Below are 60,948 nucleotides of genomic sequence, written 5' to 3' on the forward strand. Positions count from 1 at the left end.
GATGTTTCTCTCCCTCTTTCTCCCTCCCTTCCCCTCTCTCTAAAAATAAATAAATAAAAGCTTTAATAGAAGAGGTTAAGTTAAGGTGTGTGGTTTATGGTTATTAAGATTTGGAGAGTAACAGAGGATTTTGGAGGGAAACAATAAAGCCACATATAAAATGATTATTCTAGCATTTGGTGTAAAATTTTTGAGCAGGTAATATGGCAATAAGAAGACAATTGAGAGACTATTATACCAGACCTGAACTATGCTAGTGTTAAAGTAGTGGAAATGAAAAGGAGGGAAGATTTATACTAGAAATAAAGTTTTGCTCTGTATTCCTGTAAACATTAGTTCTTTTAAAGTTCTCAGCTCTAATATGTATCCATATGGACATCAGGTTGAAACACTAAGATCTTTTGGAATTTGACATAGGGATAATGGCCGTGAAAATTATTTAAAGACCTTGAATTGTAATTTAACAGAATTATTCAAAGAAAGAATTTTAATAACCATTGTTCTCTGCATTGTCTTAATCCCACAAAAAAGATATACCAACACAAATACATACACCCACACCCACAAAAGAATATATCTTTGGCCCACAATTACTATAAGAAGCTGTACAAAGAATAATTGTCTATAAAGAGATGTTTAGAGTTAAAATCTTGTGTGGACACAGATAAAGGTCTTCAAGGAGTTCCATTTTTAGAGTCTTTTGTGAAGGACTCATCCTCAAGCCATACTTCCACTAGCAGTCATGAGACCCAAGTAGGTCTTTAATAGACATTGAAACCCTAATGCTTTTGAATTCTGACCTATTAGGAATAGTTAGAAGATCTCTATACTCTATCTGTGATACCAGTCAATCCCCAATCATTCTGTCTACCAATGCAAGGAAACACATTCCGAAGGGTGATGCTGTTTCACAGATCGGTGTCATCTGACCTTGATAAGCAATTCTCAGCCGTGGATTTAGACATTCTTTTATTTTCTTATCCACTCAAGTTTCCATTCATAATCCAGTGTTACATATTTTTAACAGATCTATTGGCATATCGTCTTTCAGATTACTATTACTGTAAATTTTACCCACTGTTCACCAAATGACCCATAATTGCTCTTAACAAATTAACTTAACATCATGATCAATAGTATCAGAGACCTGCCACCTCACCCAAAATAAGGTAGGAAGTCTTATATATATTTTATAGATAAAAAACATTGTTAGAAACTTACAGCACATGGATTCATCTTAAATTGTTTGTATCACAATAATGTAAATACTGGGATTGTTTTCCATTCGTCACAAGAATGCCTGTGATGATAAGGTCACTAAAGGTCACTAGACATTCACAAGACCTTTCACAACACCTTGAAAACTGTATTCCCCTAACACATAAAGCTGGAAAAATCATTCCTTCTGACACGATCAGAGAATACGTGGCAGTTTTACTTCATATGACTCATAAAACTCAAATTATAGTCAGTAGCATATTAATACAATCATTTCACATATGGTTTCCTATTTCACCAGCTCCAGTACATTTGCATACCAAGATCTGTATTAACATTTTAAAGATAAATTAGCACATCTTAGTACTTAATAAGTAGAAATTCATAGAAAAATGGACATTAAGCTTTCCGTGTAAAAGGGAGCAAAGGTGGTTTTATATTAGGTGTTCATAACAGGGCAATACATTAATCAGCTTTCTAGGGCTAAATTTGTCTCAAGCTCATTATTATTCAAAGCAATGAATTTTCTCTGGTAACTTGTCACAGAGGGAATAAGGAACGGAAGTTCTAATGATAGCCCAGAAATTGAGCACAGTTTTAATTCCATAATCTGGAGTTTATGCATATAAGACTAATTATATACACTAAAGTTCAATTCTAGGTGCATTTCATAAATTAAAGGAATGCTACGTGTACTGATAATACAAAATATGATTCAATGTACACTGAAGTTAAGAAGCAGTTCGAGTATTCCGCTTTGCCAAACATAAAACGGTCATTAATTTTCCCCACACTGAGGCAGGCAACAAAAGCATTTACACTTTCTCATTATGTCCCACATTGAAAAATTACAACAAATTTGTGACTTACAGAATGTACGTTGCAGAAATTGGGGTGAAATCGGGAATAAGCACAGACAAAAGAATAGTATTAAGCCTGGGCTTCTGAGTTTAACTCTCTATGAAATATTGTCACAGAAACCATTTGCTGTCCAATGCTTATCTCCCTACAGACACTTGTTTCGCAGCAAGCAAAAAATAAAGCTGGGCAACTGCAAATTTAAAAATTCAGTATTTTTCCATAAAGATGAGTATAACCCTCCAACCAATAAATCTAAAGGATCTAGTTACAGTGCATAATGCTAACTCCTTGTGATAAATTGAAATCACCAGAAAAATTGAGCATATGGAAAGGTGTCATCAGTGTTCAAGGGGACAAAGACGGATAGAATTTGGGAGGCAGAGTGCCACAGAAGGGGGAGCCAGAGGGAGCTCCGAAGATCTGCAGGGGGCCCCTGAACTTTTGACTGTACACTGATCAGCTCATGCATGAGGAAAATGTCCCAACGCCAGAGAAAGAAGCATCCATAAAGATCTGAAATATAAACTAGGCTGAGAGTAGCCAGTGCCCACACGCCAGAGTGAAAGACCTTGTGATACAATGTACACCCTGAAGAATACTCAGAAGCATATTACTTTAGTTGTGGTCCTAAATCTGCCCTTCAGATTACAAGTTAATCTAAACCCACCTGAACAATGCTTAAATCAAGCCTCAAAGGTATTTTACTGATTCCAGTAACCTGTCTGCATGCTAGAGCAAATTTTAACATGATTGAAAGAAAGGCAATAAAATACAGCAACCAAGAAAATATCAGTCATTCAGTTAAAAATTATCAGGTTAAAAAAAGCAGGAATAAATAACCTATAATGAGAAGAAAATTGATCATTAGAAATGGACACACACAAAAAAGACAGAAATGATGGAACTAGGGTAAAGGAAAATATTTACATGGTGGTTAGAGAAATGGAAAATTTAAAAAGACCCAAATTTAACTACTAGAGATGGCTTGGCTCTAGAAAGTTTGGCAAAATTTTTCTTAATGGGCTGGACAGTAAATATTCTAGAGTCATGGGCTACATGGTCTCTATTGCAACCATTCAGCTCTGATGTTGTAGCACAAAAGCCACCCTAGACAACACATAGATAAACAGGCATGACTCTGTTGCAATAAACAATGTTTTCCAGGAGGTGTGTGGTCCATGGGCAATGGTGCATGAAGCCCTGACCCAGAGATTAAAATACCAGAAATAAAAAAGTGCTGTAAATAGCATCAATTTCCAATGAAATCTTGTAGAGGAAAAGATCAGTGGAATTAGCATAATAACTACTTACAGTGAAACACAATGAAAAAAAAATGTAGATAGGATCAGGTAGATGCAGGACCGTATCAGGCAGTCTAGCATACACGTAATTGGAGTCCCAGAACCAAAGGGGAAGGGGACAGAAAAAATATCTGAAGAAATAATAGCTGATTTCCCCCCACCCCTATAATTTGTTGAAAACAAATTCACAGATTCAGAAAGTTCAACAAATTCCAAGCTGGGAAGAAAAACTAAGGCTTCAAGTTGTTAGGTTATTTTCTGGAGGCATTTTCATGACAAGCACTGATTCAAACAGGTTTGCTGATTTGCAGCCCGAGTTTTTAACCGACTTGGTGTACTTCCTCTCAAACTTGATGCAAGGAATCTAGTCTTTCAAACAGGAAGGAAAATCCTATTTATTGAGAACCCAGCTATATATCAGGTGCTGCGCTAGATGTTATTTCATATATTCTTTTATTTAATTACGACATCTCTTTTAGGTAAGAATAAGTTCCCCCATTTTACAGGAGGAAAAGCTTAAAGTCACAGTTAACACAGAACGCTTACATAGCAGAAAAAGACACAAACTCGGGTGTTCTGGGTTTACAGATCGTGTTCTCCTGTGGAACATGGCTATGTGGACAGACTATCTGAGAAAGAAATAAGGCAAATGAATTCTATAAGTAGAAATCATGTAGTTTAGAAATATTTGAAATATAAACTTACTCATAAAGGAAAATGAGGCCTTTGATTTTACCATTAGTTCAAGCAATTACTGTCACAGTACAAATTACTGACAATAAATTTCAGAGCTAGTACAATAGCTCCCGGTATGGCTATAATACTTAGAATCATGAAACCATAGAATTGTGAAATTATTTACATATTGTAGAATCCAGGCTATTTCTTTTGGAGAAGTGGAAATGCAACCCAGACGGTTATATCGTTTGGCTAAAATAACATCATTGGTTATTGACCCTTTCTCTAAGCAGTACCCAATTTCATTCCAGAAAATATAAATTATTCATGCAGAAAGACAAACACAATTTTGGCAGGTCAGAGATTTCAATGAGATGCGAATTGGCTAAGGATTTTGATTTATGACTTGAGGCAGCTCTCCAGATTGCCTTATCTTTGCTGCCCTTCTGTGAAACACACTATTTTGAGTACCTAACCTGATATCTATTCCATCCCATTCAACACTCATCAGCTGTCTCACGAAGGAGAAGGTGAATTCCTGAAACAATGCAAAGTTCTGAGAAATCAAAGAATGTTAAAGAGGAGATTTATATAGAGATCATTTCCCTGTTTTGCCAAATGTAAAATCAGCCAAAATAGTCCGTGACTGTATTCTGAAAGATTAAATATAAATGATCATTTTAAGCAAATCCTCAACAGTATGTATCAACCATATGCATACTTACATACATACATACATCCATACACACATACATACATAATGCAGGCACATAGGCTTTTCTGTAAGCTCCATGCAGACAGGGGCTACATTATTCTTGCACATTGCCGGCACCTACAGAGCAGTTGGGCAGCTGGCTCTGTAGGTGCTGAATATGTTTTGCTTGGATGAAAAAAAATGAATAAATAAGCACAAACACATAAAGAATTATAGCTCTAAAAGCAATACATGAAACTATATTTTAAAGTACTAATTAGAACAGATTATAAACAACAGGAATAAATAACATTTATGGATTGATTTTCATGTATGAGCCATTATGTGTAGTGTTTCCATACTTTTATTGCACTCAGTTCTGTCTTGGATTCTGCACAAAATTGTAGGTTTACCCCCTTTCTGAGTTGAACCACAAGTCTTAACTGTTTTTAATCTCAGAAATTTTAGGACACCAAGAATAGCTATTCAAAGACTACTTGTGACTTTCAGGGTTAAGAGTACTACTGGATGATAGTGGGGATAGATGAAGTCAGTAGTTCGTGCGCGCACGTGTGTGTGTGTGTGTGTGTGTGTGTGTGTGTGCTCGAAGTAGTGGTGGTGGACCTGAGCTTGCCTTCTTTCCCCTATCTGAAGTTAAAAGCTTTTTGCAAATTTAAGCAAGCAAGCTGATGTGGTTGCCTCAACTTTTAGGCCATTTACTCAGGAAATTGATGGAGATATCCTGGTCATTTTTTAAATCTTTGGGACTGAGGGAACAGAAGCTGTTTTTTTTTCTTTTTTCATTTTAGCTGTTTGTATTTCTTTTCTTTTTTATTGTTATTCTACTAAGTTGTCCTAATTTTCCCCCTTACCCTCCTCTGCTCAGCCCGCTGCCTGCTCCCACAGTCAATCCCCACACTGTTGTCCACGTCCATGGGTCATTCATACATGTTCTTTGACTAGCCCCTTCTCCTCCTTTCCACCATTATCTCCCTCCCCCTGCCCCTCTGGCCGCTGTCAATCTGTTCCATGTTTCCATGCCTCTGGTTCTATTTTGCTCATTAGTTTATTCTGTTCATTAGATTCCCCTTATGGGTGAGATCATGTGGTATTTGTCTTTAACTGACTGGGTTATTTCACTTAACATCATATTCTCCAGTTCCATCCAAGCTGTCACAAAAGGTAGGAGTTCTTTCTTTCTGCTGCATACTATTCCACTGTAAATGGACCACAGTTTTTTGAGCCCCTCATTTACTGATGGGCACTTAGGCTGTTTTCCAGCACTTGGCCATTGTAAATAATGCTGCTATGAACATTGGGGTGCATAGGCTCTTTCAGATTGCTGTTTCGGGATTCTGAGGGTATATTCCTCCCATCAGTGAAATCGCTGGGTCAAAAGGCAGTTCCATTTTTAGTTTTGGGGGGAAATTCTGTACTGTTTTACATGGTGGCCACACCAGTCTGCATTCCCACAAACAGTGCACGAGGGTTCCCTTTTCTCCACATCCTCGCCAATACTTGTTTGTTGATTTATTATTGATGGCCATTCTGATAGTTGTGAGGTGAAATCTTGTTGTGATTTTAATTTGAATCTTCCTCATATTATGATGTAGGGAGAAGTAGTTTTAATGATTAAATTTCCTTGAAGCATCCTTGGGGTTCAGACCTGCTAGTCCTCATTGAACAAAAGTTTATATCTTGGCATCTTAATAGACTCAGTAGAAAGGGTCACCTCTTCTCAAAAAAGATTAAACAGAGATAGAAATAAGAGAGGCTGTAAAAAGACATAAATTGTTCATATTCTAGCCAGCACAAAAGTTCTTTACATTTAAGAAGTGGTGACTCACCCTTGCTTAAGAAAAACATTAATTTTTAAATTGCCTTTAGTCTACATAAAAATGGAAAATTAAAATAAAATAATAGATGGTTCAGGCTCTCATTAACAATAGGAGGAATGTTCCCTCAAATGCTTTAATAATCCACATACAGCAACACTATGAGGCAAATACTATTGTCATCCCCCACCAGAGAGACAGATCAGAGATGGTAAATAATTTCCTTGAGATCTCAGATCAAGCCAAGAGGTAAAACCATGGTTCAAACACAGTTTCTCTGATTCCAGAACCTGTGGCCGTTAATACCATATACTCCTTCCTCCTCACACTGATGCCAAATGGGGGAGAACCATTAGCTGAATTCACTTCTGTGAAGTCTTTCGTGTTTCTCAAGCACTGCCCTGGCACGTATTCCATTCAGTTAGCCCTCTGCTTGGCCTTTCCTCCTCACATGAGACGTGGCCAGGAGTATGGGGTAAGGACCCAGTTCTGCAGCACTGGCCAGCTGCTGTGTACCCCGATAAAACCCCGAGCTCTTCACAAAATAAAAGAAAGTCTGAGCTTATCTCCCCTTTACTTCCCATGTTTTAGGGCCCCAGCAATCAGCCTAACAAAATTGCCATGTGCCCTATGGCCTACCAGTTAACAACAAGCAACCCACTCACTATCTTTCACTGCCTGGTTTTGCCACTTACTAAGAGTGATTTTGGATAAATTACTTAAACCGCCCCCCCCCCAAAACCTCATCTGCATAATAGAACCATAAGAGTGCATACTTTGAGATTTGTAAGAATTCAGGGAGATAATTTGTTTAAAACATTTATTAGCATATAAAATCACTCAATAAGCATAATATCTTATTAGATTTTTTATTATAGGAAAGTTTTTTTTTAATTTCTTTCCCAATCTGCCCTAGTAGAGTATAGTAGACTAGAGAAAGCTCTTAGGGAACAGAACTGTGACTTATTCATGGATCACTCCCCACTCTCCAGAGTGAGAAGTGAGAGTAAGAAGAACTGGTAAGATCTTTCTTGCAAGATTTCAGAATTATTATGAACTAATGACACAAGCGTGCTTCCTGCTCTTCCATTTTTGGAGTGAAAGTATCTATTGAAGTCATCCCACCCCTGTATCGCCATCATACATTGATCTTGTGTGGAAGATAAATTTTCCTTCTGTTTCACTAGAGTCTGGATTATAGGGAGCCTCATCTGACTCCTATTCAGATTGGCACGTGATACAAATAACAATATCCTGAACTTTAACCCTAACATTATAATTAGATGAGAGTTTTGACATCCTGGGATGAGGGTGAAGACGTGGGGGAGATATGAATGTATGTGATCAGGGGACACACTGTGTGTGGTAAGGTATGAAATTAGCTGCAGTTTTTTTAGTCCTGCACCCATACCCCTGCAATGTGCCTGCAAGTCCATTAAAAGGTAGAAGCTACTCCTTAAATCTGAGTTGGCACTAACTTGCTTTGCCCAATGAAACATTAGCAAACATGAAACAAGCAGAGGACTTTAAAATGCTTGCACATTAGCAATGGCCCTCTTTTTCTGCTTTTAGAACTTGCAACTGTTAGCATTTAAAGAAGCTCAGGTTGTTACCGTGAATAACAGCCCTACCAGTTGCCATACATGTCAGGTGAGGCTCGCTATTAATTGCTAACTTCTGTGGTGAGTTTACCTTACATTTTGGAAGGTAAAACTAGGCATACATCATTTATTTCTTAGCACATTAATGCATCTAAGAATAACACTTTCCCAAAAGAGATAAGCCAAGTCTGCCCTCCAACATAATCTTTGAGGTAATAAGAGCATAATTGGGTGATATTTTGGCCTCTTTCTGCCATATTCCTTTGTCTTACAACTCAGCCGGGTCACAACCTGTAAGGGGAAGACTGGTGCGATTTACTGGGTCTGTCATAGATACCAACAATGCAAATGATACTACTTTTTTCTCCTCTACACATGCAATTACAATTCAAGTTTATTTTGTCTCTGAAAGAACACAGGAAGACTGATGATTTGTTTACATGCCTGACACCAGTATGTATTTGTCTATGCAAAAATATTTATTGCTGTACAATAGCAGAAGTCAAAGCAGAATCCTTCCCGCAAGCCAGTGTTTGTTTTGGCTTTTAGACGCCCCTTTGAAGAACTCGGCACACAGCAAACCTGTAATTCTGTTTCTGAGGAGAGGAAAAATATTCAAACTCTCTTATCCGAGAGCTCTGAAGGATTATTACCTTGCTCATTTTTTATTTTTTCCCATCCAGAACAACACTGATTCAACAAGGCCACTGTCCCTTGGCCGTTGGTTACAGTGACATATGTTATGAGTCACTTCTCCTGAGGAGAACAGTGACGTTGCCTGTGTCACTACTTACACAGATCACAAACAAAACAAAGACGAGAAAGGCAGGTGAAGAAGGCAGATTTGATCCACCATTGGCTGTGTAACATTCTGGGTGGATGGAAGATATTAAGCAGATGTATCCATCTGAAGGCAACTACTCATCCTTCTCGATCCCTGCCGACCATCAGCACCCATAACGGTGTCTAGTGAATGATGTGTATCTAATGCAGGACAAAAGAAAGGGAGGAGGAATGGTTCACATGATGTGTGCTAGATCCTGGCTTTATTTTAGGGTAGATTAGCAGTACCCTATCTTTTTCCTCACAACAGAGCTCTAACTGCAGATTTTTCCATGTCTGTGGTACCCATTTAGCTGAAAGACAAACATAGCAGCATGTCAATAATATTCAGTAATGTAATAACTATCATAGCCTAGGTTACAATTTTTTAAAGTTCTCAGATATTAGTTCCATTCCATAGAAGTAAACAAGAAAGAATCAGGAATATTTTCCTTGTATGTTTTCATTCACACACATGTAAATTGAAGCCAAAAAAAATAAGCTATGACATGTTTGAGAAAACTCTAAGTTGGAGTTCACTGATTTGCATGTAGGCAACTCTCAGATAATTGAGAGCCATCGAGGGCTCAGAGCCCTTGCCCAGCTGGCCTCCTGCTTTGCTGGCACTCCTGCCTGGCTGGCCTTGCTGACCGTTGATTGACCACATGCCCCAGGATTTTGTTTCCTTGTTTTTGTTTTGTTTGGGGACAGAGATAAGAAAGTTGACTGGGGCCCCAGAGATCTATGGGAGAAAAAAGACAGAAAAGAAGGAGGAGGGGAGAGAAATGTGCAGGGGTAAGTGATTCCTGCTGTAAAAGTCAGGACACAACATGAGTTTGATCCTGGCAGAAGCAAACTCATGTCGTGACTCCTGGCAAGGCGGGTCAAGAATTAACCTCCAGGGATGCCAGGGTACCCTCTCCCGAGACACGTCTCTAAATGACATCAAAAACTTCTATGAAGGATGCGTACATATTATAAAAGAAACTGTATGGGTCCTGCCTGTGTATTTTAACCTGATTTTTGTGAATGTTGATGAATAAATCCCTCTACATATGGAGAACACTACAGGGTCCAGCGGAATCAATGCCTGCTTGAGTGTGGTTGGTCGGGGAATGATACGGGCATGATAATTTATAGTTTTACTGTGAACATTTCACCTGAAATGTCATGTGGTATGCTTTGGTGTGATCTTGGTATGTTACAGAATTGCATGCTTATGCTTTTGTAATAAAAGAGTTAGTAATAAAAAAGGGGCATAATTTTTGCCAGACCTTGTATATCAACCACATACCTTATTTTTGGACCAAAGGTGCACGTAGGTTTTAGAGGAAGAAAATAGGAAAAAAAAATGAAACAAAAAATGTGGTAAAGTATTTAATAACATAAATAATATTTCACCAATGTAAATGTAAACAGAACTCAACAGCATCATTAACAACCATTTTTCCTCCCAAATTTGGAGGGGAAAAGGTGTGTCTTATAGTCTGAAAAATATTCTGAATTTAAAACTATAACTAGAATATTTCAGGAAGTACTTTTAGCTCCTGGTGTTTTAAAATAACTCACTCTCTCACAATTCAATAAAAAAGTAGAAAATATACTGTAATGACAATTAAATAAACATTATTTAGTTGCTAAGATAGTACGTATGAGTTTAATATTGGATTCGTTTTTTTACTTTCCCAAAAGAGATTCTAAACATTCTAAGATTTTCTTAATTTTATTACAAAAGGATTAGGGATATCCAATGAATTTCAAGCTTTTTAAGTATTTCCAAAATCACACACTTGATTAGCATCATGACACTGTTTGACAGTCGTATCTATATTTGCAGAGTAAAAAGGGGTGAGGGATCTCATAATGCAGGATTCGCAGTGGGCTTGATGATCTCTAAGGTTCTTTCTTGCCTCAAAACTTCATGAATCTTAATTTTTTTAAATGTGACAATGCAAAAAATTCTATAAAATATCCTCCTTTATCATTTGTTTTCAAAAGATTTTTTCCTCCTAAAACTGTAACAGGTGAAGCCTCCAACTGTGACTGGTCAATTCCATACCCTTTTCTTGGGATCCATCCAAATGTCCCTTTGGGTGCTAGGCTCCGTGGTCTGTGGAAATAAGGTGTTGCACTTCAGCTGTGATCCCCATGAGAGGGAGACGAACCACTTCCGCTACAACCAGTTCAGGCCAATCACCCCACAAGCAGGTTTTCCTGTGTGCCCATAAACCTTCCTCTACACCACACAAAATTTCCTTTTACATGTAAGTTAACATCATAATAAGATAAAGAATACCTTAACAGATATTGTTTCTAGCATTACTACTATTTTTTTAACTAGCTGTTTATTTCAGGTAAGTTCATTTGAGCGGGTTGAGAGTTTCTTCCAACCCCAACGTTCTATTATCTATTCATGTTACCAATATAATTATACTGCAGGCCTGTGATTAGAAAATGGAAATCAGGTAGCTACTAAAATAAAGTCCTTCATCATTATTAGTAATTGGTAGGTGATGATACTAAAATATGACTACATTTTCACAATTACTAAGATGGTTAAAGTTTTAACCATCTTATTAATTAAAAGACATGCTAAGCATTACTATCTTCATTATATCATTTTTATTGCTTCTAAGACTTAGAAAACTTGGAATTTTTAAGTTGGCTTCTCTTGAAAATCAGTGATTTTTAAGAGTATTTTTGGTTATATGTTGACATATAGATATCAGAGATATTAGATATTTCTGACATACTTTAGGTGTTCTGGGCTTTACAACTAGTGGTTGTCCTGGTCCCTGGTGCTACTTTCCATCTTCACGCTGCATGTAACAGCATCATCAAGAACACCTTCTTCAAAAGCCCATCTACACTGATTTATATCCCATCTGTTTTATTAAGAATTAGTCTAGAGGTGATATCATTTTGGCTTCAGATTCACCTGTTTGGTTTCCAAATCAAACCTCTCTAACTATGTGATACTGGATCTCCTGAGGAAAAAAACTGACTATTATAAAATGCATGGGGCCAGAACACTTTGAGAAGACCAATTTTCTCATTGCAATGTATACATTTACTGTAATTACAATGATATTATGTATTACTGAGGTTTTTGAGGTTGTATTTAGATTATGCTTTCTAATTAAGCAGTGACCCAAAGGTTGATTCCTTACTGTCGTGCCACCGATATTTAGCCATCATTTTAATTTATTTTTACCTTATTCAGTGAGTATCTCAATCTCAAATATAAATATTTACTCTTTAAACTCAATGTGTCTAAAATTTACGTCTCATCAGTAGAGGATGATGAGAAAACTTAGGAAAAAAAGAGCTGTGTTAGCTGATGGAGAAAAATACAATCTAATGATTGTAATTAATTGGATATTTTGCCCCTCTACTCCTAGAATGTATGCAACTGAGAAAGGGACCTTGAGTAACTTCTATTCCTGAAAGGAGAGATTAGGAAAATAACAAAAAGGTGTAGGTCTTCCAGAAAGAAAGAACTGTTGTTGTTGTTGTTTTTCCAGACAAAGGATGATGCAATGGAGCAAAGATGAAATACAAGAAGAATATATTGGTCTAAAGAGCCATTAAAGTCAAGTAGTAGTGGTTAGCTTGACAGGCTGTGAAATGAAAGTACCTGAATTTTAATGTTGAACACTCATGCTTACTGGCTGTAACCTGGTACAAGTCACATAAATTCTATTTCTCACTTTTCTCATCTGTAAAATAATGAAAATGATAATACTAACTTTCTCATAGGGTTGTAATAAAGATTAAATAAGTTGATATAAAGCACCTAGAAACATGCATGACACATAATAGATGCTCAATAAATTCTGGCTACTTATTATTAACTTTTTTGTTGCAGAGGTAAGGTGAAACAATTCCTATCTGGTGACCTTGATCCCCAGGCAGTGAGTACAGCCTTTGACCAAGGCAATCAGGGCAGAGGGTCTGGCTTGAAAAGAGTTGAGAAGGCTTGAAGAATCAGGTGCATACCGGTGATTCACCAGGGCACTGTTCCTTAACCCTAGATATGCCACTAAAATTTCTTGAAAACATTTTCAAAATACTGATATTTAGGATCCAACCCAGATCACTGAATTTGAATGTCTGGTGGTGGGACCTAGATATGAATCTTTTTTTAAAACTTCTGAGATGATCTTTAAAGACAACCACAGTTGAGAATCAGGAAATGATACAAGAGAATAAATAAGAAATCATAAGAACAGAGAAAAGAGATTTATGGTGATTCGACTCTGCTTTGCTTCAGTAACTTCTCTATCAACTCAGCGACTTCTGACCAGAAAGTCAGGATAGTGGCCATCAGAGGAAGAAATCATAATGTCTTTGTTCGTTCAGGCTGCTGTAACAGAATACCACAAACTGGATAGCTTATAAACAACAGAAATGTATCACCCCCCAAAAGTCCCACATCCTGATATGATCACATAGGGCATTACGTTTCTACATATGAATTCGGTGGTGGGGAGCACAGATACTCACTTTGTAGCTAATACATCCTCAAGTGGTAGTAAACATGTTGCTGAGATTGGAGAGAATACAGTACGCAGTTTTTTTTCTGGGTGGGAAAAAAAAAGGTTCCAAAGTAAGGTGGTGGACTCTGCAAACAAAAATAGACAAAGGACATGGACTGGGGATAAAATAAGGACATAAAGCAGCTCCTTCAGGGGTTAGGACACTTTAGTGTTGATTAGAGAACTGTAAACTGGAAAATTTCAGAGCTTAAGATCTTGTTTCTTGGAAATGATGTGATTTCAATGTAAATAATTTTAAGATGAACTCTCAAAAATATGTACTAAAACAAAATAAAGAAATAATGAAGGGTATTCTAGGAGGTAAATAAAGTGAAAGATGATAGTATGGGACAGAGAAGAAAGAAGAAAAGAATTGAAGTCATTGATGCTAGAAGGAAAAATTGATGCCTACAATGTTATGAGTCAGTAGCATTGAGCAAGAACTATACCCGGGCACCTTCTCTGTACAATGACAAGGTAATGGATGTCCAAACACTTTGCAAAACTGTTCATCACTTTCCAAAAGTATATGATTTACAGATTATTTATTCACTAAAGTATACACTGTCCAATTAAGAAAAAAAAATTCAATTTTCAAGTTGAAAAAAATCGCTGGTTACTTTATCCAATGTGTCAATATAAAAGAAGTAATTAAAAAATTTAAACACATCATCTCTCATGCAAGAACTGAATGTACAGTGTCTAAGATTAGAAAAGCTTCTGATAGGCTGTTAATATATCTGAGGAATTGGAAGCAACAATTCTTGAATGATGCCGAGGGCAATTCATGCCTTTACCCTTTTTTCCAATCAACAAACATGTTATTTTTGTTTTTCCCTTTCTATCCTTCCTTTAGCCACAAAATTGGTGAGAGCCATGGTGACCAATAAAAAAAAACAAAACACATACACACACACAAAAAAAAAACAAAACAAAACTTCCCTCCTTCGCACCAGCAGAGAGCGCTGACTAGTATCTCTCAGACTTTAAACGCCAGGAGCCAAGCACACTGAGATTGTTCCTACTGGGAATCCGTAGTTGACTTGCTGTTGCTGAGCAACGGAAGAATGGGTGGGACTCGCCATGCGCGCCTTTGCGCCTGATCTCCGCACGGAAGCGGAAGTGTGGGTGGCACGCTAGTAGGAAGTGGTGAGTCGAAGTAGAGATGGCCGCGCTTGCCCCGCTGCCTCCGCTCCCCCCGCAGTTTAAGAGCATACAGCATCATCTGAGGACGGCTCAGGAGCATGACAAGCGGGACCCTGTTGTGGCCTATTACTGTGAGTCTTTCCGAGTTGCCGCGGCCTCCCTCACCTGCCAGGGCCCACCCACCGTGCTGGTTCACGGGGCAGGCCCCGCCCCCTGGCTTTAGACCTGAGCTCTAACCTCTGCCCCGCCCTTCTTAGAGGTCCCGACCAGCTCTCTCCTCCTTCGCGGATATCAGAAAAGCAAAACTCCAGAAGCACCATGCTGTCCACCGCCTCTTCTGTCTTGGGCTTAAATATTCCTAAGCTGACTGCATAGTCTTACTAATATTGAAACACAATGACCGGAGGTGTGTTTATTTTTCTGTGTACACACGAAAGAGCTGCTCGTCTCCATCAGGGAAACCTGAAAATAACATGAGTAGTTAGTTGAATAATTGAGTTGGATCATCGAAGGCGAATGTCCCAAAGACAGTAGTGATGTGGACAAAAGGACTACAGACTGATTTTGTGAGCACAGTAATGTGGGCAGGTTAATTATGACAAATGCAAGCCAACCAATTCAAACACGCAGAAATGGTAAAATGGAGAGTATCTGCTACGAAACAAACATTTACATTTGACCATTCCTACCTCTGCATCCAAACAGCTCTCCTACCAGTGAGAATTTTTAGTCTTAATACCTGGGTTAGGACATTTGGTGGCAACATTCTCACTTTGATTGATTTTGGAAGTTATAATCTACAGTTGATGGAAAACACGGATTAAATTTGTTCAGACTTTTTTCCTTTGTAGTGAAGAGAGTAGTTCCAGTAGCGTTATGTCAACTTTGTTCTATATTCTGTACTTGAACTTTACTGCAAATAAGTAGCCCAGCAACTATAAATCTTTTGAAAGGATTTTTAGAGTTAAGCTTAATGTGTCCTTAGTTGTTACAAGACTAGCTAAAATCTAATCTACTGTCATCCCTGCAGTATTCCAGGTGTACCATCTTCCTTTCTCACGAGTGCAAGGCCCTTTCAAACCTCCATGTTCTTTTTGGAATAGTCTCCCTTTTTTTCTCCGCTTATCAAATTCCGTATGATTGAAGTTCTAACTCAAATGTCACCCCTTCTGTAGTCAGTAAATTGAATACCCTCTAGGCTTTACCTCATTTTGTTCAAATCTTACATCTTCATTTCTATTGTACTTGTTATTCAGATTCCTCAAGCAGGGGGCATTAGTCATTCAGCAGGTATTTATTGAGCTTCTACCTGCAGTTCCTGCATTCATGGCATGTGTATACAATCGAGTTGGGAGATTAAATAATAAAATGAGTATATTATGTAGGATATGAGAAAGTTATGGAGAAAAATAAAGCAGGGAAAGAAACTCGGGACTGCCAGTAGAAGGGTGGTAGGGAGTGAGGAGGGAATTTCACTTTCAGAGTGGTCTGGTAACTGCTTCACTGAGTTCATATCTGAGCAAAGACTTGAAGGAAAGGAAAAGTAGACTTTGCTTCATCTGGAAAAAGAGTATTAGCTTTTCTCCATAGAGGGAATAATAAGTTCAAAAGCCCTGAGGGCAGGGGCTGCTTGAAGGAAGATCAAGGAAGCCATTGTAACCACAGTGGTTAGAGCAAGGAGAAAAAAGAAATGATGTGAACAAAGAGGTAGTCTCTTACAACAATGCAGTAGGAACTGTTGTTCCTGCCGAAAACTAATCTCTACTCACGGGCTCTGTGTTGTATACTTCTGTGACTACCCAGAGACCCTTTATTTCCTGTGTCATTATCCTCTCCCTCTCGCCATTTCTTTCTAAACTTGTCCCAGTTTCCTTTATTTAAAAAGTAAAAAAAAAAATAAGAGCTCTCACTATGACATTCCCCTGAAATTGCTGTCCTGTCTGCCCCACCTCAGAGATTAACTTGAAATAGCTGTCTGTGGTGGTTTTTGTGTCCTTATCTCATAGAATCCTTTCAGCCCATTGAAGCCTGGCTTCCATGCCCATTATTTCAGTGAAACAGCTCTCAGCAGGGTCATGAAAGAACATTTTTATTGCTAAATCCAGGTGGCACTTAAAAAATATTTTGTTATGAAACATATGCATGTTAAAGAACCTGCATAATGTGTGTATACTGTCTAAGGAATAATAAAATGAGCATTAGTGTACCCACCATGTTTGATGTTATTGGACTTTAATTTTTGCCAATCTGGTGGGCATGAAACGGTGTCTCATTGGAGCAAAATTTGCAATTCATTGAGTCTTAATGAGACCGAGCATCTTTTCATATGTTAATTAACCATTTGTGATTCCCTACTGAAATACTGTTTATTGCTTTTGACCATTCTTCTACTTCACCATTTTTCTTAATAATCTGAAGACTGTTCCTTTGTTGTATACATTGCAAATGTCTTCTCTATGTTCCTAGGTCAAGTTTTCACTCTATGAAGTCCTTTTACGTTCAAAACTCTTAACATTAAAATATAGCCAGTTTATCAAGCTCTTCCCTATGATTGTGTTCTCATTTTCTAGTCCTTGATTTCCTTCTGTGTAAGTAATACCTTGTTTGGGACTCAGACATATTGCGCTTCCTGTGTTACTCTGTTCTCCACTGAAATTTTCAGTAGACCTGTGTTGTGCTTTTCTCTTTTATTTCTTTGTCTCTTAATGTTTTCATAGTTTCCATCTTTGTCTCTCTGAGCTACATTTGGTGTAGTTTCTTTAGGTCTGTGTTCATCTCCATGTAGGTGTCCTATTGTATAACCCATTTCTCGAGTTTCTACCTTAATATTTTATTTCTCCATAGTCAGTTATTTTTCTTTTGAAATTGGCCTAGCCATTTCTGATAGTCTTTTGTTACTATATTTTTAAACACTCTTATTTCTTTAAATGCTTTACATGTGTTTATACTCATGTGCGGTGTGATAAATCCTATGGCTGCTGTATTTGTGGCTACGAACCTGCCATTGAACAGGAGGCTGCTCATGGTGACTTCTTTCTTTGTGACTTGTGTTCTAGGCACACTAAACCGGTGCACTTTGAACTTCTGTATGCAAATAACTCTACAGGAATCATTTTCCCAATTCTCAACTTCTGTGTTTGTTTCCTGACATGGCTCCTTAGGTCACAGTAGCAAAGTAGTATGCTGCTTCTCTTCCCACATCCTGTCCGCAATTGTCCTTCGCCTAGTTTAAAGAAGAAGGGCATACTCTTAGGCATCATGAGTATTTTTACAGGTGTACTGTCCTGGAGAAGAAGGCGGAAAACCTCCTGGGTTCAGACAAACAGGACAATTCAAATTACTAGTATTAATGAAGCCTCCATTCATTAAGGTACTAGGTAGAGCTTCCTGTCTTTCCCTGTGTTGTATGGAAGAGAATCAGAGCAAAGAATAATAAGCTTTTGTTCAAAATGCTGGGCCGGAGAAAGGATGTCAAAGGAACATTCTAAGTTGGGAGAAGAAGGTGGTGTGTTTTTCTAAGTGGGGTGGAGAAGTCACCTGGAGTTTGTCTCCTTTCAGGAATAATTATTCAGGAATGAATCCCAGAAGACAGAGGAATTGTTCTTTGAGATGAATAGTTATTATTTGATCATTTTGGATTTTATCAAGAGGGATGATGGAGGACAGTTTGGGACCAGGGTCATGTGAAGAGGGGGTGGGGGAAGATTAGCTTTGGGGACAAGGACAAGGAAGGACACAAAGGAAAATTCTCTGTTCACGTCTCTTATACTCATACACATATATGTTCAGGGTTAAAAAAGAAAGAGAGAGAGAGAGAGATCACCAGTATTGTAGTGTGCTGAATTCCCAAAATGCTAGGAATTTGTATGAAATGACCTTACCTTTTAATTCTCTCTTCGTTATTAAAGAATGTAATTTTTGAGATAAGAGAAAAAATGGCAAAAGAGAAATGCTTAAGGGGCCAGTGCCTTTTCCCATCCAAGTGACAAGCTCATGTAAGGCTCTGGCTTATCGAAACTTTAGAATTAGCATTCAGATGACAAGAGGCATGTGGGGACATGGGTTAAGGTATTTATTCGAGTTCGAAAATTAAGTCCTATTTTTCTGGCTGATTGGTTTGGCACTAACAACAATTTTTGCCATTTGTGTAGTAAGGTAGACATTCTTCTTAAACTAAATGAGCTGTACTCTTGGCGTGTTTCTGGTTTTTTCACAAATACATTTAAAACAAGTGATAAAATGGGCTATTTATTTATTTATTTGCCAGAGGATGTTGAAATGAACAGTATCTCAGTTTTCCCAATCCTGACTTAGTTTCTAGGATAAACAAGAGGCCTCTGACTTGGGGGGGGGAGACTCTTTGTAGGATTTTTTTTACATGCATCACCGGAACTGATGGGGTGACAGATTCTTTTCTAGTTTTAAAACAAATTTTGAGGGAGACTTAACTGAATTGTCAGCCTAGATATTAAATGATTGGTGATTACATGGTTTTTAGCCTATACCCCAGAAGGAATTTAAAGAATTCAGTGATTTTTACTTTGACAGAACTTTCATGCTCATCCGCTACTTTATGAGAATGAATTTTCTTAATGTTACTTTCATAAAGTGGAGATAGAACCAAACTCTATTATGGTTCATTATGACAAATCATATCGATTCATAGATATGCAATTTAGCTCATTATAAGATGCTTTACTTTATAATTAATGGTTATTGAAATGGTGATTGAAAAATTACTATCTCAAGGCTTGCATCCTACTGGGTGGTCTTCATTCATTTCTTGTGCCAGGTCATGCCACACCCCTGGAGAGATTTACACAAATAAAGAACAGGAACTTAAGAAATGTTTGTTAAAGTGACCTGAATTTTAAGACAACAGTGGTCCCCAGAGGGAACTCATGGCCGTGTAGTTGTTAGTAATAAAGAACTCTCCACCCCACACACGCATCGTTTTTGTAGCTCTTAGTAGTGCGGACAGTGCTTTCCTTTAATGTGTCTGATTTGAACCTCAAGATCCTCCTGGCAGTTCTCTCAGTAAGTGAAGGACCAGGACCTGAATGACAGGTACAGGATGAGAAATGGCTATATGGGAAATTGTCAGTAGCAGGTGGTACTTAGACTTCCGGTTACAGAGTGAGTGAGGGTAAAGGGACTGTTGAACTGGTGAAAATTGACCGGGGGACGAAAAGCCAAGGCAGTGATCTGGGAGATTCCTCGTAAGTGGAGGGTACAAATGAAGGCCAGGCTTAAACTCTGTGTGTCTCTCTTTTCTTCTTCTTTTTTTTTCTTTAATAAACCAGAAAATTTTGCAGTGTCTTCTAAACACGGACGCTGTATGATAAATATTTTGATTCTATCAGGTTTGGTGTTACAGATAAAACCAAACCTAGAAAAACATTCCTTTCTTTTAAATTTGTTTAACTAATTAAACGTAAGGTTTCAAGTTTAATTTGTTAAAGTTTCCTCTAGGGGGTGACATTGCACAATTTTAATAGGTTTTCAGTGAACTCATATAAATGTTCTTTAAGAACCATTTGTTTATATGCTTAGAAAAGGTAAAATACAGATTTTAGGAAGTTGTAAGTATGTATGCTTATTTCAATTCTGGACAATTATAAAATTGTGGTTGAGTTTAAATAAAGGCTAAATACTGGGTTTCTTTATTGATGGTGGTGAGCCACATGGATATTAAGATTAATAATTAGTTGCCTATTGTTAATCACACAGAAATTAGATTTTCTAAAGCCAGTCAGACAACCTTAACTTAGCCCAAAACAAAAAAGCAGTTTTTCTTTTTTGCTGATTTCTAAATCTGTAAGACTAATCGAAACCCATATCCTGTTACCTAATCACCTTCATTGGCTGGTTAAGGATAATTCACTGTAGTGATGACAGCTTAATAATTAAAAAACACAGAAAGTTGAACTGCTGACTTATCCATTAGGATTACATTCATTTATCTTGTATTTGTTTTTGTAAACGTGCGTTACACTTGAATTTTACTTTGTAAAATGATTCATTTTAATAGTTACTCCTTTTTTGAGTAAATAATAGATCATTCCATTATTAAGAGTCTTTTTAACCTGTCCTTTAGACTGAAGGGATGGGACAGGGGAATGTGGTAACTTGTCCTTAACTGTCACTGTCTTGGTGCTCGTGCAAGTTTAAACATTTTCGGTAAAGTTCATGTTTTTTGGCAGTTGCGTTTGATTGTTCAGAGTGAAAGCTTAGTACTCGTGAGCAGCACAGGATTGTATAGAATAAGCTTCACTGCCTGGTGATTTCCTGCTTTCATGCAGTTGGTCATTTTTTTGTGGCTTGGCAAGGTCTTCTGGTTTTTAAATGTTTTTTTAACCTCAGCTAATCATTATTACTGTTTGGAAGCACTTGGATTCATTGTACTTCTACTGTGGGATTGTTAAATATTCTTTATTTTATTTTTGTAATGGTTGCTGTAGTATTTACAACTAACTTATCACAGTCTATTGTCATAATAGACCTCCTCACATATAAAGTTAAGAACTTTACTTTCTTTTCTCCTCTTTTGTTCTTTGGTTATAATTGTCACAGTACTTACTTATACATATGCCAAAAACCCTAAAAAAAATTTTTTTAATCTTACGTTTTAAAGAAATGTGCAAAATTAGAGAATACAATTTTTTAATATTTTCACATAATTACCATTTTCAGTACTCTTCATTGATTTGCATAGTTCCAAGTTTTAAACATAGTTATCATTTTCTTCTCTTTTCAAGAACTTTATCATTTCTTATGAGGCTCACTGATGATGAATTCTTCTCATCTTCTGTTGTGTGAAATAAATTTTTATTTCACTTTTATTTTTGAAAGATAATTTTGCTGGGCAAAGATTATAATTTTTGGCACTTTTTTTTGCCACATTTTCCCACCCTTTTAGCTGGGGATCCAGTTGTGTGTGTGTAAAAACACTTGATATTTTTCCACACCTCCAACCTCTTGTTTTCAGCCCTTTTTCTCACTGCTTTGAGTGGCTTCTATTGCTGTATTCTGAAGTTCACTAATCTTTTCTTCTGTAGTGTTTAAACTATTATTAATCTTATCCAGTAAATTTTTTACTTCAGATATTATATTTTTCATCTCTAGAAATTTTATTTATATTCTTTTGTGTATGTTCTGTTTATCTCCTCATTTTGTTCATGGTTTCCCTAAAATACTTAATAATGGCCCTGGTCAGGTAGCCCAGTCAGAGTGACGTGTCCACCAAAGTTATGGCAGCTCCATCATAGCCAGAATTAAAATCTGTGGTCTCATTTTAATAATCAAATTGTTACTTAGCATTTGCTCTGAACCAGCACAATTTTTTCTTAGGAATTCAGTAGTAATGTTTTCTTAAAGTTGCTAGTTTGTATACATTAAGACATTATGAGCTCACAAAATGTTTTAGTGAAGGAATGATTGAAGTAAATACTCTTTATTTGTAGACATTCATTAATGCTTTCTTTTTAGCTTTTAATTCAGAAGTCCCTACACAACAGGCAATACTAACCAGGCAGCAGATATTTACAATATAATTCTAAATAGAGTAGTATGTTTGGTTCTGTTCATTGGGATAAAATTTGCTTTTAGACATTAACCTATACCATAATGATTCCTATTTGAGTGCCACATTTATTAACCTATTATCACTCTTTACAGTTGCTTTTAATATATTTTTTGTGTATTTAGATCATACATTTGATATTTTTTATTTCTTATGTGCGAATAAGGATGTTTTAGAATATTAATGTTTAGATTTTATGGAACTTTGAATTGCACATACCTGCAGGATTAGTAAATGTTTGTCTCCAAATGCCTCACATTAAATTAAAATCAAGTTGGAAAGTATTTAATCCTTTTGCTGCAAATATGCCTCATTACTCATCTTCAAATAATATTTATTCATAAAAGTAAACACATTTCCTTGGTGAATGAATCTCATATATTTTCTTATAGTTGATTTTAGCACACATTTATGCTGTTTTAGTGGGTAATTTTCATGTTAGACATTAATTTTTCATCGTACTGCTGCTGCTACAGTGAGTTACTTGTCTTGAACAGAGTTCTATATGAATGTGGTCCTTTTTTCCATCCTTTATGGCAAAAAGATCTTTATTAATTTTCAAAAGTAGACTTAAGTTTTTTTCCCTTTTACTAGTATTACAGAATGCATCTTGTAATACATTTTCTGTACTTAAGAATTATAAACCACGTAAAATACTTAAAAATGTAAAAGCCAGGCCAATTTTTACCGTAAATCTCTGATTCTGAGATGATCCAGTTCTTTAATTAAAAGTGTTACTGCACAGGCCTGGCCATTGTGGCTCATCTGGTTGGAACGTTGTCCTGTACACCAAAAGGTTGGGGGTCGATTCCAATCAGGACACCTACCCAGGTTGCTGGGTCGATCTCTGGTTGGGGCTCATGTTGGAGGCAATCTATTGATGTTTCTGTCTCTCTTTCCCTCTCTCTCTCTCAAATCAATAAACGTATTTTAGAAAGAAGTTTTTGTGTATAGGATAATGTCCCTGTAATTGCAAAGAATAAATGTGCATGTAAACCAAGAAAACAATTCATTTGGAAAAACCAGTAAGCTATATTGTCATTACACTGTATTTTGCGAGTCAGCCACCTCTGTTGAGGTTAACTTTTAAAGAAAAGAAGCTTATGTTTGTTTATGTTTGCATTGTGAGGGAGGATGATAATGGTTTTGATTATAACGAAGTTGGAATAATTCAATTTTGCTTCAAAGGAGGTAGACAGACAGACAGACTTTGTTTTTATTGTAAGCAATAGTAGAAGTAAAGAGTGACAAATTTGAAACTGAAAATTATACTTTTTACATAGGATAAATTGCTTTCTAATGGTAACGAGAAAATGCAGATTAATTTTCTGCATGTGTGCTTAATGGTTAAGTTCTGAGATGGCTGCCACTAAAGTCAGGGTAAATCTAGGAATCCACCTCATTTCATATTATCTGGGCTATTACTGTGATTGATAGCCTTTTATCCCCAAAGTCAGTCTACACTTTGGATGGTTGGTTTAGCATAGTGTTCACTGCTGTGGTTAGAGAATAAGGGAAAGGGCCTGTGAAGTGAAAATGTCAGTACCGTATTTCATGTGAGTGCAGTACTTAATATCACCATGTTTTAGCATGTTGGTCATTATTATATATAGACGGCAAATAAGTAATGTCTTAAGTTTTCTGTGTCCTTTTGGGTGAGGTTTTAATGAGACTCAGGTTGTTTGAAATAGACCTTTGGGAGATTGGGAAGGCAGGTATCAGGCTTATTTGTTAATTATGGTCTTTTTCATGACATGAATATGCCAGCAGTCTCTGCCGCTGTATGTCAGTGTAGAGGAAGAGCATAGACGGCTTCATGGGTGAGCATGCTTCACCACAGGGATGTGAAAAAAGATTCGGGGGTAGAAGGAGATAGGGCAGTAATGTCTCAGAAAAATATATTGTGAAATCAAGCTGGTTGCATAGGGACAATAAAGGAGATCCGACGGTCACGAAGAAGTGGGGGGACACCAGAGAACTGGGAGCCTGGTGAACTAGGCATAGCTGGATATTGGGAAAGAAGGATATTCTTTTTAGAGTGATTGCTTGATACACTGATTTTGGAAGTTCGTGATGGTAAATTGATTATGGAATGATGACATGTAAAGGAGACTGCTTACAGTCATTGGGGATCAGGGTCAGTAAGAAGAGAGAACATGTTAGTGTGTATGTATAAGAATTCAATTTGCTTTCTAATCACAGATTATCCAAAATAAAAATAACCAAGTAAAATATAATTTACTTCTTCATTTAAAAGAAGGTTTTATATTCTCAGTACCCAGTGTCAGTATGCAAATTCCATGAAATCATTAGGGATTCACATTCTTTCCCATTTCAAATCTAGAAACAAGCATGTGATTACCATTTCCAAGGTTGCTTGTGTCCAAGATGCCCACTAGAGTTTCAGTCATCCCATTTTTATTCAAGGCAGCAGGGAAGAAAAAGGGGAAAGGATAAGTGAAATCTCGCCCCTGCTATCATTTCCCATTTTAAGTTGACTTTCCAGAAGTCTCTCCCAATGGCGTCTGGCTGAACGATGTTTGTCTTATTTAGATAGCCATAGTTTGCTTTGAGGAATATTGGGAAATGTACTATTCTGGCTGGGCACATGACAACCTCCTAAGAATGTCTTGTTAGTAAGGGAGATGGGAAGAATGGATGTAGAAAGGCAACTCTCAGGCCCTGCCGAAAGTATTGGTTATCTGTGTGAACAAAGATTTTGTTGGAAGAACACCAAGGTCCATGGGCATAACAAGATCAAGAAGAGGGTGGCATGAGCCCTAGACCAGCAAGTTAGAAGACACTGAGAAAATGCTGGAATGTATGTAGCTGTAGAGTACAAAGAGAAAACCAGTCATACTTGTCAATCCTGAGAATGTAAGGGAATTAAAAATTACCACTCAAAAGGGCTGCAAATGATTTCTATAAGTGACATCCAGGTTGTCATCAAGACAAAGAGAGAAAAGGAATCTGAGGAGATGCTTGGATACGGTAGAAGGAATGGGGGCATGGGGAAGAGGCATGGGCTAGGTGGGGCCAAGAAAATACCATTTAGACTCAAAAGGAGTGAGAATGCAGTGAACACTGATTCTTAAGCTTTTGGTCACATGAATTAATCACAAATCTCCAATATATTATATAAATCATCTATAAATTACATTTATGTATTGGTGTGCTAATACTGTATTGTATTATAAAAGGTATAAAAAATAGAAAGTTTAGCCCTGGCTGGTGTGGCTCAGTGGATTAAGTGCCAGCCTGCAAACCAGCAGGTTGCAGGTTTGATTCCCAGTTAGGGCACACACTTGGGTTGCATGCCAGGTCCCCAGTAGGGGGCATGTGGCAGGCAACCACACATTGATGTTTCTCTCCCTCTCTTTCTCTCTCCCTTCCCCTCTGTCTAAAAATAAATAAATAAATCTTTTTTAAAGGATAAAATGAACAAGCATAAGCTGGTACATTGGGTCTGTGTCGACTCTTGTCAAAATAGTAGCTGATCCCTAGATGGGTCAAACTCTTAAATTAGATTTGTGGGAATAAATACAATAATAAATTAAACCTTAAACTCTAAAACATGAGATAGCCCTAAAAACTTAAGCATTAAAAAGTAGTTCCTTCAGATAAAATTATTAAAATTAAAAGCACACAGAATATACATAGTATTGTATGTATATTAATACATTTTTAAAGAAGATATGATTGGGTAGACATCATTGAGTTGGAAAGTACAAAGCTGTGTATTATAAACTAGAAAACAGAACAGCAATAGACCCAGTAGACCAGGTAGGCTAAGGAAGCAGGATGTACAATTACAGAATTAGGCCCTTTTATCCCATAGAAACTTAATAAGTGATAATGAATTATAAAAGTGGCATTTAAATCAGTGGGGCAGAATGAGCTATTATCTATTCAGAAAATGTTTAGAGAAGGCCAAGTACTCGTCTGTATGCAAACCAAATACTAAAATTGCAGTCATCGTGGAGTTTAAATTCTAGGTGAAGTAGAGACAGGATAAATAAATAGAAGATAATTACATGATGTTGGGAAAAGTAAAACAGGGAATGAGGATAGTGTTCACAAGATTCCTTTGCGGGGGGGTGGCGGGGGGGGGGGGGCATGTTCCTACTTCATACTGTATGAAGTGCAACCACAAGCCAATTTGTTAAAAAGCGAATAACCGAATAGAAAATTTGGTGGAAGTTTTTTCTTTTATTTTGATAGATATTCCTAATTCATAAAGGAGGATATAGGGCTATTCAGTAAATACCTATTTAGTAGTCAGGAACATGGAAAACCAAATAACGAGATAATCATTTTCAACCCTGAAATTGGCAGGAAGTTTAGTAATACATTTTTAATGAGTTGGGGAGAAATGGGTTATTTTATATGTACAATATAATGGTATGTTAGTACAGTAACTGTTTGGGGGGACAGTTTAAGAGTAGCTCTCAAAATGAAAAAGGTATGCATACTATGACCCAAGAATTCCACTTCTTCATATCTGCCCCAGGGAACTCTCAAATGCATGCACAAGAAAGTATGGTAGGGCAACATGACTTGTAATGATTAAAATCTGAGAGCTGCCTAGATACGTTTTAGTCAGAATGATGTGTCCGTACTGTGGAGCACATTAGCCCAAACACAGACCTCCAAAACATAGTGTTGGTGTAAGAGGAAATTACAGATGACATGTACACACCAGTGGTAACAACAGTTATCACCTAACTCTTCACAGCTCTTGTCATTGAAAAAGCTGTTAGAGAAGTCTTCTGCTTTAGCCTTATCTCTAATGTTTTCATTAATTTTTTAAAGAGTATATTTTTATTGGCATATATAAAAATGATTCAAACAATTCTTTTTATCAGCCTCAGCTCAAATCATAGTTCCCATTATTCCAGCCCATGTTGTATTTTTCTCAGCATCACCTGTCTGACACTTGGCACGTGGTCTCACACATGTGGATTGCTTTTCTGAGTGACCCAGCTTACCAATCCAATCACAGGTCCTTCTGACAGCTTAGGACCTAGTCTTCTTTTAACATGCCAAAAGAAAATGCCTTACTTGGTAAAAAATTGTTATTACATCATGGATTCTTTGCATTCTTAGAATAGTGTTTATTGTTCTTTATATTTGTAAATAAGACTCATTTCCCTTTTTTTGTAGGTCGTTTATATGCAATGCAAACTGGAATGAAGATTGATAGTAAAACTCCTGAATGTCGTAAATTTTTATCAAAGCTAATGGATCAGTTAGAAGCTGTGAGTTAAATTGTGATCGTTTATTCTCTAATCAGTGTTTAAAATGCTATTTTATTTCATTTGTGTATTTATGTGTAGTCATTTTAGTTCTTTCCCTTGGCAGCAATCAGCTATGTTATCATAGCTGAGGAAAAAATAGACACAGTTTGTTTGGGGTTTTTTTTTTTAACTTTTTTCTGTCATGGGAGTTATAAGCAAAATTCAAAATGGGACCCATCATCTTTACATATACCATTATATCTTGTTCCATATTGTTATAAGTGGCCTTTGAGTCATCCTTTCATAAGTGATGAACCTGTTCTGACCTTCAATCTTAGAATAATATTTATTGTTCTTTATATTTGTAAATAAGATTTGGATGCAGATGATTGAAATGGGTTATTTATTTAGTAAAAGGAACAATGAAGTAGATATCAGTTGTCTCTCCTCTCTTTCTCCGGCTCTCGGTCACCTTGAATTTCACAGGTTATGGAGAGATACCACTGTATAATTTTTCAGGTTATTTATAAATATTGAAAGTTATTCTGATCAAAGCCTAGTTGTATTAAGCAACATTAAATCCCTTTTAGACTTTAATTTATTCTATTATAATTACGAGAATATTTATTTTGTTGAAATTTGAAAAATCCTGCCCTGGCCAATGTGGCTCGGGTGGAGTATCATGTCATGGACTGAAGGGCTGTGGGTTCAGTTCCTGGTCAGGACACCTGTCTGGGTTGTGGGTTCAGTCTTGGTCAGAGCACGTGCCAGAGGCAACCAGTTGATGTTTTTGTCTCGCACCCATGTTTCTCTCTCTCTCTCTCCCCCCACCTCCCTTCCCTCTTCTCTCTAAATTCAGTGAGTATGTACTTAGGTAAGGGTAAAAGAATAATCATTTAAAAAAACACCAAAATTTTAAAAAGAAGAAAAACCCTAAAGCCTTTTTTAAATATAACTTTTTATTTTATAATATCTTTAAGAAAAGCTATTTTAAAGCAGTAGTATGGTGCTAAGATTTAATATTTCAGAAAGTCATTTATTTCAGTGTGACAGTCTGAGTAAAATGTAGGAATTTAGTGTATTGTTTTTTAAATACTTCATAGTATGTATAAGAAAGGCATACACTGACTGGAAATTTACACAGTTGTAAGTTGTATTGATTTGAGGTTTATGTTTATCTAAGTTTTAAAAACTTTCATAATCCAGTTCTCTAAGTTTGTCATCTATGAGGCCTGTCTGGAAAAAGCCCAGCCATTATTAATGTAAAGAGAACAGACCATGCAACATGTATGCAACCTGGCAGCTAAGGAGAGTGGACTGGAATACACATGCGTGAACAATGACGACTTCACTGTACTAGTCAGTGGCGGAGGTAGATGCCATTGAGTGAGCATGTGCACTGTGTGACCATCACATTCTAAATGATTGAGCAAGTAGAGCAAGAAATCTGCATCGAATTTTGCATGAGATTTGAACATTCCCCCTCAGAAGCTGTTCAGATGATTCAGAAAGCCACAGCTAACTGGTGATTAGCAGCTTCATCATGACAGTGTGTCTGCTTATGCATCATGTCTCATGCAAAGTTTTTTGACGTAACTTCAAATCACCCAGGTGACTCAGCCCCGCTACATCCCAGAACTAGAGCCCTGAAACTTCTGGCTTTTCCCAAAACTAAAATCACCTTTGAAAGGGAAGAGGTTTCAGACCTTTGATGAGATTCAGCAAAATACTACAAGGCAGCTGGTGGTGACTGGGAGAACTGTGGGAGGTCCCCAAAGTGCCTGCTTGGAAGGGGACTAAGGCATCATTGCCCTGTGTACAGTGTTTCTTGTATCTTGTTTCTTTTTCAGTAAATGCCTCTTTTTCATTTTACATGGCTGGATAACTTCTGAACAGACCTCATATACCTTACTTAGAAATCTCTCTTTACACATGTGCTCTGAGAGATACTATTTTAGGATATAGTGCTCCTTTTAACCTTTTTTTTAATTTCATAAGAAGAAATTAAAATGGGAATAAATGAAAATTTTAAGTTGTATATGGTTAGGAAAAAATTTTCTGATTCCAATTTTAGGGTACTGATAGTACATTGGAATATATTTTTTTGAAATATGTGTGATGCTTTAAACTCAATACTTGGATGTGGTATCTTTGTATGCTTGGTTATTTTGACTTTTAGAGCTAAATTATGCTTTCAGGTTATCATATACATGTTCCTTTAAAATTTTGTGAACATAGGTTCTGTTTTAAATATTTTGGGCTGAGGCAGAGCAATTTTTTTCTTTGCAAGAATTCATTGATAAGTCTTTTATTGAAATAAATATAAAATAATTTATTTAAAATGATTATTAGGATAATTTATACTTAAGTATATATTTCTGTAAGTCCAAAATTATAAACTTTGTATTTGATTTTCTTTTAGCTTAAGAAACAGTTGGGTGATAACGAAGCTGTTAGTCAAGAAATAGTTGGCTGCGCCCATTTGGAGAATTATGCTTTGAAAATGTTTTTGTATGCAGACAATGAAGATCGGGCTGCACGGTTTCACAAGTAAGTACAGCCAAAGAAAACTAAAAAAAAAAAAAAAAAAAGTGGCAAGTTTACCTACTCTATACCAGAATTATCCAGTTTTGATTGAACACTTTTTGACTTCCTAATTAAATGATTCAGATTTTTAAAAATTACTTTTAGAATCTCAGGATGATTCTGACCCAGGACAGATTTATGTTTTCATTAAATATACTCTAACTGGCCATTCTTTCACATTTCTCAAAATCTTAAGAGTTGATTTTAGCCAGAAACAGCCTGATTCTGTGATGTTGATTTTAAGAACTCCCACTCCACTAATTCAAACGATTTGTCATTATTAGAATGATACTTAAATGAAAGAAATTCTCGTGGTTTTATATGCATTTAGCTGATACTATAATTACATTATCTAAGATCACATGTTCTCTATAAAGCCTTACTGTGCCATATGTACCTTTATATGGGTGTTGTTACTTTCTTCTAATAACCAGTTACAGGAGGAGCTTTATTATATTCTTAAAATCTGATTTTGTTTAAAATATTAAATTTCAGAATGTTTTGATAAACATTGGAATTTTTTTCTTGTAGCTACATGACTAATTCTACATCTTAATGTTTTTGCTTTAAACTAGACTAGTTCTCTTTTCTCTTCCAGAAACATGATCAAGTCCTTCTATACTGCAAGTCTTTTAATAGATGTCTTAACAGTGTTTGGAGAACTCACTGATGAAGTGAGTATATAGTCTTTATTGTCTTAATAGCTAAAGATTAGTATTGTTGCCATTATTCAATTTTATTATGACCATGTTTATTTGGAGCAGTATATCTGTCTGAAATGTAATGTAAGCAAAAAGTTGAATTTTAAATTTGCTATACATTTTAGAAAGTATAAGCAAAAGATATTTTTAATAATACATACACTTATTGTAGTAAGTTCTTTAAATTCAGATGTATATTTTACCCTTCAGCAAATGCATGACTACAGTATTGAGCAGCACAGATTTTGAGTTTCGTGTTATTAGGTGTTTAAATATTACTAAACCTGTATGCTATCAGGTTTCTTCCCTGATATTTGGTAAACATAGTGCAGGCAGAGACTTTTTTAGGACTTTTTTCTATTTCATTTCTACTGAGAAATATTGTTTATGATTCTCTTGCAAAATACATAATACATGTAGAACATGATATCACACAAACTATTTATTGATGTGTTTCTCATAATCATTCTAAGGTAAGTAGAGTACACACTCATTTTAGACAAGAGCAAACCGAGGCTAAGTGACGGACATTGCTGGGAGTTCAGTGTTGTTTTCACTGTTGTAAGAAAATTTGTCCTCTGAGAAGGGAGGTACTAATCTACAAAGAAGCAGGGGGAAAGAAAACCATATTGAGACTGATAAAAGCATGCTATTTTGGTTATTTGAAATCTATGAAGAACATTGCTGTCTGTGATATGATTTTTTTTCCAAAATGATGAACAGCTCATAGTAAAGTTCCAAACAAAACAGTATAATCTATGAGATATTTGCATTTTTGTAAAACAATTTATCAAAGCTGTGCAAAAAATTCTTTATGTTTGTTTGTAAAATGAAGGCTGGGTGGTTAAAAGCTGGGTTTTTGCATTGGCAGAGTTGTGCTGGACATTTCAAAATTGTGCTGAATGAGAGACAACTTTTTGTGTGATTGTTCCTTTGTTTCAAAACACCAAGCATCCCTGGCTCTTGCCTACACGTCATTCCCCAGCATTCAGACAACCAGAAAGCACCCCAGATATTTCCAAAACTCCTTCTAGTGTGGGGGACAGTGCCCACCGAGAGCCATGGCTGTGTAGTTTGAGACAGAGTAGCATGAGAGGAAATCGAGACCTGGAGTGGGAAACCTGAAATGCTTCCCAACAGGTGGCCTGTGCTGTATTCTGAAGGCCTGGTGGATCCACACCGTTTAGTTCCCTTTCTGCTCCCATCTCCTACTACTCATCTGGGTTTTCTTCTCACTCTGTTGTTGTGGTATGGGGCACTATACTAGATACTCGAGGATGTTGTGGTGATTTAAACATGGCATTATGGAAAGCTTTAGATAGTTCAGTATAGTTTGGAGAGTATCAGGCACACAAAATGGAATAATGGACCTCATATTAGAAAACTAAGTCAGGTCAGAACAAATTCTACAGAGAAGAAGGGAGAAGAAAGTCAGTGTCGGAGTGAGCATGCTGAACACCTGAGGCCTTCTCTGTGACATTGGTACATAAAGACTTTTGGTCTTCTAATGAAATTCTTTTTAAAAAATAGAGAGCCTTTTTGTGTTTTTTGTTTGTTTGTTTGCTTGTTTTTTGCAAAAGCCACTAGTTCACCAGCTAGAGTACTGCAATTTACATAATTGCTTTACACTTCTCTTTCTGTGCAACCTGTTCTTTGCTGTCTTAGTTTTCTGAAGAACCTAGGGACTTTTCATTTCCATTGCAAGTTCATCCTATTTCATGTTTGTCAGGCCAGTCTGCTTACCATCCCCCTAGCTTTCACCACCAAGAACTTTGTACTTTTTGCTTGCTTTAAGTTTTACCTTCTCTTGAGTCTTAGCTACATTGTTCTAGGCCTTACACGAATTTCCCCATTCTCTCAACTCTTCCACCATTAGAGCCTCAACTCTGTGAATAGGACACGATAAATGTATTGACTTGGGTTTAAGTGCAGTTTGCACAAAGAGTAAATACAGTGACTAGTTAGAATTTCGAAAGTTGTTAATAGTTTTAACTTTTTATTTTTGTCTGTACATGGAAATAATGTTCAGACCTGTTTACACAGAACATTCACAACTCTTCTGAAGTGTAATGGATCTCAACTACTCACAGTATTTTGGTCTATTTCCTGAAATTTTTTTCCCTTTTAATTCCATGTCATTACTCATAGTTGCACAAAACTAAATAAAGTCTGTATTTTCTTTCATCTTTAACTGTTTATATATGTGTGTTTTATCTGCCACTGTTCTGTTTTTCAACTTTCCAATTCTGTTTGAGGGATACATATTAAACTCTTTTAACTGTGCCTTACATAATTCCATCTCAGTATTTAATTAAATTTGTTGTTATACAAACTTCTAGCATTCCTGTAGCTTCTTGGGTTCAGTGTCCCAGTTTTAGCTACAGAGTCACCAGAATAAACTTTAACTTTGTATTACAAAGAAAGAAATGTTCAAAACATACTTCATTTTCTTACTATTTTCTTACCTCTTCATTACTCTGTTGTCAGTTATTGATAGGCTATCTTTTGTATTTTAGATTTATATTATTTCTAGCAATGTCTTAAGGAACACATACCATTTTTACCCTTTTTCCTTTATATTTTTTGCATTAGGCTTAATATTGCTAATTAGGAAGAATACGAAAATCACTTATTAAAGATAATGCTCCTCTTATCTCTTCAGTTTCTGCTAATTTGAAGGAGTCAAATGACTATGGTATGTGTTCCCACCCATACAGACCTTGTGTTCTAACTTGGAAAAAGAAGCAAAGTAACTAACTACCGCGATAGGTGGTCTGGTAATGATAAAATACAGGGAAGGGGTGCACTTCTACCACCTGTCTGGCACCATACTTAGGTGCTTTAAATATATTTTGTTCCATTTTTCAACTGCGAGTTACAGTGAAAGAACTGAGGGCCAGAAAAATGTAAGTACCTTATCTCCAGATGCTATAGCCAGAACAGTTCTCAGACCCTGAGATAAAGATCCAGCTTTTTTCTGCTTAATTTAGCAGTCTGTTGCAGACTGATTGTTTTATAAAATACAAGTAATAATTAAATTACTAGAAAGGTGAAACTTAAAAAAGACATGCAAAATACAACCTGGTCTGCACTAAGTTTCCTAAATACTCTCAATTTCTCATTTATTTTGTCACAAACTGGTGAGCAGTTTGCACACTAGCACTTGTTCTGGGCCCGTATTTTGTGTAGCACTGACCTAGATCCCTCTGTGGAAGACCCCATTGACTCCTGTTTGTATCCCAGTCTGGACGTTTGCTCCTGGAGAGACAGGGCTGCAACACGACCGGAGCAGTTGTGTGCACGTGTAGCCATCTGGAAGGAAGGAAGTAGTCTGTTTATGGTACCCCTCACACTGTACATTTCTGCATTACGCACCACCTTACCACTATCCTAGAAAACCATGAAAAAGTGGGAGAGTTTTATCTAATTACAGAGGCATGTGTTCACCTGCACTTAACGTTTAATTAATTGTAAATGGAGTGTTTTTGCATGCAGTGTTAGTGCAAAGTGGTTCAGAACACTACAGGCATTGGCTTCAAATTCTATGTGCCACTTCATACCTGGGTAAGTTATTTGACTTATGTAAGCCTGTTCCCACATCTGCAAAATGAAGAAAATTGTGATACCTACTTCATCAAGTTGTCCTCGGTATAAAATGAGAAAATGCATATAAAGCCTTCAGCAAAGTACCTAGCAATAGCAAATGCTTAAAACAATTAGTTCTTACTTTTATTAGTTGATGGATAATGTTCGAGTGTAATGCATTTAGAGAGGACATTGACAAATACATGAAAATTTTAATGGAAACTATTCTAAACTGCTCAATCTTATATATTAAATGAATTCATTTAGAAATAGATTTGCATTATATATTGGTATTAACTACATGGAGGTCCAACATGTGTGATTGGAGTTCCAAAAAAAAAAGAGAACAGAAATAAAATGTAAAAGGAAAGATTTTGAAGAAATAGTAACCATAGATTTTCCTAAATTGGGTAAAAAAAAAAGTTATGGATCTAAGAAGCTCGGTGAACCCCAAGTAAAATAAATACAAAGAAAGCTATAGCTGAGAACATAGTAATCAAACCAATGAAGTTCAGTGGTAGAAGAGAAAACCTTGAAGGAGCAGTCTTGGGAAACAGCGCACTGTACACAAGGCGACAATGCTTTGAAGGATGGCTGTTGACTTCTCACTTTTTAAAAAAGTTTGCAGGATGGTAATGATATTGACATATTAAAGTACTAAAAGAAAAAAATAAGCAAATAAACTCTGTCAACTTAGAATTCTATAAAGAACAAAGGTATCCTTCAAAAAGCAAAGTAAATTGAGACATTTTCAGGCAGTTTAACTCATTGCTAGCAAATGTGCACTAAAGATCTAAAGAGCTAGAGAGCAGAGAGGAAGTTTTTCAGTCTGAAGGAAAATAATACCAGGTGGCAACTTGGATTTATAGGGAGGAGTGAAGTACATTGGACATAGTATGTAGGTAAATACATATTTAAAAAAAACTATAGATATTTTAAGGAATATAAACATTTAAATAAATAAACATTATTATACCTATATGTATATATTCATTTTTTATCTTTATAGTATTTTTTTCCATTACCATTTAGTCCCACACACCCCTCTCCCTGCAGCAGTCACCACACTCTTGTCCATGTCCATGAGTCCTTTTTCCTTTTAGCTCAGCGCAAAAGAAGGCCAGGTAAGAGAGGGGAGAGGACCAAAAATAGATGGGACTAATACAAAACACAGAGCAAATTTTAGACCAAATGCAGCTGTATCAGTAAATACCATAAATGTAAATTTGGGCTAGCACTACCATATAAAAATAGAGATTTTCAGACTAGATAAAAAAATAAGTTCTAACTTTATATTGTTTACAAAATACACCCTTTAAGTATTGAGACACAGATGTTTTATAAATGAAAGAATGGAAAAAATATTCAATGCAAATACTATGTAAGCAAAATCCTAAGTGACCGTATTAATATTAGACAAAGTAAACTTTAAGAAGACGTGTTATGAGAGATAAAGTGGGACATTTTGTAATGATAAAGAGTTCAGTTCATCAAGAGTATATTATAGTTGAAAATGTCTATTCACCAAATAGCAGAGTTATAAACTATACGGAACAAAACTTGATAGAATAAAAGAAAAATATACATAAATTCATAATCATACTTGGAGATTTAATACCCCCCTTAGTCATCAGTAGAATAAGTAGTTCAAAAACAGCAAAATTAACTAAAATGAATAGACCGGCCACATCAAATATTGGCTAGAATGTGGGAAAACAAGAGCTTTCATACATTGCTTGGCAAAAATGTTAGACGTTTTAACCACTTTGGGAAAAGATTTGGCAGATTTTTGTAAAGTTAAACATACACCTACCCTTTTACCCAGTAATTCCTGCTTGGTGTTTATCCAAGAGAAATGAAAACATATGTCCAGAGAAAGACTTGTTCAAGAGTACTCATAGGAACTTTATTCATAATAGCCCAAAGCTGGAAACAGCCCCAATACCCACCGACAGAGGAACTGATAAATAAATGGTGCTGTTACCAAAACGTAAAAAGAGAACTACTGGTATACCCTGCAACATGAAGACGTCTTGTAGTTACTATACTGAGGAAGAGAAGACTCAAAAGAATGCCAATTGTATGATTCCTTTCATATAAAGACAGACTTATTCTAGTGAAAAAAATTAGGTTGTTGAGGGTGGGGTCAAGGAAAAAATTGATCTGGAAAAGGATATAAGGGAACTTTCTTGGGAACTAGGAATATTATATTTTGATAGGAGTATGTTTTACAGAAGCATATCAATTTGTCAGAGCTCATCAAATTATACATTTACGATTTATGCATATCGATGTCAGTTTTACCACAAAGAAGTTAAATATTGAACTATTATTTATAGGTTTGCTTTTTCTTGATGGTATTAGGTTGTCAATTGTAAAACTGCCTTCTCTGTCTATTAGGATTGAGCAAATGAGTAAATATTGAGAGCCAGGTTTCTCACTTCTGGGGAAAACTTAAAATATGGGATGGGGAAATACTTCATTTTATTGTATTGGATTGGAGATGTCCATAATAATTTCTGCTTTTAAATATATTAGGTAAATGGAGCAAAATTGATGATATATATGTATATGGATGGTATGTATGTATACTACAAATGTGTGTGTATACAATGTGTGCACGCATTTGTGCGTGTACAGCATATATCATAGCTGTGTGTATACATGCCCACGAAACGCAGCTCCTGTACCTCTGCGCTGACCGTGTTGCAAGCAGGGATGCATCAGTAGCGCTGAGCACCCAGAGTGCCTGACTGGGGGCTCTAAGTACCCTCAACTAGTAAAGGAGCCAGGATTCCTGTAGAAAGGGCTGAAAAGGGCTGTGTCAGGACAAGTACTAAATGAAGTAGGACCTTCGTGTACCGGAAAGTGAAGAAGTGTTCACATAATCACAGGAACATTGTGAAAAGTATCCAGAAGCCAGTTTGAAAGAGTTTCCATTGTCCAGGTCACAGACAATATGAGCATTCAAATAAGGATGGTATTAATAGACAGTAATCATTGAATAAAATAAGAATCTATGGATCTGTACTGAAACATACAGTGAAATGAAGGAATAACAGAAGGTTCTTGACAGTAGAATTCTAACTGATGAGTATAGAAGTAAAGATGAAGTTAGAAATCATTAGTGGAGTTTAAAACTAGTGAGTTGAAAGTTTGATGAAGAAGATATTTAGAGTCATCTCTAAATATCTTTCATCAAATTGCTTATTAATGTTAAAGGGGAGATAGAGGAGACTGGAGAAACCCGTCTGACACCACTAGAACTGAGGCACCACACCTAGCACAACCAGTGTCCGGACCAGCTGAGAAAGGTGCACATCACTTCAGTGCCAATCCTGCTAACAATGGCTGAGGAGACACCAGACAAATCCAGATTGATAGACATTTTACAACTAGGCTGGTATTTATTTTTTTATGTCGGGGTCAAGAAACACTAACAGATGCTGTTCCAGATTAAAGACTAAGAAGACATGTCAAGTAATGCAAGCATAATGCATGCTTCCTAGAGTAGACCCAGGGGAGGAGCAACTTCCAAGAACATTATTTGGATAGTTGACAGAATTTATTGGGATGGTGGATCAGATAGCATTCTTCCCTGAGTGTTACATTTCCTGATCTTAATAACCATTGTGTATGAGGTTGTCCTGGATCTTAGAAAATGGGTAATGAAAGCATTAGGGTCACCGTGACTTCCGACTTACTCTTAAAGGGTACAGAAAAAAAAGGTTGTGTATAACTAAGCAGATTGCTTATTATTCTATCATAAGTACTATGTTTATATGTACAAGTGGGGCAAAAGTAGGTTTACAGTTCGTATGGAAAATAATACAATAATTAATAAGTATAAGAATAAACTTTGTGTATTTACAACTGTAAACCTACTTTTGCCTCACCCTGTATATGTAAATTGATAGATTGATAAAGAAAAGTGTAAACATTTGGGGAATTTGAGTGAAAAGTATATGGCAGTATTTTTTACTGTTTTTAAACTTTGAATGTTATTTCATAAAAATCTGAGGACTTTTTGTTGTTTTTTTTTTGTTTTTTTGTTTCAAAAGATAACATTGGTTCCTTTTCTTACCTAGTAGATTTTTGTATTAAACAGTTAATGGTTCTGCCATCTTTAGTTCATTGAAATGTATATTCCAAATATTATTATAAAAATAGAGTAGTTAAATTTATGTATTTGTATATTATGTTTAGAGTATTTTGATACAGTGTTACTCTAATTTTTAAAACTTGTTTTATAAAATTTTAGTTGCTTTGAAAAACATAAAAGTCTAAAAATTCTGAATAAAGCTCCATTAGGAAATACATGTAATTTGTGATTATACATACTTGAATATTTGAGTCATTTGATAATAAGCTTGCTGAATATGTGTTTTTCAAACATTTTTCATTATATTATATCCAGTGCTCCTGGGAGTTATATAGAGACCTTGTTATTTGCTTAATATACTTGGCAGAATTGGGGTACTAAGAATATAAATGTGTTGTTACCACCAAGTTAGAGATTATTGATTTCTTTTGTATCACTAACTACTTCGAAATGTTATGAAAGCTATGGATTCTCTCCCACATACATGTGTATTGCATTTTTTTGCATATAATTCAGGGAGTTTCACAGCCACCCTCAACCCTGTCCACTGACCCCCCCCACCCCCACCCCCACCCCACCCCCCGAAAGCCTAGGTCAAACTGTGCTCAAGACTACTAGCCACATTTCTAGGTGCAAAAATAAATAAATAAATAACATTTTATTCCAGTTAAGTGTTTTTCATTGTATGGTTTCAGGACAGCCACCTTCACAGAGCACTAATTTTTTTTTAAGAAAATAATAAAATCCATTCACCAAATATTTGTTTACTATAAATCAAACCTGACATGGTTCCAGGCACTAGTAATACCACGATGCATAAAACCCCTGCCTTCATGGGAATCATATAGTTGTGGTAGAGATAGGCCATGAACAAATTAATAAGTAAAATGTATAGTATGTCAAATAATAAGTGTCACAGAGAAACTTAAGGTGGAGATAGAAGAGTCAGTTTAAATAAGGTGTTTGGGGAAGGCCTCACTGAAGAGGCAACATTTTAGCAAATCCTTGAAGAAGATAAGGGAATGAATTATACAGAAGCCAGAAAGAGGCAAGAGAAAACGCAGAGGTTTGAGACGGTAAAGGTTACCTATTCAAAAAAGAGCTAATGCTGTAGGAGTCTGGGAGGTAGTAAGTAGCCCACTGGGAAGTAAAGAACAAAAGTGGCAGCTGGTAGGCTGTGTGACCTGGAGAGAGCGAGTGGCGGTGAAGGATGGCAGCAGCTGAAGGAGACTGCCGCCTCTTCAGTTCAGGTGGTGATTAGGTGATAAACGTGGGCCCCGGGTTTCCAGATCTTCCGTTTTTTACAAGAAGTTAGGAACTTGGATTTTCTTTGACTTGTCTAGTATTTAATTCTCTGGAAACAGTTCCTATTTAAAATTCTATGTGAGGCAGCACTGCTTGAGTCCAGTAGTTTCAAGTCTTTGTGAGGACAGGGTATGCAGTAATATTTGGAGTCAGAGGGTGATTAAATAAAGGACACGGGAGGGAAACCAGGAGATGAGAGTGTCGTGAACACCAGAACGCACAGTGTTCCACAGTTGTCAGAATGGTTCGGTGTCTGGTGTGCTACTGACAAGCTTGGTAATAGGATGCCTGAGAGATGTGTGTTGGGTTTACCGGTGTGAGTGGGTTGCTGGTGAAATTCGAGAGGAGTTTTTCAAGTGAACCGATGCTGTAAATGAGGAGGAGGCTGGCACATGTGGGGTCCCTGCATTGGAAGGCTTGGACACGCTGAAATGCTCTGATTTTTTTTTTTAATAAAAATAACCAAACAAAAAAGAATAAAGAGAAACTTCTCCCTAGGATGAACTGAATGAAGACTTCAAGTATAGATACTGCTTTTGAAAAGCTTCTTTGTGAGGTAGAACAAATAATCATACCTGGAGATTGGAAATCGATGGATAGAACCTTTTTTAAAACAGGATATATAAGGGTTGTTCAATGAGAAAAGGGAAGTTAAGTATGACACAAATTCAGTAATTTGGGGGCTTCCTTTTCAGGTTTCTGTATAGTACCTATCTGTGGCATCTAGAGAATCTCACATAAAATAACTAAGTGTCTGAACTGCATGCTGTATTTGTAGTCATAGGAGACTTCGTGGATCTTTGCAAAAGGCAAACCACAGTTGTTTTCGACGTGATAAGGCTGTTCTCTCAAACTCTAGTGTGCATACGGATCCTCTGGGGGTCCTTTTACAGCACAGAATCTGGTGCAGGCTTGCGGATCCTGCGTTTCTGACAAGGGCCCAGTTGATTCCAGTACTGCTGGCCCAAGAGTATCACAAAGGTCCAGTAACTGTATGAACTAAAAATCACTGTTTCATCCAAAATTCTGGTTTTACTCTTGTATGTTTTTAAACAGATTTTTATCTTATTTTATGGCATATAGCATACATTTTAAAAGCAGGAAAGAAGAAGCAACTAGCAGATTCTTCACTGATATTTTCAGTTCTTACAATAATCCCATGAGGTATTATCTTCCCCTTATTGGAACTGAAGTAATTGAGACTCAGAGCTGGTAAATAGTGTGCTACAGGTTAAAGGTGCAGGTCGCCCAACTGTCTGTCTGGTGTTCGTTTGCTTGCTTTAACCACTACATCATCTTAGTTTTCCTGGATTTGCACAAATGAGTTTTTTCCTCTCCAGGGAAAATAGTTCGATTTGTTGTTGTTATCTTTCACATTTCATTTTAGAATTTCGTCCAGCCTAGTTTTCTCTCTCCCTGTGCATAAAAGTTTCTAGTTTTACTCGAAGGACACTGCCGTGTTTCCATTGCAGACTTTTCCTGAAACTCAGAACCGAAAGAGAACTAGGCATGTGTTTGGAGAAAGATAGCTTTTTGTGAAGCCTGTCGAGCCCTAGACAGTTGGTAGAATCCAGTGGGGGATGGGGTGGGTGCCAGCCTCTCTTCAGGGCTGTTCAGTGCAGAAATAGGTTTTATTTAAAAACTGTGATACAGGTTATCATAAGCGTGTGTACATTTTCTTGACTTTTTTACTGCAGTCTAACTGATGTAAAAATATGTCTTTTAGAATGTGAAACACAGAAAGTATGCAAGGTGGAAGGCAACATATATCCATAATTGTTTAAAGAATGGAGAGACTCCTCAAGCAGGGCCTGTTGGAATCGAGGAAGACAATGGTATGTATTTATCTAAGTAAAATGATTTAGCAGAATCATAATTGTTCATTATAGTCTTATTTAAAGTTTTCTAAAGGAACTGTACAATTTCGTTTCCTCCATCAGTTCCAAAATTCATATAAAATTGGATATAAAATCGTACATTTCTGGACAAATTCCTCTAATGTCAAACTTTGTCAACAAATGGTTGGCTGTCTCCTACCTCTAATAAGATTTCTTTCCTGCGTGGAACAGACAGTCCATTTGTAATTTACAAAATGCTTCCAGCCTTGGCTGGTGTGGCTCAGTATACTGAGCATGGGCCAGTGAATCAAAGGGTCACTGGTTCTATTCCCAGTCAGGGCACATGCCTGGGTTGCTAGCCAGGTCCCTGGTAGAGGGTGTGTGAGAGGCAACCACACACTGAAGTTTCTCTCCCTCTCTTCCTCCCTCCCTTCCCTTCTCTAAAAATAAATAAATGAACTCTTTTCAAAAATAAAAACCAAAGGACACTATATTATATTTTCTGTATCTATTTGAGCTTTTTTAGGTGATGGGGGTTGATAATGCATGCATATAGTTCAAAATTTATAGAGTGTATAAAAAATAAGTGAATTTCTTATTTCCACCATATTCCTCATATTCCCAGATCCTGCCATAACCCCAATCACTAAATACTTCTTTTTTAGTTTTTTTGTGTATTTTTACAGAGATGCTTTTTATGAATTTACACGTAAGGAGAAATATATATCCTCCTTTTTCACACAATTGGTAATATACACACTGTTCTGCACTTAGCTTTTTTGTTGTATTACTTTGTTACTTGATATATATGGGAAAATTTTACCGTCTCATAATAAGTGGTTTTATAAAATTAAATCATGAAAATAAAGGTCTCATTATTTCATTGGTCTTTCAGTTAATGAGTAATGAAAAAGAAAAACATTTTTCACTTGTTCTCACTGATTAAACTTATAGGAAATTGACTCTTACAATGGAAACAACCACTGTTCTCTGAATTAAGAAAATGTCCTGATTTTTGCATTTGTTATATAACTTTTAGGCATCTGTGAAGATGATTATCCAGTGCATGGGCTAGTGAACTCTCTCTGAAAGGGTTAGACCGTAAATTGTTTTAAAGATTTTATTTATGTTTAGACAGAAGGGAAGGGAGGAAGAGAGGGAGAGATACACTGATGTGTGAGGGGAACGTCAGTTGGCTGTGGTTTGCAGGGACCCCGACAGGGGACCGAACCCACCACCCTGCCCTGACAGAGTGAACAGGTGAACCAGCAACCTGTCACTTCGCAGGAGGATGCTCAACCAACCAACCCGTGTCCATGCCAGTCAGGGCAGACAGTAAATATTTTAGACTTGTAGGTGATACGGTCTTTGTTGCAGCTGCTTGACTGTACTCTTGCACCGGAGAAGTAGCCACCACAGACAACATGTAATCAAATGAATGTGTCTGTGTTTTAACAAAACTTTATTTACATAACAGGCAGTCAACCCATTGGCCATAATTGCCAACTCCAGTCTAAACCATCTCCTTAGGTCTGTTACTATAGTGAATTCTATTAAATAATTGTCTTATATCGAACCAACTTTACATTGTGTAATAAACTCCACTTGGTTATGATGTAATTCTTTAAATTATACTGATGAATTTAAACTACTATATATCATTTAGGATTTTTGTATTGACATAAGTAAAATTGGCTGCAGTTTACTTTTGGGTATCAATTTTGCACTTCATAAATATAATCTGAAAGTTTCTGGTGTTTTCTGTGCTCTGGGACATTTTAAATACCCTGGGAATTATCTTTCATTCAGATATTTCCTAGAATTTGTGTGTGTATGTGTGAACCCAGCTGGCCCTGATACTGTGGGTGGCTTGCTGGCACTGTTCTTCTATGGAAATTCGCCCTGTTAGATTTTTTAAAAATTTTCTCAGTCATTGCCTAGTGAGTGAATGCGTACTGATGAAGTGAATGATATTTTAGGTTTTTTTTAAGGCCTTTTAATAATTTCTGCATAGGTGTGCTCCCCTCAGAATTTTTCAGATTACAGTTGTGTTGCGGTTCTGCGTGGAGGTACATGTTCATTGCAGTATGCGTATCCACTTTCAAAATGCAGCAGCTGTGTTGAATGTTTCCATATACTGTTTTAAAGTGAATAGATAGCAAATAAGAATATGAAAAAAAGATGCTGAAATCTTTAGTATTTAGGGAAAAATACATTAAGAATGTAGCAAGATACTTTACACAGCTTCTGGAATCTAAAATTTAATAAGCTGTTAGTACCAGGTGCTGACAAGATTGCCAAGTGGCTGGAACATTGCTCTTGAGGAAAGGAAAGGAGAGGGGAGGGGAGGGGGAGGGGGAAGGGGAGGGGAGGGGAAACAGGTTGACAGTTTTGTATAAAATTAAAAGTACACATAGCACATGATCTGGCAGTCCCACTCCTAGGCATTTGTCTACCCAGGAGAAATGCAAGCATGTCCATGCAGAGACCTGTACATAAATGTTTATTTATAGCAGCTTTATTTGTATTTGCCAGAAACCGAAAGTGATTCAGATGCCATCGATTTGTGAATGGGTCTACAAATTGTGGAACATCTTTGTAGTGGAATACTACTCAGCAGTCAAAGGGGAATGGACTGTTGGTTTTTGCAATAGTGTGGTCTGAGTTTAAAAGCAACATGCTAAGTTAACGACACCAACTACAAAAGGCTGCCTATGCATGATAGCATTTATGTAACATTCTGGAAAAGGCAATGTTCTAGGAACATTAATCCGATCAGTCGGTGTCTGGGGTGAGAAGAAGAGGTTTACTAGAAAGGAACATAGGAAAAGGTTTGGGGATGACAGGAACATTCTGCTTGTGGCTGCGGGGTGGTTACACACGGCATCAGTTTGTCAGTAGTGTGTCCCCTGGAAGTGTGCGTTTCACTGTATGTCGATTATACCACAATCAACTTTCCTTTAAAAGACCAAGGGAAAAAGAAAAAGTTGGAAAGTCTTTGTGTTTTATTTATTTATTCTGAGGACTGGTTAGAATGTTATAAGGCCACTCAGTGAAAAAGGCACCCTGCAGTTTTACGTGTGACTACTCCGTGTCAGTTATTTTGCAGTCCGTCCTCTAGAGATCAGACTTCAGCGCGACTTTGCAAGTTAACTTTTTGCTATCTGTTCCTGAGCACACTTCATAATATGTTCCCATCTAATCTCTAAACAGCCTTTCTCACATAGAATGCCTCGTATAGTTTTCTTCTATAATAAATGCCTTGCATTCATGTAGTGCCTTAAAGTTTATAAATTACTTTCATATATCCCAGGCCATCAAAGGTCCCTAAGAGATAGTTTAAGTCATTCCTGTTTTACAAATGAGGAAACTGAGGTCCCCCATGGGGGGGGACTTTTGAAGTCAGCCTGAGGTCATAGAACCACAGTAAGGAAGAACTAGAACTTGCAACTTGACCTTCTTATGCCAAGTTTTGTTTTTTTACGTTAACACTACAGCATAGATAATATATTATGTTGTTATAGTTGTTGATTAAGTTGTTTAAAATAGAATGATGTAAAGCATGGTTACATTGCTGGGTTATAAGTAAATTGTCACAACACAATTTCTCTTTTTTTTTTTTTCATTTAATTTTTGAGAATGTTTTACATACTTCTTTTCCTACTTTAATACCAACTACTATCAGGAATGTTTTATGTCAGTCCTACTATGGGCACATAAGTGTCCACAAGAAAAGATCCAACATTCTTAACTTGCTAATAAGCAAGACCCTCCACAATCTGGCACCAACCTTTTTTACCAGTTTTACTTCTTATTCCTGTCTGCTGTTGTCTTAGCTGGCTTAGGCTTCCATAACACAATACCATCATCAGGGTGGTTTAAGGAACCGATGTGTATTTATTTCCTCCCAGGTCTGGAGTCTGGAAAGTCCAAGGTCAAGGGTTGTCAGGGATTGGTTGGTTGTTGGTAAGACTCAGCTTCCTGGCTTTCAGGCAGCCGCCTTCTCTCTCGGTTCTCACAAGCTGGAGGGAGAGAGGCACAGAGAGATCTTTTTCTTGTTAGGCCATAGTCCTATCAAATCAGGGCTCTACCCTTATGAGGTCATTTAACCTTGGTTGCCTTTTAAAGATTCTGTCTCCAAATAGTGACATTGGGGATTAAGGATTCATCATACGAATTTTGGGGTGGAGAACACCATGTACTTCCATAGCAGCTATTTAAACCCTTTATTACAACCACAGAAGAGCCAGAAAGTACCATATTCTCTTTCTTTAGTTAAAACTGTGTCATCCTCCTCAAATGCTCTTCTTTCTTTACCTGATTCTTGCCTACCTGATGATCTCTCTTCTGAATTTCTGCAGAGCTACTTTGTGTGTGTGTGTGTGTCTGTAAAGCCTTGTAAAATATATACTAATATAATGAGTATTTACTTGTTCTGTTTGTGTTTTATATGAAACTTTATTAGGCAGATACACCTTTGTAATTATTTATTTTTTGTTACTTACCTAACCCTATCATTATGAAATATCTTATTGTATCTGTTAATATTTTTTGACATGATGTCCTGGCTGGTGTGACTTAGTCGTGCTGCAGAGCAAAAGGTCACCGGTTCAGTGCCTGGTCAGGGCATGTGCCTAGGTTGTGGGTTTGACCCCTGGCCAGGACATGTATGAGAGGCAACCAGTGGATGTTTCTGTTCTCTCTTTCTCCCCTCCTTCCCTTCTCTCTAAAAAATAAAAAATTTAAAAGAAAATATTTTGACATGAAATCTGTATTGTCTGTTACTGAAATTAACCCTTCAAGTTTTGTCTGCTTGGTATTTCCATGGTATACCTGTGTTCATCCTTTTAAACATTATATGAGTCTTAAAGCATATAGGTGTCTTTTTCTTTTCAGTCTGTCAACATCAATCTTCAAAATACCGTGTAGTCCATTTACATTCAGTGTAGTTATTGCTGTAGCTAGATTCAAGCCTAATACTTTTGTCATTTGTTTTTTTGTTGGTTTCGTTTGTTTCTGTACCCTCTTAGAGCTTTCTTTGGAGAGTTTTTCCTTTTTGATTCATTATGACCATATTTTTCTCTAGGATATAGTACCTAGTTTTAAGTTATTTTCTGTTCATTTCAATATCTGGGTCATTTGAGGGGTCTTTTTCTGTGGATTTTTTTTCTCATGACTCAGGTCACATTTTTTTCTCCCCTCCCCCCAGATTTCTATTAATTTTTATTGCTGATAAATAAACAATCTTGTAGTTCCTTTGCATTCTTTATTTTTCTCTGTGAAGTGTTGATTCTTGTCACAACAGGCAGTTAACTTGCCTGAACTCAAACACTTCCCCTCTTCTTTCGTCTTTAAGACACTGCTTTTCCAAGCTCCCTGGAATCTTCCCCGGGTGTGCATGCGTAGTTGAGGGCCATACAGGTATTTAGTTGGGGTTCACATACACCTTTTCTGCAACACTTCCTTTGTATAGACCGTTGAGTGCCCTCAAGTGAAAAGACACAAAAAAGGAGTTCTTACCTGCTGAGATTTCTTCTCCCAAGGGCCATCTTCTCTAGTCCTCAACACCTTTTTGTTACTCCCCATGCCTTTAACAGTGGGTTTTTTTTCCATTCCCAGAATGTATAAATGTTGAAGTTCCCTAATATAGGAGAAAATTATTGTATTGTATATACGGTATGAATATATCTACAGGGTTACTTACTTAGTAAAATGAGTATCTCAGAGTAGTAGGTAGATTACTTTTGTATACTTAAAAGTGTACTGGTCCCAGCTGGTGTGGTTCAGTGCATTGATTGCCAGCCTCCAAACCAAAGGGTCACTGGTTCAGTTCCCAGTCAGGGCACATGCCTGGGTTTCGGGTCAGGCTGCCCATGGAGGGGTGCGTGAGTGACAACCACACATTGATATTTCTCTCCTCTCTTTCTTCTCTTCCCTTCTCTCTAAAGATAAATATAATCTTTAAAAAAATTAATTTTTAAGATTTTTATTTTTAAAAAAAGATCTTTAAAAAAATAAAATTATGTTGAACATGTAATGTTGATGATCAGACAAAAAATTATTTAAAAATTCAATAGGAAACAAATCTGTTTCAGAAATCTGTAGTTCTAGCTTGCATTTACTTTATTTTGAGGTGCTAAGATTTCCAAAAGTGACTCATTGTCATTTTAAATAGACTATCAAAAGTTAATTTCCTCAAAGTAGTTTTCAAATTCAGCTAATGATATACAGTATATTTTAAAAGTCTGCATTTTAAAGCAAGGTCTCTTATTACTCCTTTTTATATAGATAGGTTAATGTGAAATTTCATTTCTTTTTGTTGACCACAGATATTTAATAGCTAATTAAAAATAGCTATCAAAAAAGGCAGCTTCAGAAGATAGACTTCTTACAGGGTAGCATAAAACGACATGTTTTGCCAAAAATGTCCATTTTTATAAGTTTAAGGAATGGATTTAAAATAAATATATATTTTAGGAAAAATTTACTATATGCAAAGATTTTATAGAATTGGAATTACAATTAACAGAAGTGATCATCATATTGTCAGTCATCACTAAGTGTTTAGAAAATACTTAAAACTATTATCTTGAAAGATAGAGCCTGCTTATCAACAGCATTAAATAGATTGTGTTTGAAGATCTATCATGCCTGTATAGCAAAATAAGAATATTCAGCACTTTTATTTCAAAATACCTCGTTTACCTTTGCCTGTATGTTCTTAATAGATGTTGAAGACAGTGAAGACGTTGGAGCAGCCTCTCTGCCCGCTCAGCCACCTCCGCCGTCCTCTGCAGCTTACGACCCCAGCAGCATGCCGCCCAGCGGCTACACCGGAGTCCAGATCCCTCCCGGGGCCCACGCCCCAGCGAACACGCCGGCAGAAGTGCCCCACAGCGCAGGTAGGGGCAGAGCCCAGCGGGTGTGGAGCCCTTCTTCCAGAAGGGGGAGCTGCGCTGCTTGTCCTGTCTGTGCCTCCTGAGAAGGCGTTTAAGTTCCACTGGCACCCACAAAAAAAATATTAAATTCTTTTTATTGAAACTTTAGTATCAGTTGTACAGTGGCACTTCAGTCCTCAAACTTAATTTGTTCCAGAGGGCTGTTTGAGAAGCAGTTTGGTCAAAAGCCAAATCATTTTTTCCCATTAGAAATACTGTGTTAGCATGAAAGGGTGGTTAGGTTGAGAACCAAACGGTTTGAGATGAGAGACATTTGAGATCCAAGGTTTGACTGTATTTCAGGTTCATGAGAAATGACAGACGTTTACAGATATTGATTACTATTAACCTCATGTTTTATTAATAAGAATAGCCTCTGTTCTTTTCATGCGTGGTGCTGGTTTCTTGTTCTTCCCCTCCTGTTCTTTCCCCTTCACTGTTGTACAGGGGCAGCACTGGGGGGCGGGGGCTTTGTTATGGGATGGGTCAGGCAGCACCTCGCTCTGATAGCAAGATTCGACCTTTCTGCCTCATTAACGGAGGACGCTGCCCTGCCCTCATGTTATTGATGAAGGCGGGAGGCACGTGCCAGTGAAAGAGGGTTTGTTTTTGTTTTTCTTCTTTAAGATTACAAATATGTGACTAAAAACAGGGACACGATATCTGCCATCTTGGAATAATTCAGGACTGTATGTCTCTGTTTTGATAGAAAAAACATCTGACAAAACTACTCTCCCATAGATTGATATCAATAAAGATGTTTTTATAAATTGCAAAGAGATGTTCTTCCATACACTTGTATTGTTAACATAGCATCACCCCTGTTTCCAAATAAAAAGGTATTTAAAACCATCATTTAACTTTTAACTTTTTAAAAAATTTTATTGTTAAAATTTCACCTTCTAGCATAAGGGTAATACGCAGCAGTAAACTACACAGACTTTTGAAAACATGTAATTGTTAAAATGAGTCATCATTTGAGTCCTGATTTCTAGCATTTCCATTCTGTAACACACTATCACTTCATTGACTTTCACCTTCAGTTTACCCAAACCTTTTAGGTTATTTTCACATGATTTGAATGACATTTAAAAGTTTGAGTAAATGAAAAAGCAGTGGTACATTTACACAACTGAATACTACTGAGCCGTAAAAATGAAGGAAATCTTACTCTTTGCAACAGCATGGATAGACCTGGAGAGCATTATGCTAAGTGAAATAAGCCATAGAAAGACAAGTACCATATGATTTCAATGGTATGTGGAATCTAATGAACAAAAATAACAAGCGAAACAGAGACAGACTCATAGATGGAAAGCAGGTTGTCAGCTGGAGGGGAGGAGCTGGGAGGGGGTAGAAGGCTTGAGCAAAAAAAGAAAAAGAAAAAATCTCATGGACATGCACGTGAGTGTGGTAAAGGGCATAGGATGGATAAATGGTGATGGACAGAGGCTTGGGTGGTGAGCACACAGCGCCATGTACAGGTGATGTGCTGTGGAATTGTGCGCCTGAAGCCTGTGTGATTTTGCTAGCCAGTGTCACCCCAATACATTCAATAATAGCAAACTATACAAACATTTACTCAATAAAATGAGTCGGCCTTTGAGTCCTGATATCTGCCATTTCTATTCTGTCACACCCCATCACTTCATTGACTTTCAGCCTCAGCTTACACAAACCATTTAGCTTATTTTTGCACGAGTAATAGTTTTAACACTGATCTCTTGTGTCGTCCTGTATATGGGTGTCATTCTGTGTATTTTACTCTGCCTTTTTATTATGTTATTGTCTATGTGATGGCATTAATAAGCAAACTAATTTGAATTAGTTTATAAGTAAAATTTTATAGAACACTGTTTTAAATATTTTATCTCTTAGAAATTTTGAAAATTTCTCTAGAATGATATAAGCAAAACCAGCTACTTATGGGCATTAGTCTTAAAGGACTGTTGTTTGAGTTACACTACTAAATTTACACACTGATGAAGAGCTGCACACACAGGTGCCCCTGTAGACCAGTGAAGTGGGAACAGAATGTATTTTGGAGTCAAATAGTGTGGACATTAGTTTCTGCCCCTCACTAAACCACAGGCTCAACTTGTTACTCACCTTCTTTTGACCCAGGTTGTTCCTCTTTCTAAAATGAAATCAGTCATACTTAACTTCAAGGTTGTTTTAATTATTAAAAGGGCAAAAGAATGAAAATAGACGGGTACTATGCCTGACACAAAATAGCAAATCAGCAAATTAGCTTCCTTTCCTTTTTTTGTCTTTTCCTTCCTATTGCTGTGCCAAAGAAAGACAGGGTATTTATTAGCAGGTTAATAAACACTTAAAATCATTTGTGAATCAAAGGAAGTGTCTCATCTGGGGATAGGATATGGCCTTAAAAGATTGCCTAGGGGTATTGCTTCAGACAGTATATCTTAGAGCACAGCAGTGGTACGGCCGTATATTCATATTTCATGTGTAGATGTCCTCTGTGTACATATGTGAGGGAATGTGTACTTCCAGTGAAAGGGTTATGTCAGCTTGACCATGTGAAATTGCTCTTTTTGTCCAACAAAAGTGATAAAATATTGGTAGTTTTACGCATTCATATTAACAGACAATATCTCCTACTTGGAAATGCATCACATGCAAATAGGTATTAGGAAATGATCTTTTATTAGGAGATTTTCTGGCATGAACAGTTCATTTTCATCCAGTCATGTTCTGACCTTATTTTTTTTTCTCTTTTTTTTCCTCAGAGTGGAGCAATAAAACTAAAAACCCGTGACCTTTCTTAGGATAAGGTCCTGTCTTGTTACTTTATACACTCGTATAGACTTAGCATTTAAATAATTATAGCTATTTTATAAATATTCTTACAGAATCTGTATTAGATATTTGTTGTCCTTAATTTACAAACTCAAAAAAGTAAAGCAATTAGGCAATTATCCCAAGAAAATTAAAATACAAACTGACCTAGTAAATAACAGAACGAGAGTTTGAACCCAAGTCACTCTGATTTCATGGTTTTGGCACACCGCACCTTTTTCGTTCCTTCCTCTAAGGTGCAGGTGACAAACACAAGGCCCCGGTCTGAATCTGCCCCTCCTCCTTGTTTTACCCCGCCCGGCACTTGTTTCTACCCAGTGGCAGTGCCCAGCTCCTTGCCCCTAGCTAAGGAGTAGTTGCATGTATACAGTCCTAGAGTTACATTCGGCCCTTGGACGGCAACCACGAAGCTGGTGTGGCCCCCGGTGAAAATGAGTTTGACACCCCTACTGTAAGGCATTAATATTCTCACATCGAAACCTACTCTGCTAATATATATTTCCCTCTAAGATAGAATCTTCTCTTAGCTGGCAAAAGTTTTTTCTACTGTATTTAAAACAGTTTTTAAAAAATCAGTTTATGGTTGCCTAATAGAAAATGAAATAAGATTTCTAGTTTATAAACATAGCAGATGTTTCCCTCTTACTCACTTTAGGAACGATTTACTCCCTCTCACATAAAGGCCCAGGATGCACTTTTATCAAAGGGAAATCCTTACGATAGCTGAAAAGAATAGTGTGTACTAATATACAGTTTCTAGTCCTTCCACAAGAAAGTAACGGGGGTGCAGCGAGAGCAGGGATGGCAGCTGTTTAAAGAGGCCGCGAGTTTGCTCGTGTGCTTCAACCACGGCAGAAGCAGATGTGGATCATACGGTGTACTGGTTTCTTTCTCTTGAAACGCTCACTTTTACAGTTGGTAAATGTAGAGGAAGGCTTCAGTGAATAATCTAAGTAGATTAAATAATAATTTTATAATTATATGCTAGCCTTTTCATTGTAAATACAGCTCACCTCGTATATATATTAAAAACTTTTACTGTTGTTTTTCTAAATGTCAGCAGTACTGCATTTGCATTCTACACAGCTTTCAAACTTGTTTATATTCTGGCCTGATCATTTATATCAGTGCTGTTTTCCGTGATTACACTGAAGTTTTACTCAAGCAAAATCCTCCTATTTTCTTACCTTTACTTAGAGTGTTCCTAAGAGGTAGCATGTCCTCCTGTTCCTCTGCCTCTCCAGATGCTCCTGCCTTTCAGGGTTCTGTTCAGTTATACTTCCTTTGGGTGGTCTCCTCTAGTCTTCTAACCAATACCTATTTTTCTCAACACCGTTCAGTCAATAGAACAATTTAGTACTTAATTAGAAACCTTGCAGTTGTTAATTCTTAAATGTGTATTATTAATCCCATCTAATAGGACATGTAACCATCTACTTTTTTAAATTAACCAAAATTACTTCTTAATACTTTTTTTTTTGTTAAATAATAGAAAGAAAGACATTGCCAACTCCCCAGGAATCTTTACTCCAACCTTTTGCAGTATAGGGGGCTGCAGCCCGTTTGCAAATTGACAGATGAGACCTTTCCAAGTCAGAAGAGAAGGGGAAAAAACTAGATTTGGACATCTCAAAAAATAATGAAAATAGATTGAAAACGAGTTTTACAAATCTGTCTGGTCTTCATGCACTTGTGGTGAGCCAGCACCAGTATGCTGGGCCCCGTGGCCACGTGCTACGATGGGTGCCAAGAGCACAGGCCTCGGCTCATCTGTCAAGACAGACATGAAGCAGCATCTTCCGCCTGCTGCATGAGGCGTGCTGAACAGCCTGTGTTGCTAGCTCAAGTCTTAGTTGAATGACTGCAGCCAGAATTTTTAATTAAGTGCAGACTACCTATTTTGTAAATATTGCTCAAATAAAATTTTACTACATAACTACATTTTTCCCTGTAAATTCTATTCTTGTTAATCAATATCACGTGCCTGATCATATGGAGATGTATAAATATATATATTTAAAAATTAGTGCAGAGCCCTGGCAGGTGTGGCCCAGTGGATTGAGTGCCAGCCTGCAAACCAGAGGGTCGGCAGATTCCCAGTCAGGGCACGTGCCTGGGTCGCTGGCCAGGTTCCCAGTAGAGGGCACTTGAGAGACAACCATACCTTGATGTTTCTCTCCCTCTCTTTCTCCCTCCCTTCCCCTCTCTAAAAATAAATAAGTAAAATCTTTTTATAAAAATTAGTGCAGAATGCTGACCATAAAAAGTACATATGCCATCTCCATAAAGAAAGGCATTTGAAGGATTTTAATTTGGGCAGACATACAAGTTACCTAGCAAGGAATGGCATTGATACCTAGATGGATCTATGAAAGGGATGTAGGACATTCATTTTTATACATGTACATTGGTCTGGACACACATGCTTATAGGTGCATGGAAAGGGCCGTAGAAACTGGTGATGCCCCTAAAGTGGCCGTGAGTAGGAATAAGAAGTAGGCTGTTCGTGTACATTTTTTTTACTATTTAAAAATTATACTTGACTCTTTATCTGTATCCCTTTGTACTTTTAATTTTTAAAAATTTTATTTATTCATTTTTAGAGAGGGGAAGGGAAGGAGAAGGAGGGGGATGGAAACATCAAGGTGTGGTTGCCCCCTACTGGGGACCTGGCCCACAGCCCAGGCCTGTGCCCTGACTGGGAGTTGAATCCTGACCCTTTGGTTCTCAGGATAGCACTCAATCTGCTGAGCCACTCCAGCCAGGGTTAAACTTTTTTTCAATTTTTAGTTAGAAAGTAATATTTTTATGACTTAATAGTTCTAAAGATGTACAATGGAGCTAATTTGCCCTAAATCGAAATTAAATGAGATAAAATGGTATACACTTCAGCCATTTTGTCTTTTGGGTTGGTAATAAGAAAGTCTTTCAAAGTCACAACTTCAAACCGCAGACTAGTTTAGAATGTAAGTCCACCTTTTCTGAAGCCATCGTGCCAGAACACTCATTGGCCGTGTTTTTGTTTTCCTAGAAACTTCCCCGTGTGTTTTCCTCCTATTACTTCCTTCTTTTTATTTCATTATTTTCCCACTTTTACTACACATTGCCTATTTGAATTTAACCTGTTAGTTCAGAGCAAGTGAATGCTGTTTTCTACCTGAATGCATTGATTTAGAGTAATCAACTTTTTTGTTCATTTGCTTTCTTGCTAATGAAGAAATCATTTAAGTCTCTGGGAAGTTTTAACAGTGTGTGTTAATTTTTTAAATAATCAGTAATCTTCAACTTATATCACTTAGCATTGTCAAGAGTGCTAAAAATTTACTGAATATTACAGTCATAACAAGTTCTATAATAAGTCAAAACTCATTTCTTATTGGATATATAAAAATACCATCTTAAAAACATGTTAACTGGTAATTTGGAATATATAATTTTTAATTTAATGCAGAGGGTTGAAATGAGACTTATCCTGTAAGGTAAATTAAATCATAATTGTATCCTACCTTGACTCCAAATTATTTAATTGACCAAGAAATTAATAGGTTAAGAGAGGAGTCTCATTACTTCTGCAGATACTTGAGCTTTAATTGAGAAGCAAGTTGAAGCTTTAGACATGACAAACAAAATACATAATAGGAAATGTGTAGCCCATACATGTATGTAAACACTCAAAATGTATTTTCCTGCATATTTTCCATACCAGTCTCCAACATCAAATAACTATATTAAATTAGAAACCATTAAGGGTTCAAGGAAGTGAAGTAATACAATTCCTCTGTGATTCTTTCCTACTTATAATTTAAAGAGGTGTAAAATTTTAATACCTGTGTGTGGTTTTCTGACTTGCAGGTGTAACAGCAAATACCATCCAGCCTACTCCACAAACTATTCCGGCCATTGATCCTTCACTTTTCAGTACAGTCTCCCCGGGTAAGTCAGCTGTGTGTTGTATGAGAAATAGTGTGTCTTGTGTGGGGCGTGGGTTTGTAATTTTACCTTTGCAGTGTCCAGGTAATCTGAAACATTTCTTTGAATGTTTATGTTCGCTATATTCTCCAGTAAACCAAGATAGTTTCATATTATCAAAATAGCTAAATCTAAAAACTTCTTTTTCCCATTCGTTTTTCAAATGCAGCTGTGTGCATAGTGGCACAAACGTGCAGCCACAGATGTCAAGGAAGCCTAGATTACTTCAGCATCACCGTGTGTTGTGATTATGATACTCCTCATCTGCACTGGGGGATTAGATTATCCAAGAAGAGAGGAGCTGAGTCTAATTGAAAATAAAAATCTCTGAGGATAATTATGCTGATTAGTTGGGTCATAGGCCAGGTGACTGGTTTGTTGATGTTAATCTTTCCCACTTTTCCAACTTTTGTGTTATTTTTCACCCAGTCCATTGTTGTGTTTATTTTGGTATTACTCAGGTTTCTTCATATGTCTGAGGGGATACAGTTCTTTTTATTTAGAATGAAACCTTGCTCTGCTGTTTTCAGTTGTGTCGCTGGGTCTGTCCTGCTGCTGTGTCTGCAGGTCTCTTTTCCCGTGTGATTTTTCTGTTCCCTGTGTGACGGGAACTGGACATTAAGCTACCTGCCTCTCAGTCGTGGAAGGAAGAGAACTTGTTTTGGAAGGGGAATGGGAGGAGGTATCACATCTGCCTAGCTCATGTTTTTATGAACATAACATGAGCTGCTTAAATTGTGCTTTTCTAATTTTGTACTAGTTGGCTTACTGGCATGGCAGCAAAAAGATTGATCTGTAGTTGGTCCAGAATTTAATGAAAGTTAGGGAAGGTAAGAGGCTGGAAATGCGTGCTTGTCTGAAGTGGAGCACAATGCACTCCCCGCCGAAGGTAATGGTGTCTCTGTGCACCAAGGACTATGTTGGTGACTGTACATTTAAATAGATGCAAAAATATTTTAAGAGATGTGTAAGCTGCATTGTTACTGAAAACAGGAAGGGATTTCTGTGTGCTGTTGGTGGGAGTGTTAATTGTAAAGCTTTTTTCAGGAACATTATGTCATTATCAGAATCGCAAATATAACTTTTTTTGGCCCGGCTATTATACTTTTTAGAATCTATCTTTAAAAATACTTAGACGTGGGCATAAAATGTATTTAGACAGATATTTATGTCAACATCTTTTGTAGTGTACCATGCTCTGCATGTACCTCCCAGACTGACTGCAGGTCAGATGGTTCTCCTGTGCATCCTTGAAGTCACAGAATAATAGAATACATCAGGATCGGATTATCCAAGGTCCTGGACATGAATTTCTAGAGCTACCTAGTTGAGTAGGAAAACATCTCTGAAGACCCATTTTGGAACTGTTTACAATTAAGTGTTATTCCTTGGAAACTTTACCAAGTTTGCTTATGCCAAAAGGATGCTTATGCCAACTGAGCATGCAGGGATTTCTCTTTACACCAAGTAATGTTACCTTTGATCCGGTGTTGACCAGGAGGGCTCTCCTACCCGTGTAGTAGCGAACTTGATTGGCAGCTCTGGCTGCCTGCTGTCCCTGCTCTTGTCCTGCCCTGAGAAGGGAGCAGTTAGGTCTGGGGCACAGACAGTCTTGTCTGAAGCCATCTGGAACTTAAAAGCACATTTTTCGTAAAAGACATACTGTGTTAAACAATCTCTCTAATCCTTTACACACCTTTTAGGGCCATAATATTATCTGTCTCTGGTTCTGATTATGGGTTCTGGTAAGTTTAATGATAATTAAAAAACAACTTTTATTTTTATGCATTAATTAGTATTTACTATTCTGAATATGGAATCAGATAAAGTGAAATTGAACTGATATACCTTCCTATGTCTTTTCCACTTTATTTAGTTTTTAAGTGCTATTTTAAAAGAAAAATAATTAGACTTTATTTTTATTTAAAAATTATAATTAAAATGCTGTATTTTAATGACTTATACATTATATTTTTTAAATGAAGGAAAGCCTGAACTGTTATAAAATACTAGAAGCAACTATTTGACATGACTTAAGTTCTTTATATTTTTGATTGTTGAAAACAAATTACATCTCTAGGTCTATGCAACTTACATTTTTATCTAAATTGTAAGTTGGTTGTTATCTTATTTTAAGTTACACAATCGGTCATACCCGTCTATTATATTTGTTACATACCTGTAATTGTATTCTTGTTAAAATACTTTCACATTTTGTAAATACTGAAATATTTTATAAGAGGAATCAATATTTCTGTTTTAAAACTGTTTTATCATTAGTGGATAAGTTTAGTTTATGAAACTAAAGTAACACGTAAGTGATAGGTCAGCAAAACAGCGCTAAAGCTGATGATGGGAAAGTAAGATTGGCCCTGAGCGCGAGGGCTCTCTCGAGCAGGTCTGGCAGGCTCTGGGGGGCAGGTGCCCTATGGGTTTAAAGATTGTCTTGAGATAGGAGGGTAGAATATTAAAACACAAATGAACAGTGTTACAGAAACTGAAATTTTAAAGGTGTCTCAGTGTCTCATATACTACTAATACCTAGGTAGTAGTATATTTTCTCGGTGGCTAGAGCCTCTTAATATATATTGGAAAAAAAACATTAAAAATCTTGTAGGTATTTTGAAGCAAAAAATAAAAACTGAAGTAGGCCTGACTAAATTGTCCACAGAACTGCAGGATAACTTTTTAGATTTAATGGGTAACAAAATAGATTATCAGTTCTTTATAGTCCATGCCCCTGGCTTTCCGATCAGTTCTCCTAGAATCCTCATAAGAATTTTAGGGAAAATGGTATTTCAATAAACAAAATACAAAGTAAGCATTTAATTTCATCATTAGAATCATGTATTGAAGTATGTTCAAATCTTAGATTCTTTGAAACGGTTTTAGTGTGATTTGCCTACCCAGATGATTTAGTTGAGCTCCGCACACATCAGGCACATGTGTAAGTGGAAAACTTGTGGAGAAAAGAAATTCTGGAGAAATAATTTATAAGGGCAATTTACTTATCTAATTGTGTAGTTTACTGATATAAAAATTCTGTTAAACCTTAGAGATTTTTATATGGGTGGCACAAAAATGTAAAATCTTTTTATGTTTAAAAAAAGTTAAACAATTCACATAAAGTTTTTTTTTTTAATTGAGGGTTATATTTCCATTTTAAATAAGGGTTGAGTGATTGAGTCTATGTGTATTGTTCCATGAAAAACCAGGCAGAGTGATGCTAGCATAAATGCCAAAGCTGCTGCCCTTGTCCTCCAGAGTGTAAGTTTTTGTAATTAATTTGCCAAAATATAAAGGCTTCTAGTTTATTACTTCTGAAAGAAAAATCTTGCTCATAGAAGTTACTATGTATTGAGATATGTATTTTCATATTAGAGGTTTGGGTTTTTTGTTTTTTTTTTTAAGATTGACTTATTTTTAGAGAGAGGGCAAAAAAAAACAATGTGTGGTTGCCTCTCACGCCCCCTACTGGGGACCTGGCCCTCACCCAGGTGTGTGCCCAAACTGGGAATCAAACTGGTGACCCTTTGGTTCTCAGGCTGGCATTCAAACCACTGAGCTACACCAGCCAAGTATATGGTTTATATTAGTAAAAAAAAAAGTTGATAGCATGAGAAAATTTATTTAAATACAACTGGAATTGAAACAATCCTTTATGTTGTTACATAACCTCTAATATTTTCTGTAATCTTGAATTTAAACATTTACCCAACCTAAACAGAACACTTTATATTGTTATTAATATCTCGAGTATTCTTTCTCTTCCAGGGGATATCCGTCTTACACCAGAGGACTTTGCCAGAGCTCAGAAATACTGCAAATATGCTGGCAGCGCTTTGCAGTATGAAGATGTCAGCACGGCTGTGCAGAATCTACAGAAAGCCCTCAAGTTACTGACTACGGGCAGAGAATAAAGCCTTTGTGCAGCAGATCCACGTGTTTGGCCTAAAGAACTAACGTCCATTACTCTGTACCTTCAGCCTTCCAGGAGCACAGGCACAGTCTTAAGGAAGACTTCAGTTTTATTGACCGCAACAGTGAAATCTGTGTCTACGTCTCAGATTCCTGTGAAGCATTCATCAGCAGCCTCAGCCAGTCTCATCACCCTCTCAGTGGATCCAGCAGTCTCTGGGTGTACGGGGCTGATGTTAGCGAGACCCTGAAAATGCCCTTTGAACCCTGCTTGAGAAAATGGAAATACAGTTCTATAGACTGTATTGGGAATGAACTTTGTGTCTTAATTTACATAAATTAAGGAATATTTTAATCTATAATTTGGACAGATTACTTTGCTATAAAATTCTAAATTTAACTTTTAATAAAGGTTGTCAGAATATTCTAGATGAGACTTTTTTGTTTTCCTCACAAATTATAAAACAAGTATGAACATCCTAAACCGTTAGATGAATCTGAAAGAGATTATGTTCAAAATCCAATTTATATTCATGTTAAATATTACTACATTAAAAGTTTAAATTTTTATGGAAAGAAGTAAGGTAAAGAGGTAGAATCACTTTTAGACCTAAGAATAATGTCAGTTTCCCACCTGCTTTCCCTTACCCATTGAAGCTTAAGATGGACTGGTGTTTGCTCCCTAGGCAGTTTGACTGCATGTGTTAGAGAATGAGAAAACACTTTAGTAATTAATGCCTGGAAACTTGGTGCTTTAAGTTAAGATTCTCCTCTGCTGCTATGGAATGGAATCTCTAGAGTGTATAGCTACGAAGGATGCAGAAGACTATAAGGTTTAGATTCTCAGTTGTCACATTTATAAGTTTTGTTACCTGCATTTGTGCTGTATAAAAAAATAAATGCAAGGATTCTTTTTACTAGTTCAGCTAACTACAGAGCCAAATGTCTGTTTTGATTTGCATGCTAGAATTGTCATATTTTTAAGTCATTACTTTTAGTTACAGGAATATAATATTTCTGTAGTAAGACACAATTATCATTATGAGAGAGATCAATTTGGCAAATTGATCTGTAATTTATCTGGTTCATTTCATTTATTCCACAAAGATCGAAGTACTTTAACCTATGGGTCAGCAAACTACGGTCCATGGACTGGCCATCTGTTGTGTAAATAAAGTTCTGTTGCCTCAAAACTGTAGTCATTCATTCATTTTATCTGTGGCTGCTTTCCACCACTGCCTACAAGCCTAAAGTATTTACTATTTGGCCTTTAAAAATATTTTGGTGACCACTGATCTCATAGCCTATCTGAAAGAAAATGAATTATTCATAATCATTTGTCAGTTTTTCTTTGCATATGTGAAATGCTGTTGTGTAGGTTTGATAGAGTATTCAGACAGAATAAACTTGGAAATTATTGCAAAAACAAGCCCCAAATAACATACCTCCTAAAAATGTTCATGTCTGTCACAACTGAACTCCGGCAGCATCTGTAGAAAGCCAGCGCTCTGACCTGCTTCTTTCTAACTTCGCTGCCATAGAAAAGTGGCTGGAATGATCATTCATGTTGTAAGAGGGCAGAATTTCAATACAAATCTTAACATGCTGCACACCAGAAGAAAAACGGTCACCTCTTATTTGACACGCGGTCTGTTGCTCGAATTGGGAGAGCA

The 60,948-nt window shown here is 36.8% G+C and overlaps 2 protein-coding genes across 3 annotated transcripts; both read left to right on the forward strand.

Annotated features, from left to right (window-relative positions):
- Positions 1 to 9,792: 9,792 nt before the first annotated feature.
- Positions 9,793 to 12,160, forward strand: GJE1 (gap junction protein epsilon 1). Its single transcript, XM_028510248.2, is given in 4 exon segments — positions 9,793 to 9,978; positions 11,035 to 11,226; positions 11,769 to 12,008; positions 12,011 to 12,160. Coding segments are annotated over 4 exon segments (720 nt in total). The 5' UTR covers positions 9,793 to 9,840.
- Positions 12,161 to 14,659: 2,499 nt separating this feature from the next.
- VTA1 (vesicle trafficking 1) lies at positions 14,660 to 60,468 on the forward strand. 2 transcript variants are annotated; one of them, XM_028509419.2, is made up of 8 exons: positions 14,660 to 14,825; positions 27,440 to 27,534; positions 29,936 to 30,063; positions 30,698 to 30,773; positions 41,519 to 41,627; positions 48,359 to 48,532; positions 55,241 to 55,321; positions 59,132 to 60,468. In XM_028509419.2, the coding sequence occupies exons 1-8, from the start codon at positions 14,714 to 14,716 to the stop codon at positions 59,275 to 59,277; spliced, it is 921 nt and encodes a 306-aa protein (XP_028365220.1). In that variant the 5' UTR covers positions 14,660 to 14,713; the 3' UTR covers positions 59,278 to 60,468. The 2 variants fall into 2 exon arrangements, with proteins under 2 accessions (XP_028365220.1, XP_028365222.1); XM_028509421.2 differs by lacking the exon at positions 27,440 to 27,534 and having other exon boundaries at positions 14,671 to 14,825.
- The last annotated feature ends 480 nt before the right edge of the window (positions 60,469 to 60,948 follow it).

Source organism: Phyllostomus discolor, chromosome 4, assembly GCF_004126475.2.
Source record: "Phyllostomus discolor isolate MPI-MPIP mPhyDis1 chromosome 4, mPhyDis1.pri.v3, whole genome shotgun sequence".
Lineage (NCBI taxonomy): Eukaryota > Metazoa > Chordata > Mammalia > Chiroptera > Phyllostomidae > Phyllostomus > Phyllostomus discolor.

Coding starts and splice junctions, on each gene's coding strand:
- VTA1 (XM_028509419.2), top strand. CDS start 14,714: ATGGCCGCGCTTGCCCCGCTGCCTCCGCTCCCCCCGCAGTTTAAGAGC. Junction 27,535..29,935: donor TAATGGATCAGTTAGAAGCT/GTGAGTTAAATT, acceptor ATTTTCTTTTAG/CTTAAGAAACAGTTGGGTGA. Junction 48,533..55,240: donor AGAAGTGCCCCACAGCGCAG/GTAGGGGCAGAG, acceptor TCTGACTTGCAG/GTGTAACAGCAAATACCATC.